This window comes from Argopecten irradians, chromosome 13 (assembly GCF_041381155.1).
Source record: "Argopecten irradians isolate NY chromosome 13, Ai_NY, whole genome shotgun sequence".
Taxonomy (NCBI): Eukaryota; Metazoa; Mollusca; class Bivalvia; order Pectinida; family Pectinidae; genus Argopecten; species Argopecten irradians.
The window spans coordinates 18,874,823-18,946,911 of record NC_091146.1 but is presented as its reverse complement, the minus strand read 5'-3'; the positions used below and the strand labels follow the sequence as shown (position 1 = coordinate 18,946,911).

Below are 72,089 nucleotides of genomic sequence, written 5' to 3'. Positions count from 1 at the left end.
ACTAGCTTGGAAGATATGGAAGTTACTTCATCTACTAAGTAAAAATATCTATTCGTAATTCAAAGGCCCACTACCTTTCAGGAGGAAAACATAAAGGTTTCTTAAAAACATTAATAACATCAGAAAATATATACCAATGGCCTAAGCTGAGGTTAGAAAACCAAACATATGCAAGATTTCCTGTGTAATGTTTGATAAGAGTGGAGAGTTATTTCACTGTTTTGCCGTCTGGCGCAGTGATAGTCAACTACCGCGCGGTATTGAGGACGACGGCGGGAAACATGAGACGACCCGCGTTATGAAAATTAACATTTTATTTATTTCAATCAAATTGTTCAGAATGTGATGACACGTGAAGCGTTAACGGTAAGTTAATAACTTTAGCGACTATACAAAAATATCGATCTCGTTTTACTTTCCCATTTTAAAAATTAAAAGCCGTTTCGGAAAGGTAGTGGGCCTTTAAATCTCGGTATGATATACAAAAGGATCGACAATGAATATAATACTATTTTAAGAATTTGATATAATTTTGAAATAATGAATTTAAATCTACACTTATACATATGTACTGTAACTTAGAAACATATATCAGAAATATATCATTGATGTATATCTGCTTTTTAGTAAACGTTATGGGTAAAGTTTCAAAGGCAACAATATAGATATACATATTATGTTCGGTTTAATTTCGGCACTGTTACTCAAATATAACATAACTGACAACCGTCCACATTTTAGTGCAGTTATAAACTGTGCCGTGTTTGCATCGTTATGGCAGAAGCTTGAAATAAAAAACACGCATTCTAGATATATTCATGCTTATTTTTGTGATTTTACTCGTAAAAATATAGTGTTACATTATACTGTTTTTATTACACAGAAATTTACATAATATGCTATCTAAATCTCAGTCCAGACTGATCCGAACATCATTTTGATATACCTATCAAATTGGACTGATTATCTAATCTAAAGTTCGATAAATGCTTGTTTGAATGTTTGAAATAGTGTAAATGGAATGTTTTGAAACTAAAAATATCTACATAATAAAGCTAGAATAACCATTTATTCGAAAAACTCATATTGTAGATCTAACGTATACGTATATATGCTGTATACATGTATAGTACTAGGCTTACCTTGTGTAGCCGCGGACTACTCTGACATCACAAGACCACGTGACCGCCTTTCTCATTATCTCTGAACCGTAGTCGACACTACCCGTAAATCACGACCAAAACCAACCGATAGCGCTAAAAGCTAGGCGATTCGTTGGATGGGACTTGATTTTTCATTCATCTAAAGCAATATCCTGACGTATTATCAAAAAAAAAAAAATGGCTGCACAAATCCTTTTAAAAGAGTTGTTTTGTGCCCCGGGTCTACACCCGCAGTAGAGGAGTTCACCGCTTCCGTTAAGTACGGTACTTCGTTTATTTGCCGGGTTTGGATGGAGGTATAGATTGTCCGGGGGTTCAAGTGTGTGCTGACTTTGAAATCATATTTTGTAATAGGACGAGTCGGAGTTCCGGGATAACAAAACTGCACATATTAAAAACCCCCTCCTATTACAATTATATTAAGTGTATGCGTTACTAGCGTAGAGGAGAAGAACAATGAGATCATTGGTATTAATCACTTAGATATATTGATCAAAAATTGAAATATTAATCTATTTATAAAAATTAAATTAAAAATATTGTATCAAATGACTTCGCCGTCATTAATAATTATTTGATACTTGGTAAAGTAACTTAATGTGAGGGAACCAACCAGCTTATTATTTTTTTAGGTACGGATACGTATAATTGTATAGTTAATTAAAAGGATTAAAATTTAAAAAAAAAAATAGCTTTAGAAGGCAGATTAGCTTTATTCTTTCATATATCTATAATTATGTAGATCAACTGATTAACCTGCCACGTTAAACATTGACTAATAATATAATCATATATATAATTTAAAGGCCCACTACCTTTCCGAAACGGCTTTTAATTTTTAAAATGGGAATGTAAAACAAGATCGATAATTTTGTAGAGTCTTAAAAATTATTAACTTACCGTTAATACTACATTTATCATCACCTTTTGAACGATTTGATTAAAATAAATAAAATGTTTATTTTCATAACGCGGGTCGTATTATGTTTCCCACCGTCGTCCTAAATACCGCGCGGTAGTTAACTATCACTGCACCAGACGGCAAAACAGCGAATGGACTCTCCACTGTTTTCATGTTTGGTGTCGTAAACTTATTTTAGGTCATTGGTATGCATTTTCTGATGTTATTAAAGTTCTTTGAGATACCTATATTTTGCTCCGGAAAGGTTATGGGAAGTTGGTAATGCTGATACAACTGTATATCAAAGATGTTTTAGTCTCGTGATGTCATTTGAAATTAATTCATTTTAAAATATTGACTCATAAGTTCTAGGTAGATCTATTTACTAGCTTGGAAGATATGGAAGTTACCTCATCTACTAAGTAAAAAGATCTATTCGTAATATAAAGGCCCATTACCTTTCAGGAGGAAAACATAAAGGTTTCTGAAAAACATTAATAACATCAGAAAATATATACCAATGGCCTAAGCTGAGGTTAGAAAACCAAACATATGCAAGATTTCCTGCGTAATGTTTGATAAGAGTGGAGAGTTATTTCGCTGTTTTGCCGTCTGGCGCAGTGATAGTCAACTACCGCGCGGTATTTAGGACGACGGCGGGAAACATGAGACGACCCGCGTTATGAAAATTAACATTTTATTTATTTCAATCAAATTGTTCAGAATGTGATGACACGTGTAGCGTTAACGGTAAGTTAATAACTTTAGCGACTATACAAAAATATCGATCTCGTTTTACTTTCCCATTTTAAAAATTAAAAGCCGTTTCGGAAAGGTAGTGGGCCTTTAAATCTCGGTATGATATACAAAAGGATCGACAATGAATATAATACTATTTTAAGGATTTAATATAATTTTGAAATAATGAATTTAAATCTACACTTATACATATGTACTGTAACTTAGAAACATATATCAGAAATATCATTGATGTATATCTGCTTTTTAGTAAACGTTATGGGTAAAGTTTCAAAGGCAACAATATAGATATACATATTATGTTCGGTTTAATTTCGGCACTGTTACTCAAATATAACATAACTGACAACCGTCCACATTTTAGTGCAGTTATAAACTGTGCCGTGTTTGCATCGTTATGGCAGAAGCTTGAAATAAAAACACGCATTCTAGATATATTCATGCTTATTTTTGTGATTTTACTCGTAAAAATATAGTGTTACATTATACTGTTTTTATTACACAGAAATTTACATAATATGCTATCTAAATCTCAGTCCAGACTGATCCGAACATCATTTTGATATATCTATCAAATTGAACTGATTATCTAATCTAAAGTTCGATAAATGCTTGATTGAATGTTTGAAATAGTGTAAATGGAATGTTTTGAAACTAAAAATATCTACATTATAAAGCTAGAATAACCATTTATTCGAAAAACTCATATTGTAGATCTAACGTATACGTATATATGCTGTATAGATGTATAGTACTAGGCTTACCGTGTGTAGCCGCGGACTACTCTGACATCACAAGACCACGTGACCGCCTTTCTCATTATCTCTGAACCGTAGAGTCGACACTACCCGTAAAATCACGACCAAAACCAACCGATAGCGCTAAAAAGCTAGGCGATTCGTTGGATGGGACTTGATTTTTCATTCATCTGAAGCAATATCCTGACGTATTATAACAAAAAAAAAAAAAAAAAAAATTGGCTGCACAAATCCTTTTGAAAGAGTTGTTTGTGCCCCGGGTCTACACCCGCAGTAGAGGAGTTCACCGCTTCCGTTAAGTACGGTACTTCGTTTATTTGCCGGGTTTGGCCGGAGGTATAGATTGTCCGGGGGTTCAAGTGTGTGCTGACTTTGAAATCATATTTTGTAATAGGACGAGTCGGAGTTCCGGGATAACAAAACTGCACATATTTAAAAACCCCTCCTATTACAATTATATTAAGTGTATGCGTTACTAGCGTAGAGGAGAAGATCAATGAGATCATTGGTATTAATCACTTAGATATATTGATCAAAAATTGAAATATTAATCTATTTATAAAAATTAAATTAAAAATATTGTATCAAATGACTTCGCCATCATTAATAATTATTTGATACTTGGTAAAGTAGCTTAATGTGAGGGAACCAACCAGCTTATTATTTTTTTTAGGTACGGATACGTATAATTGTATAGTTAATTAAAAGGATTAAAATTAAAAAAAAAAAAGCTTTAGAAGGCAGATTAGCTTTATTCTTTCATATATCTATAATTATGTAGATCAACTGATTAACCTGCCACGTTAAACATTGACTAATAATATAATTATATATATAATTTAAAGGCCCACTACCTTTCCGAAACGGCTTTTAATTTTTAAAATGGGAATGTAAAACAAGATCGATAATTTTGTAGAGTCTTTAAAAATTATTAACTTACCGTTAATACTACATTTATCATCACCTTCTGAACGATTTGATTAAAATAAATAAAATGTTTATTTTCATAACGCGGGTCGTATTATGTTTCCCACCGTCGTCCTAAATACCGCGCGGTAGTTGACTATCACTGCACCAGACGGCAAAACAGCGAATGGACTCTCCACTGTTTTCATGTTTGGTGTCGTAAACTTATTTTAGGTCATTGGTATGCATTTTCTGATGTTATTAATGTTCTTTAAGATACCTATATTTTGCTCCGGAAAGGTTATGGGAAGTTGGTCATGCTGATACAACTGTATATCAAAGATGTTTTAGTCTCGTGATGTCATTTGAAATTAATTCATTTTAAAATATTGACTCATAAGTTCTAGGTAGATCTATTTACTAGCTTGGAAGATATGGAAGTTACCTCATCTACTAAGTAAAAAGATCTATTCGTAATATAAAGGCCCATTACCTTTTCAGGAGGAAAACATAAAGGTTTCTGAAAAACATTAATAACATCAGAAAATATATATCCAATGGCCTAAGCTGAGGTTAGAAAACCAAACATATGCAAGATTTCCTGCGTAATGTTTGATAAGAGTGGAGAGTTATTTCGCTGTTTTGCCGTCTGGCGCAGTGATAGTCAACTACCGCGCGGTATTTAGGACATTTTAACATTTTATTTATTTCAATCAAATTGTTCAGAATGTGATGACACGTGTAGCGTTAACGGTAAGTTAATAACTTTAGCGACTATACAAAAATATCGATCGATCTCGTTTTACTTTCCCATTTTTAAAATCAAAAGCCGTTTCGGAAAGGTAGTGGGCCTTTAAAATTAGCAAACTTTAGATCACCAGTCACGTTTTTTTCTCTATATATGTAACATCTTTATTTCTTACTCTCATGGTTCATGCTTGAATTCCATCTTTCGAATTTTCTGCCAGAGAAACTTGTTTACGGGAACGTATGACTGTACACCATACATATCCACATACATAATGACCACATCTAAACTTAAGCAATAAGTATGTATTTCATCAAATGATCTCATTTTAATAATCTTGATTTTTGACACTTCCTAAAATTAACTGCCCTACACTATCCCTTTACTGATTATACGGAGGTTAACTTGGCTAGCCGGGAATATTAGTAAGTAAACCAAGTCCTTATCCAAGGACGTATACTTATAAATCCTTGTCTTTATCCAATTCTTTTATAGACTGTCACGCACACACGTGGCACTCATTCTAAAACACGTTACCGAAACTTACACATATAACTCGAGTTACTGACCAGTTCATACGTAACGTCCATCGAATATTGGAATTTTCCTTTTTTATTACACATTCTTTGGAAAATGATGTGCTTACATGGCAGCTACTCACCTGGTGGCCACTGTAACGAAATTACAAACATATAGGCTTTGATAAGCGAGTCTGTGGTGAATATAATGAGTTATAGCAAGGATTTATAAGTGATATACAGTGTATACGTCATTGGAGTATCGAAGATGGAATGGATATGACGACAGTGATAGTTCGAAAACAGATGAGACAAGTAGATTGATTTTTTGATGTACATTAAAGATGCTCCACCGCCGACAGAGCACAATATATTCATCATTTGAACAATATTGATGTTTAATCGTGTATATATATGTCTAATTAACACAAAAAATAATATAAATTAATTTACTTTGCCTTTGATTTTTTTCGGGATGCAATTAATTATTTTTTATATTTTTAATTTGAAGTACAATTATAAGCTCGAACTTTTCGATCGTTGTAATGGTGTAAAGTAAGTAACTTTTGGAACTGCATAAAAATACTAAATCGTCTGCTCCTGTTTTTGTAGTGAAAAAATACCGTTTGTCAGAGGTGCAGCATCTTTAAACAAATCTCACAGTTCACTGTTCCAATGACTTTAAAGTTGGCCTCCTCTTCTCTGTGATCTTCAAATGAAGTCTTTGTAGGCCTGTGATTAGTGAGATTGTTCTCCTGAATGTCTTTAGTTCTACTACACTGTAGGACACAATACAGGGGTGGATGTGATGGTAGTGATAATAAACCCTGGGATATCGAGGATGGTTTGTTGGAACATAGCGTCAAGAAGAATCTTCAGTTCATCTTGTTTTGGATTAGACTGAATTCAAAATGCAACAAGTTCAACAAGGTACCATATTCAGAAAAAATATCACTATTTGAACAAGAGTGATAACAAGAATTGTTTATGGAGAATGGTACGTAATTGACCACAGAATCCCACATCAGATTTTGGTGAGCTAAAATTTGATCTGAAACCAACTTGTAGATTAGTGTATGTAGGTTTCTGTGAGTACTTTAACCCTCAGTCTGATGCTTGTTTTACAGTATATTGTCATTAAGTTTATTGGATTATATTGAATTGAGGGCATGTCATATTTTGGTGTTTAAATTCTATGAGACTGCGAGTATGGATTATATATTGCTTTATATAGCTATAACTTTTACACGTAAACAATAACAACTGGTAAGGTTTTTGTAGTTTTATTAATGCTGACGCTACGGACCAAGCTCTTTCACATGGGAAGTAATTTTATACCACTTAATGATATAACCAGATACATACACTGTTAGACAAATGTTTCTCTCATACAACATCTGGTACTATTCAAATTGCTCAAAATTTCAAATCATCTATAATGATCACATCTATTAAGTATGTTTTGGAGATTGCAGTGACAGAAATTAGTTATATTTGGACTCGTTTATGATTTGAAGATTTAAAGGCCCACTTCCTTTCCGAAACGTCTTTTAATTTTTAAAATTGGAATATAAAAAGAGAGTGATAGTTTTGTAGAGTTGCAAAAGTTTTTAACTTACCGTTAAACTACAAGTATCATCACCATTTGAACAATTTGATTAAAATAGATAAAATATTGATTTTTATAACGCAGGTTGTCTTATGTTTCCTGCCGAGGTAGTTGACTATAACTGCGTCAGACAACAAAACAGCAAAACGACTCTCCGCTGTTATCATATTCCGTATTTGCATATTATAGAGTTATCTGTCCTTGCGGGTAGGTATTGATTGCGACGTCATGTGTTTGCGAGCGTAACGTCATACTTTTCGGAAAAAACGGCGTGAATTGCGCTCACGAAATAATGACGTAACAATCGATACCTACTCGCAAGGGAGCTAACTCTGTAATATGCATAGACGGAATATTATGCAGGAAATCTTGCATGTGTTTGGTATTGTAACCTCATCTAAGGCCATCGGTATATATTTTCTGGTGTTATCAATGCTTCTAAGAAACCTTATGTTTTGCTCCAGAAAAGTAGTGGGCCTTTAACACCGAGAGAATCTATTTAATTTTGGCACCATTAAGTCATATTTCAAACAAAGAGCAACATTTTCAAGGGTACATCTGTTCATAAAATCACCTCACACATCAAAGAGTTCTTTAAGAATGTAACTCGTTATTCCTTCATACCATGAGACTGATGTTGTGACTGATGTTGTGACAATGTTGAATATAAAATGGAAATATACACAAAACACATTAAAAATGAAATATTAAAAGGGGAGATAACTCCAGACAAATCACAGTAATCATTGAATCACATTAGAAGTAGTTAATTTCTTGCTCCCTGCACTCCACTATTGTTTCCCAATTAATGGTCTTTTCTGTCATAAGTAAATGTTACATTGCATGGATAAAGAGATGGCTGATGATCTGTTATAGAATTAAATTTCTGCTGGTAAAAATGTGGTTACACTTTCAATGAGGTTTCTAAATAATTTTGCACATGAACAAGTATATTCATCATTACCAGGAATTAAACATTTTATAATTTTTTTTTATTTTTCTATTTTAAACTTTTTTGAGTCCTTTTTGTTTGATTTTTTTCTTTCTTTATTGCAGTGCTCACTGTTCTCCAGCACAAACAAGGGGAGATATTTCAGATAAATCAATGAAGCGATCAAGATATAAATATTTCTCAATCAATACTGCAGAAAGCAGATCTAGAAGTGAACAAAACCTTCGCAGCACAAAAATGCTTAAAATGTAGTACGAGTACAGTGTATACAGTTACAGCATCCCAATATTACATGTCACATCTATCACTAAGATGAACAAAATCTCTCATACCAAAATGACACCATTAGGGGAAACCAGTACCATGATTGAAATGAGACAGGACCATTGGACCTTTTGGCACACACACTAACCATGTATCATTACTTCCGACATTTATACATCAGGATCAAGTAAGTTCAGAAGCCTTGTGATATTTGTGGCGCTACACAATCAACCAAGATAAAATGACAATTAAGAGGTGTATGTTAGCTTCTTCCTTGTACATCTGGGCTCAGTGGTTCAAATGGTTATTAGGCTAGTCATAGTTTAACAACAATTTTCAATTGAAGATAAAATAATTTTATGTCATTCTAACTTAATAGAATTGATACCGTTGTTAGGAACCCCATTCTACACTTAACAAGAGAACCTAAATATAAAATTTGAGACAGATCCCTTCAGTACTTTCTGAGAACTAGCAGAAACAAACTTCAACTATCAAAATCCAAGATGGCGGCCTGGCAGCAATCTTGTTCACCAAATGGTCCAAAATGCAATATGCACAACTGGGACCCTAGGGAATGCTGCAAGTGAAATTTAAAACAAGAACCTTCAGTACTTTCTGAGAACTAGCAGTAACTATCTTCAACTATCAATAATCCAAGATGGCGGCCTGTCTGCCATCTTGTTCACCGATCTGTCCCAAAATGCAACATGCACATCTAGGGCCCTAGGGAAACCTGCATGTGAAATTTGAAAACAATCCCTTCAGTAATTTCTGAGAAATAGCGATAACAGGCTTTTAACAATCAAAATCCAAGATGGCCGTCAGGCAGCCATCTTATTGTCCAATCGGTCCCAAAATGCAATATGCACAACCAGGGCCCTAGCCTAGGGGAACCTGCATGTGAAATTTGAGACAGATCCCTTCAGTACTTTCTGAGAAATAGGGGTAACAAGAATTTGTATGATGATGGTGGGCTAATAATGATATAATCAAAGGTTTCTTCAGCAAACAAGAAATGAAAATTTCACTAATCAGATGATTAGGCCAACCACCATTTGAACAAATCAAACAGATTATCATGATGACTAGTTACTAGTGCAGCAATTAAGAAATTTGTAGCTTCCTGTACACCAAAAACATTATTTATTCAATATTTGTTTATAAAATGGATGCCATACATGCAGCTTAACTCTTCTCTATATTCCTGATTCTTACTATGCATCAAGGTCAATACTTAGTGAACAATACTATCAACATTATTCTTTTGCTTATCAGTTCTCAGTTATGCTTGTATTCATTTATAAACAACAATTTCTCCATACAAAATAATAAAACAAATTATATACAGATGTGGACTCATTATCACATTCAGTCATCCATGCATGTTTTTGATTTGCGAAGTCACTCATACATGAAAATATAAATATTTATCAACATGTTTCCCACTTGTACGGTCAGTCATGCGTGACAGGATTCATTCATGTTTTAAATCTCTATGGACTAGTAATAACATAATTTACAGTGCTCACTATCATGTATACGAACCACAACATACAGTGCCAATCTTTCATTCAAACACAATTTACCAGTAAACAATTTTGAATTCTTCACGTAAAAATACCTTGATACTTTAAATCACTGTGAAATTGGCAATGCATTTTTGACAAATTGATTCAGTTATTCACTCATTATATATTACATCCATATACATCATAACTCGATATCATATAATCATTTCTATAATATTATGTTATAATTTATTATAAAGAACTTATTATATTATGTACATGTTAATTGAATTCTGCTATCACTACTACACGTTTTCCCACATTTTGTCTGCTTCTGTCACATCCATTCATCCTTTCAATAATTCATAATTATCTATTCATACATTTATATTCATTTATACATTTTTCACCAATAATATTCATTCAGTCATTTATCACCAACTATGTTCATTCAGCAATTAACTCCAATTATATTCATTCATTTCTTTTCTTATTTAAATTAAGTCATCAATTGTTATTTTCTTTTACACACTACATATTTAGACAATTATAATTAACATATTCACCGTAATAGGGCCCCTACCCTCTTCTGGAGTAGTTAAAAGTTTATATAAACATGGTCTTCACATCCCATAGATTGAACAATGTTTAACAACTGTGTGTTGCTTATAACAATGACATTGTATCCCATATTAACAAACTGATTAGATAGCTTAACACATATACAAATATATAGTATTATGTGCAAGACTCGAAGTCATCAAACTTTGGCATGCAATATGCACCTCGCAGGCAAGTAAATAGAAGGTAGGTGTATGCATTATCATTAAAAACCATTTCTGATTCTCCAGATCTTAATTCAACCTTAAGCTAGTTTAACAAGTTATCAGGTACACAATAACGATTTGGAAGAAATTTTAAATAAATGCAGGTTGTCATATAGCAATATTGAATAATTATCACACGATGTTATAAGGTGTTTCGTCAACATGATCACAGTACTTTACTGACTAGAGAATGGACTTATCAACTGAAAATTTTAAAGGAAGAATTTCAAAAAGTTTTTTTTAATGATTTCAATTTGGCTAATTTGATGATAATTGAAAATTCCAAAGGATATATTCAAATTTGGCTAATTTGAAAATAATTGAGAATTACAAACGGGTAGATTTCAATTTTGCTAATTTGAAAATAATTGAGGATTACGAAATGGCATGTTTGTTATTTTAATCAATTTGGCTAACATATATGAAGATAATAAAAACTTTTATTTGTCAAGCAGGGAAATACCCCCTTCACCCACCATCCAGATTATAGTATTGTGGGTTTATTTTCCACCTAATTTACAACCATGTTCTTTTTATTGGGACAATTACATTACCAAGAGAAGTAAAAATCAAACAAGTATCTATCTGCAGAAAACTGCCCCAAGTCAGTTTTTGAATGTGTTAAACTAATGGTAAAATGTAATAACTTTTATTTAAAAATATTGTGGCTTTGCATATTACAGAGTTATCTGCCCTTGTGGGTAAGTATATTGATTATGACATCATGTGTTTGCAAGCGTAACATCATACTTTTCAGAGAAAACGTAAATTTCGCTCACAAGAAAATGATGTCACAATGGATACCTACTTGCAAGTGAGGTAACTTTCTGATAGCCAGAATATGGCCATTTATTTAATAGATCAAGAAGGGCTTTTAGGTCATGAATATTCATAAGTATAGTATCTAAACTTGAAAAAAAAATAAAAATAATTTAAAAGTATAAAATGACATTCATGTGACTTTACAAAAGAAAAAAAACATAATTAAAGGGACAATTCAGTCTAAGAGAACATTCAAATTTGTACATATATCAGAAAAACCCAGTTCTAATGGAAATTAGATCAGTCGGTTTTACTGTGATTTGCCAGAAAAGCCCATGGTGGTTAAATGTGTTTGAAATGTTCAAACTCCCTCGCTGTCCGCCATTCTAATTGTGGTCAAACATCTTGTATGCCGAACCCTATCCCTTGCCTGTAGAGTGATGCTACTTTCGTCTAGAACTGCTCAAATCGCTCTGACAGTAGTGTGTTTACTTATTAGGTGAATTGTCTTGCCTAAAAATCATTTTATCACCTCAACAAGCGGTATGTAGTTCATTTGTTTAACTTGCATGACTGGCTCGGATATGGGTACAGCGTATATCTGTACCTGCTTAATGGTATTGATCAACGATTTGTAATTACAATGGTATCAATTAAAATACTACATATTGACATGGTATTTGTCAATATTTTATGTTATATGTTTCATAAGAAATGTAGAACAATACATTTTTTGCTTCTTTGTTATGTAAAAAAATTGTCCCTTTAATAATTACAAAAACTACATAATGTCAAAACTTTACGCTTTGCAGTTTTTTTCAATAAATTAATTCATGAAGAACACAAAATATTGATGCATGGAATGATAAGTTCAGAATACATATATTGTGTAAATGTTAATCAGAAATTGATTAAATGATCCATGACCTCTAGCTGTGTGTATCATAGTCATATCAACACACTACATCTCACTCACTCTGGAAGACAATGATTACATCAGTTTGATTATCTTCCTGTGTTTATACACATTTAACAACAAACATTAACAATAAATACAAAACGTCAGTAACAACAGGCAAAACAAATCATTCACAGGGATTTGACAGAAATTCAACTGTCCATACATCTTATACATGAAATGATGGCCCCAAATTTGTGTCAAGTCCCTGAATAAACAATATAACCCATTTGATATGAGATTATTTGCATTGCAAGAAATAAGTACCCTTTATCATTGTATGGTACAGCCAAGGGCACTCCCATAAAGACATAGTCAAGGGCAGGCAACCCTGACCGAGTTATCATAAACAGGGGAAATATTCCACTTATATGTAACTTTATTGCCCAACATTTTTGTACCATTAATATACTCTGTGTGGAAGAAAAGACTTCAAGTTTCCTTTCAAGCCAAGTTTCCTTTTAAGTGCCTTTTTTATTTACCGTTCTACCTTATATCTATGCTAAAATGTGTTAATATTTCAATTAAATGAATAAATTGGCGCAGATCTGATTGTCAAGATTTAGAAACTTCCTAATTTCTGACAGTAACAATTTAACATTAGCACCTTGTATAACTGTCAGAGGTATTGCTGACCCAGAGATAACGGTACTATAATTACTATGACGATTCACTGGCTGAGTTACTGGGTTACTGTCTTTACAGATCTTCAATCTACTGTAATCTCAAGGTCGCCTACACAGAGGTCAAGGTCACGTCCATGTGAGGTCATACTGATTCCAGTCTGATTTAGGAGCTAGGTAAATTCTTTGTCCACTGTAGATGAAACTATTCACTCCACGGTAAGCTACACGTGGAACGCCAGCCTGTCAAAAATCAAATTCAAAACCAATTAATATTCATGCATTAAAATTTTGAAATGTGATGAATAGAAACATTAACAAGACAAAGTTCATACAGACTTGGTAATGCAAAATTCAAGGAGTTTTCCAGGAGTTTTCAAGGATATTTTCATTTTTTCCAGGAGTAATTTTATAGCTGTCTAAGTAAAAATGATAAGATTCATGCTGTATATTTATGTTTGCTTTTCACATTTTAAATTGACTGTTTATTGTTTGAGACCAGTAGCAACTGTGTTGGTGGGGTGGTAATGTCAGTAGGCTTATGTTACATTCAGAACATACAGACGATTGTGGTATTTTTGACATTTCAATCTCAGAAGACTTGTCTGGGCCTTAAACACATCAAGATTGTAACACCTTCACATCGATCCTGTCACATATGATGTCACATTAATTTTCTTTAATTACATTTAAACCCTTGTCCAGGTAGCTTAGAGTAGATTCATCTATATTGCAACCAATTAAGAAAGGTCCTTAAATGTATCACATAATATCTTCCATCTCATTTCCTCCCCTGAGAGTTTATCCCACATATCACATCTAAGACACCAGCATTACAAGACCGATTTCGTAACAGGGGAGATAATCGAATCCCAGTTAAAACGGCCCCACTGTTAAAACGGCCCCAGTCAGAACGGCCCCACTGCAATAACGGCCCCGTTACAATAACGGCCCCGTTACAAAAAATGTTTAAAAAAGGAACACATGTTTATTTCAGCTTATATTCAGCGTTGATTTTGTTTATTTTATTTATAAGAATTTATATATTGTCTTGTACATTATAATGATAGAAAAATACGAAACACGGCACCAAGGACGTATATGAGACATATAAATCCTTGACGGCACTAATTTGTAACTAATCATTTCATTATACATGTAGAATTTATGCCTAGATATTCTACAATGCTTGTTACAGTGAAATTGTTTAATATCTTTGATAGGTTTTCTTGCTGTGTTTTGTTCTTTCTTTTGTACAACGTATTTTTTTCAAATTGGAAACTATTTATTCTAACAACACTACATTGTAAATTATACACCTCTGTAAAACATTTCTTTGGCAGAATAAATGTTAAATTATGGATACTTTTGTTTCTGATATTTTATTATAAGACCAAGTTTTGTGCTCTCTTTCTCTACTACAATACATTTCAATTTTATCAAGAATGTATGTTTTTATCAAAGTTGTGTGAGTGTGGCGTATATCGTCACTGTAAACCCAAAGCAAATAGAGAATCTGAACCCATAACAAGTTATTATTGACAGTTGTCACCACAAGATGAATTAGCCATGGTCAGTGTATACCTAATTATATGGTAATTATATAGTGTATACGGTGTAATTGTAAAGGCGCTGATATCCCACAAAATTACGGTAAACTGTACGGGAAAGAACAAATCAAATCATGAATATTAGTAAATCAATACATGTCTATATATAAAGGATACAATTCAATTCTGCCTCATACATTCTGTTGGTCTCATGTAAAACTCAAGCCGTTCTCTTCGAAATTTCAGTGCATGTTATCATAATTCACATAATTAAAACTTATTTTAACGTCTTTCATAACTAAGAACAAACATTTGCTCAAATTCACTAAATTTTTGACACATGTACATTTGATTTCTAATAGTTTAACAAAATGTTTCACATACTATCATTTGGACGTTTTCTATTTAATTAATGAGAAAGATAATCTATTTCTTGTAATTTCTTAGATACTGATATGTGAGCTACATGTAATTCGTTTTGTAATATAATGTTACAAGCAAAACTTACCACATATTTTACAGTGAACATTTAGAAGACAAATGTATATAATCAACACACTGAACATATTGAAAAAAAATTGCAATGATTAAAGATTTGAATACAGTCAAACCTCGATGTATCGAAGTTCAAGGGACCGTCAGAAAAACTTCGATACATCGAGACTTCGAATTATTCGTGGTTGAAATTAGACCGATGTTTATTTTTTTACCATGACCAACTGTGGTAGTTGTGTACATGTCGTCTCTGTTTTCCGTAAACTTTATAATCATTGTATTTACCACAAGCAAAACAAAATAAAAACGAAGTATGCAATTAATCACGTGTATTGATATCGTTAGCAATACATACGAATATTAATAAACAAGACTTACGTGTACTAGGCCTAACCCATTGTACAAGTGTTCGTTTGGTGACTATTTAAGCGATGGTTAATATTACGGAATGAATATAAAAAACAAATACACTCGTTAAACGAAACTAAAAAGGAGGAACAGAAAGCGCTACAACACCTACAAAATACTTCGATTTAGAATGATCGATTTGGTCAAGTATGTATGCTAAAGTTGTGCAATGTAACAGTTTGAGTATGAGTTAAACTAATAATGTGGCTCGCATATTTACCGTTCCGTAAATTCAACAAACCGCACCAATGGCGGCGGCGAACATCAAAAATACGATTAACTGTATCTTTGCCGTACTAATGATTTAATAATGCAGCTTGTAAAAACAAAGCACGGGTATCGGCTTGATTATAGTGATATTAATTATCTTGATGATATCAAGCTAGCAACACAAGCTGTCATGAATCCCTATTGTCCGGCACGGGCCGTCGCGAGACACTATTTAAATTCAATGATTACAAGTTAATTTTTTTATTATGCATTCTCAAATTAAAATTCAAAAACTCCTACTAAACAAGTAACAAGTAATATTCCCAGTTAAATGCTAGCATTTCCCTTTTCAACAATATCTTCGTCTCAACCATACATGAATCGATGAGAAATCAATACTAAAAGTATTTTGAAGACATTTCAAATTGATTTCTTACTTGAATATTAGATCTATCAAACGCTGCTAGAGATCGTGAACGTAAAAAAAAATCATCATTTGAAACATCATTTACTTGTATATGTAGGTATACAGTATTAACCTAACCAACCATCTTTAATAAGATAGACAACAAACATGTTCATTCATTTAAATTTACTTTTAATTAATCTCAATGTGTTCCGTCATAAGCTTTGTCTTATATCTGCCTACATAAAAGTGAGGCCGTTTCGACTGGGGCCGTTTTAACTGGGGCCGTTCTTGCAGTGGGGCCGTTTTAACCGTACTCTATAAAAAAGAGCTTAATATCACACCAAACCATGGTTCATGTAGATCTACATTATATATCTTAAAATAAATATTGAAATAAACACACCATTGTAGGCTTCTTTTTTTTTCTAATATGAAACACAATCTTAATTTTAAATTCAAGGAGTATTTGTGTAAATTCAAGGATCTATAACAAAAATCCAGGACTTTTGAAGGACATTATTTGATTTTGCTGATTTTCAAGAAGTTTCAAGGAGTCATAGCAAATTCCAGGAGTTTTCCAGAACCTGTGCGAACCTTTAATTGCAAGAACAGATGAATTGATGAACAAAAAAGAACAGATGAAAGTCTAATTTCTGAACATACTGTATTTGTACTTAGTTTAGCTGTAATCTAATTTTAGCGCCTTTCACACTCACATCACTGTGCTAATTAAGAACAGTACTAAAACCTGTTTGAGCACTCACTCTGAATTGTAAGTGTCGAATTTAAGACTATGTGCTATAAACTGAGTGCAGCAATTTAAGTACACATAAAGTACCAAGAGATCAAGAAAGGACCTCCAACTGACCTTAAAATCGTCCATGATGCCGAGTCTCTTGGCTATAGATTTGTATTGTTCTTTGGTAGTGTAAGTCACACGTAATGCCTTCAGGTGTTTCTTACTGCCAGACATCACCTCAGCAACTGTCACCTCCGGCGTATCATATACCATACTTTTGAACCAGGGGTCATAGTTCTCCTGAAAATATAAAGGTCATAGGTCACAAGAGGTTAAAGTTCTCCTGTCTTATATAGCAAAGGTCATAGTTCTCCTGAAAAATATAAAGGTCATAGGTCATTAGAGGTCTATCAGAGGCAAACGTCTTGAGAACATTAATTTAAAAGTGAGCAAGAAGGGGAGCAATTTGAGGTTAAAAGTCTGAATTCTTACTACAAAAATATTGAGACGAGTCTTCAAAAAATCAAAGAATACTTGACTTTAATTTATATATTAACCTATATGTGAGGTTAAAAAAGAAGAAAAAATACTTGACTTAATATTACAGTGACAGTACTTCCTTGTTAATTTTCAAGGTCCTAATCTCCATTAGATTAAGTCTAGACCACAGCAAGTGCTAATCATAAACATGTTATCTTACCATAGAAAGCATACCGTTAACTTACCTTTTTTAAATAAGACAAGTCTTTTTGGGTGAATGCCACAAATTTATCATTCAATTTGATGTGTTTCAAATGTTTTTCATAAAATAAGCCCCTGGGGAAACAAAACAGATTTAAATATAATTGTACATAATAAATGGTAAAATAAATATTAAACCACCTATTATTTTTTTTATTATTGTCTAGATAACAATATAACAGAGGAGTCTAAAGGTGTCACCAGGGTTGAATGAGTAGTAATCATTGACTTGTTAAAATCGCCGATGGTAGTTGCAAAAAAATCTCATTTCGAGTTATAAGAACATTTTATGTATGAATTGTGTTATTCGGACTTCAACTTATCAGAGTTCTTTAAGCAAAGATAAGAGGGAATTCGGCTGGGACCGGGACCAGGACCAGGACGGGCAAAGTACTTTGTATTAAGCCGGGTTGTCGAATTATCGTATCAACCAAGTTCCACTGCATATGATATAGTTACATGTGAAGATACGACTGACTCAGCACTTACAGACTAACTCCTTTCTTGCCAAATGTACTTGTCCTACAGATCTCAGGACGTATGCAAACTCGGTCTTTTCTTTGGTCCTGGTGCCTCATCCAGTCATCCCAAAATCTGTAAGAAGGATTGAAATATCAAAGCATTTAGAAATCTTTTTAAGTAATATTTGGTTTATATAGAAACCAAAGCTTTGCTGACAATCTTCATAATATTATGCAAATGTGTGCATCTTAACAAAGTTTAAAACAAGTTCAATAATTTAATATATTTGATATGAAGGCGAGTGGCATATCAAACTATTAATTAATGAAACTTGTTTAATAAATTTCATATTATATAGCCACGAGTGTATCATTCATGGAAATAGCAAAACCTTTTATTTCGTCTCTATATAGAACAGAAGAAAACCAGCTCGAATCACAGGGACCTGGCACAAAATTTTTTAACCAATAGTATACATATATATATTATAGCTAGTATCAAGAGTATGAACTCAGCAGTAGAGAAAAACAGACCTATTTTTTAAAAACCGTGATTATTTTAATAAATGAGTTCTATACAACATTGACGGATATCTTACCTTAAAGAGAAATGATTTATCTTTCCATTGAGCGCTTGATGAACAAAATTGGTGACGGTTAAAGTAAGTGAGCTACACGATGTTTAAATGAAGTTTCTACAAAGTACGGGTCATGACACCTCCAAAGGAGATTGTGGTGGATGAACAAAGTTATGGGGTACTGTTTACCACCACAAGCGTAGATTTTGTGATTTTGGCTTGGTTTTTGAGGTACCCATTAGAGCCGAGACGACATTTCGACCGGACAGGGAAATGTCTACCTAGCATATTTTTCGTAAATTTCCCGACTCATCAAGCCATAACTTCGTCAATACTTGGCCAATTTTGTTCATCAAGCACTCAGTGGAAAGATTAATTATTTCTCTTTAGGGTAGGATATCCGTCAATACTGTATAGAACCCATTTATTAAAATAATCATGGTTTTTTAAAAATAGGTCCGTTTTTCTCGACCGCCGAGTTCATACCCTTGATACCATAATATATATATATGTATACTGTTATTTAAAAAAAATCGTGCCAGGTCCCTGTGGCTCGAATGTGTCGTGTCTGTCTACCAAGACGATCATATCGCCTCATATCTTACCACCTGTGATGTCACAACAGTATCAATACACCTGTGTGTTACGATATTTATGACATGGCTGAACGCGTCAGTTATGTGAGAAAGTTTATTTCTTGTCTGCAAACAATACACCAAGTCCAATGAGACAGAAAAGTAATGTATCTCTGCTCTGATCACACAAAATGTTAAATACACTATACTCACGTTACTGGCCATTTCGGTCCGATCTCTAACCATAATTTTCTCTCCATCATCCAGCCAAGTCCCGGGAAAAAATCAGACCGATACAACAGCTCTGTGTATATAATGGATAAAATTTGTATTAATTCATTCACCCGTGTAGACAAAAACTGACTTATTAAAATACATTGTAAGTAAATTTATTTTTACAATTACATGTAAGTTACATGAATTATTTAGAAGGTTTGACTTAACTCTAAACTTTTTTTCCAAGACTCAGTAAGATAAGATTTTAGTTTAACTTTGTCAAAACATTAAATGAAATGATCAAATCCATCAAAATTCTAGGTCCTACAAAAGTACTAAAGTCAGCGGCAGCTAGTAATGTATGTTTTAATACCGAATTTACATTTGAATTATAAACAGGTGAATCAACAAACACAACAAAATCCTCACCTGGTTCATCTGATACCATTCCATTTTTACCGTTGTCATTCCACGCCGACACACACCACAGTGAAGGGTCAGAGGTCAAAATGGGATATGTAGCTGCGAAATACTCGAAGAAATCGGGAGAGACATCAAGGTCATCTGGTGTAAGAAAAACAAAATCACTATGCAGTCTAAACAATGGTCTAATATTGACAAAAGCACTTATCACTTGTGCTGGTGAGTGATTTTATAGTAACTAATTCTTACCCTCCACTATGATCACGGCCGAATGGTTGAATTGGTGAAATATCTGGTTCAGTGCCCACTTGTAGTGATGGGCTATTTTAAAGTAACTCATTCTTACCCTCCACTATGATCACGGCCGAATGGTTGAATTGGTGAAATATCTGGTTCAGTGCCCACTTGTAGTGATGGGCTATTTTAAAGTAACTCATTCTTACCCTCCACTATGATCAGGACGGAATGGTTGAAGTGTTGAAATATCTTGTTCCGTACCGATTTGTTCTGTTGAGCAATTTTAAAGTAACTCATTCTTACCCTCCACTATGATCACGGCCGAATGGTTGAAGTGGTGAAATATCTGGTTCAGTGCCCACTTGTAATGACGGGCGATTTTATAGTAACCACTGAACTTCTTCTTTGGCCACGGCAGTTCTATATCACTGAGGTCAGGTTGCTGTTAAAGTAGAAAGATACATTTTTAATAGTTTCTTTTTCAGGGAATGGCATTCTATAAACATTTATCTCATTTTCCCCGTAATAAGCAGTCATATTTTTGTCTCCTAAATTGCATACAATCTTATCACATCTACACATGTGTCCAATGTAAATGTGTTACACATTTATCCCACTGTAAATGTGTTAAACATGTTTCCAGTGTAAATGTATTACACATGTGTCCAGTATAAATGTGTTATATATGTGTCCAGTCTAAATGTGTTTTAGGAAAATGTAAGAGTGATTTATATCAACCTATACAAAGAAGACAGTGAACATGTCTATAACATTGACTAACAGAGTCAAATGTTATCTAAAAAGCAATGATGGTAGAAAGCAAGACTTAAACAAATTGCTAAGGATAAGGATTTAAAGTTCCTTACAAACATGTGTTACAGCAAAAAGTAGCAGCCTGACAAATTGGACACCTCTAATCACTAGCTGGAACTAGCAGGTCTCCGATGATTGACCAACTTCAGTGTTGATAACGTACTGACAGTGGAATCAGACACCTCTAAACACTAGCTGGAACTAGCAGGTCTCCGATGATTGACCAACTTCAGTGTTGATAACGTACTGACAGTGGAATCAGACACCTCTAAACACTAGCTGGAACTAGCAGGTCTCCGATGATTGACAGACTTCAGTGTGGATAACGTACTGACAGTGGTCAGACACCTCTAAACACTAGCTGGAACTAGCAGGTCTCCGATGATTGACCAACTTCAGTGTTGATAACGTACTGACAGTGGTCAGACACCTCTAAACACTAGCTGGAACTAGCAGGTCTCCGATGATTGACCAACTTCAGTGTTGATAACGTACTGACAGTGGAATCAGACACCTCTAAACACTAGCTGGAACTAGCAGGTCTCCGATGATTGACCAACTTCAGTGTTGATGACGTACTGACAGTGGTCAGACACCTCTAAACACTAGCTGGAACTAGCAGGTCTCCGATGATTGACCAACTTCAGTGTTGATACCTTACTAAGGAATCTAATTTGGGTGTACAATGATCTAGGTCACGCTAACCTGGATATGTATGACGTTGTCAGATGCGACGTATTTCTGTATAACTTCTGCTGTCGCCTGATGTCCACAGTCCTGGCTCACGATAATTGGAAAACGTTCAGGAGATGTACGATACCTGTCAGGTAAATATTAGCAAATATAACATAAGATAAGTTTGTTTTTTATGCAGAAAATATCTGATACAAAAAGGAAACTTATATTTATCAAATCATTTCAAAAGAAAAGGTCCATGAAGCTTGAGTTCCATCAAAAGAAAGGATCTTTTATCTTGATATTTACATTTTCACTGCTCTTCACTTTGTAACCTTACAAATACATTGTTCAGTGCATGAAATGCCATTACCTTATTTTAATGTTATTGTCTTTGTGACATCACAATTGTTGTACCATGCAGCGATTATGAAAGATGGCTGTTTAAATAACTGTTCCGTACGTGACAATAACAAGAGACCCAGAGAGCCTGTATCACTCAGCTAGTTTGTAATGCCAAGTAATAATGTTCTGAATATTAGATCATTGTTTCTTTACTTTATTTCCCCTATTGGGCCATACTCTTTCTTCTCCAGGGGATCAGAGCTAAGATTTATACAAACTATGTTCCCCTTCCCCAAAGAATGTTTCAGGCCAAATTTGGTTACAATCCATGCAGAACTCTATGACTAATAGCAATTTAAAGATTTACCTCTATTTCCCCTATTGGGGGCCCTGTGCTTCCTGTTCCTGGGGGGGTGTCAGCGCCAAGTTCCTGGGGGGGTGTCAGCGCCAAGATTTTATACATACTAGTATGACTAGTAGCGATTTATAGAAATGTTGACGAACGGATGACGGGAGCCAGGTTATGGCATAAACTCACCGGCTCTTTGGGCTATGTGAGGTCAGAAATTGTTTATTCATTTTTATACAAAAGCTCTTGAGATCTATTATAAAATGTTTATCAAATGTAAACACAGGTATTGAACTGCATTCAGTTGGCAATTATGGAAGTATATGAATGCATGCCAACTGGACAAAAGTGTGTTTGCCTTTGTCGAGTTGGTCAGTCAATTACAGTCTAGATGCGTTTGTGAATGCGAATTCTCACAAAATGATGTATCCATACTGAAATAATCGGATACAGATGGCACTCAAAATATGATGAAAAAGGCGGTTGAGCACTGCTCGAATACTTTTAAATATAGTATTTACAGATTTTAATCAGGTGGTGAGCCACTAGTCCAATTGTTACAATTGGCACTAGTCAGGCCATAAAATTACTAGTCATTGGCATCTGACTAGTGCTTTAAGTCGCAGACTGAAATGAGTACCTACTTAAGAAGTTGGTCAAGACTGCGACTGACAGTCACACGATTACAGGCTATCATTAGGATCGGAAGAACAACAGAGTTAGCGTCGACTCCAGGCTCTTTATTGGTCCTTGCAGGCAAATTAACAGGGGCTTCAGTCCGGTGCTGGTTGGGTCTCTTTATAGCAGCCTCCATGTTCTGACGGGCGTCCATCTCCACTGCTGCCCGGGATTTCTGCTTGGCCTGCCTCTCTAAAAAGATATTATATCAATGGTACTACATTCTGTAATAAAATCAGAAACACACTGACCTTCACCATGATGATGTGGTAAAAAATATTATGTTTGGTCTCTTATTATCACTTAAACAGTAGGATGTATTGGGGGATTTAATGATACAATAACAGATGCAGGTAGATTGACCACTAGAATCTCAGTAATTGATTTGAATTTCTCTGCTGACTTCTAAACTAAATTCTCTCCCCCTGGTTTGAAGAGTATTACGAGGTATGTATATGTCAGCGTTTCTCACCTGCGTCTTATATAGATATACATTAGGTGTAAATAGATATGTATACATGTGTCAGCGTTCTCACCTGCGTTTTGTCGTAACTTACGTAGCTGCTCCAGTAAGCCTGTGTTCTCCTTCAGTTCATGTTGAATATCCGCCTCCAGCCAAGTCAACTTCTCCTCAAATGAAATTGACTGTAACAAAATGATACATGTAACTTAAATAAAATAATGATGTACCTTTAAAAAATACATAAAAGATATTGGAAGTGGCACATTAATCAATTACCAAATCTGAATTTTATAACAAACAATTTCAATTGAAAAATTTTCAATCACAGTTTAAAGATGCTCCATCGCCAACTTGTATGAGTAATGTGTGTTTTGGGAGGATGTGGTATATTCGTGTTGTACAAAAAAAAAGGTGATCTTTTATTACACTCTTTTAGTGGTGTAAGAATATCGTTACACGATACAGCTTAACATATTATCCAGGGTTGGATACCGTTAAGAATTAAATGGTACCATACCATATATTGGTACCAATGAAACGATACTGATATTTTAACACTTAAACTTGAACGCTATTCCACCTTAATTAATACACTGTTTGTAGTGGTTGTGTAAGAATATCATTACATGAACAATTTATATTGGCTACTTACCTTCCCAGGATTTTTAGATACTAAAACATAATACATCATTATATTCCAACATAGGAAGATTGTCACCACGACAACAACCAGGTGTTTCCTCCTCATCGTCACGGCAACAACAAAAATAACACACAGAAAAAGTTAGCTTTCCAAGTGGATTCTTTAGGGTGCATTCATCCATGCATGACGCTTAACTGGACATCACATTTAATGTTGTTTTGGTTCAGCGTACATGAGTCAAGTGTTTTGTTTCATACTGGTAATACATCATGGCGGATCTTTTATACAGATCAAGTCTTGTTGGTATGAATACGATTTTACAGTTGCTATTGTTTATGTTATTGTCTTTGTGACATCACAATTGTTGTACATGCAGCAATTATGAAAGATGGCTGTTTAAATAACTGTTCCGTCCGTGACAATAACAAGAGACCCAGAGAGCCTGTATCACTCAGCTAGTTTGGTAATAGCCAAGTAATAAGTGTTCTGAATATTAGATCATTGTTTTCTTTACCTCCCATTTCCCCTATTGGCCCATACTCTTTCTTTTCCAGGGGATCAGAGACAAGAACTAACTGTTCCCCTTCCCCACAGGATGTTCAGGCCAAATTTGGTTACAATCCATGCAGAACTCTATGACTAAGTAGCATTTAAAGATTTACCTCTAATTCCCCTATTGGGGCCCCTTTGCCTCCTTTAATCTCTGGTGGATCAGAGCCAAGATTTATACATTTGTATACTAGTATGGCTAGCAGCTATTTATAGAAATGTATGACGGACGGATGACGGGCGCCAGGCTATGGCATAAAGCTCACCGGCTCTTTTGGCCACTGTGAGGTAAGGAAATTGTTTATCCATTTTTATGCAAAAGCTCTCGAGATCTATTATAAATTGTTATCAAATGTTAACACAGATATTGAAATGCATTCAGTTGGCAATTATGGAAGTATGTGAATACCAACTGGACAAAAGTGTGTTTGCCTTTGTGGAGTTGGTATTACATACTCCCACAATTGCCAAATGAATTCAGTTTCCATAGTTAAATGTCCTATAATACAGTCTGTGGACATTAATTTTTTTTGCTGCTAGTCATATGGACTAGTTAACTCCAAAATATTTTACTAGTCCAACTATTTAATCACTAGTCCAAATTAAATCAGTCATGATCAGTTTCAAGTATTTACATATTTTAATCAGGTGGTGAACCGCTGGTCAAATCAGACTAAGTTCATTACATTTGGCACTAGTCAGGCCATAAAATTATCAGTCCATGGGCCATCTGACAAGTGTTTTAAGCTCGCGAGACTAAAATGAGTACTTACTTAATGAAGTTGATCAAAGTGACTGCGGACTGGGACAGTCACACGATTCCAGGCTATCATTAGGATCGGAAGAACAACAGATGTTATGCGTCGACTCCAGGCTCTTTATTGGTCCCATGCAGGCAAAATTAACGAGGGGCTTCAGTCCGTGTGCTGGTTGGGTCTCTTTATAGCAGCCTCCATGTTTCCTGACGGGCGTCCATCTCCACTGCTGCCCCGGATTTCTGTCTTGGCCTGCCTCTCTATAAAGATATTATATCAAATGGTACTACATTCTGTAATAAAAATCAGAAACACACTGACCTTCAGCACCATTGATGATGTGAGTACAAAAAATATTATGTTTGGTCTCTTATTATCATTTAAAACAGTAGGATGTATCTGGGGGAATTTAATGATAGAATAACAGTATGCAGGTAGTATTGACCACTAGAAACTCCGTACTTGATAAGAATTTCTCAGCTGACTTCTGAACAAATTAGCTCGCTCCCCCCCCCCCTGTTTGAAGAGTAGGTACGAGGTAATGTTATGTCAGCGTTCTACCTGCGTCTTATATAGATATTATTTATATTAGTACATTAGGTGTAAATAGATAGGTAATTCATGTTCAAGCGTTCAGCACCTACGTCTTATATCAATATATACATTAGGTTGTGAAATAGATATGTATACATGTGTCCAGCGTTTCTCACCCTGCGTCTTTAATAAATATACATTAGTGTAAATAGATAGGGTATTCAATTTCAGCAGCGTTCTCACCTGCGTCTTATATATATATATACACATTTAAGGTGTAAATAGATATGTATACATGTGTCCAGCGTTCTCGACCTGCGTCTTTTATATATATGACATTAGGTGTAAATATGATAGGTATTTCGACATGTGTCAGCGTTCTCTCTCAACCTGCGTCTTATATAGATATACACAATAGTGTAAATGGATATTTATACAAGTTCAGCGTTCTCACCTGCGTCTTATAATATATAAGTACTACATTAGGTTAATAAATAGATATGTATACATGTGTAGCGTTCTCCACCTGCGTCTATATATATACATTAGGTGTAAATAGATAGGTATTCATTGTCCGCGTTCCCACCTGCGTCTTAATATATAGTATATACATTAGGTGTAAATAGATAATGTATACATGTGTCAGCGTTCTCACCTGCGACTTATATATATATACATCATAGGTTAAATAAAAGGTAATTCATGTTTCCAATCAGCCGATCTAACTGCGTCTTATATATATATTATAATATAGCATTAGGTGTAAATAGATATTATCTAGCATGTGTCGCGGTTCCTACACCTGCGTCTTATCTATAAACATTAGGTGAAATATATAGGTATTCATGTGTCAGCGTTCTCACACTCAACTTATATATATACATAGTGTAAATAGATAGAGTAATTCCATGTGTCAGCTTTCTCACCTGCGTCTTAAATAAATATATACAATAGTGTAAATAGATAAGGTATTCATGTGTCAAGCGTTCTCGCACCCTGTGTCTTTATATATATACATAAGGGTGAAAATAAAATAGGTATTTCATGTGTCAGGTCTCCCCTGCGTCTTATATATAGTACAATAGGTGTAAATAGATAAGAATAAAATGTGTCAGCGTTCTACACCTGCGAGTCTTATATATATACAATAGGAGTAAATAGAATAGGTATTCATGTGTCAGCGTTCTCTCCTGCGTCTTAAAATATATATATACATAAGAGATGTAAATAGATAGGTATACAGTGTGGTCCGCGTTCTCACCTGCCGTCTGACGTAACTTACCGTAGCTGTCTGCTCAAGTAAGCCCAGTGTTTCTCCTTCATCATGTTGAATATCCGCCTCCATCCAAGTCAACTTCTCCTCAAATAAATTGACTGTAACAAATTGATACTATGTAACTTAAATAAAAAATAATTCTGTACCTTTAAAGAATAACATAAAAGTATTGGAGGCGGCACATTAAGTCGCTTATCCATAATCTAAAATTTATAACCAACAATTTCAATTGAAAAATTTTCAATCACCGTTTTAAAGAAGCTCCATCGCCAACTTGTAGAGTAATGTTTGTTTGGGGAGATGTGTTATATCTCCGTGTTGGGTACAAAAAAAAAGATGATCTTTTAGTACACTCTTTTTAAGTGGTGTAATGAATATCGTTACGCGATACAGCTTAACAATATTATCCTAGGGTTAGGATACCGTTAAGAATTAAATGGTACCCATTACTCATATATTGTACCAATGAAACGATACTGATATTTTAACTCTTAAACTTAGAAACGCTATTCACACCTTAATTAAATACACTGTTTGTAGTGGTTGTGTAATAATATCATTACAAGAACAATTTAAATTGGCTAGCTTTACCTTCCCAGGATTTTAGATTACTAAAACATAATACATCATTATATTCCAACATAGGAAGATTTGTCCACTACGACAACAACCTGGTGTTTTCCTCCTCATCGTCACGGCAACAACAAAAATAACACACAGAAAAAGGGTTAGCTTTCCAAGTGGATTCTTTAGGGTGCATTCCCGCATCCATGCATGACGCTTAACTGACATCACATTTAATGTTGTTTTTGGTTCAGCGAAGCATGTGTCAAGTGTTTTTGTTTTCCATACTGGTAATACATCCCCATTGGCGGAAAAAATTTTACTTTTTATACAGATCAAGTCCTTGTTGGAATGAATACGATTTTACAGTTGCTAGTCGTTTATGATACAAATCCCATTCACTGAAAGAAAAAAAAAAATGCATTCAAAAGGTGAAATCACTCATATGACAATAGTATAGAACCCAGAACATAACATCACAAAAATCTTGTATCAAATTGGAAATCAACCCTGGAACCGACAACTACCAGCTAAAATTTGTCAAGTTGATGTTTATATCATTACAACAAGGCAACTATTCTAAAACTGCCACATACAATACGGAACCTATACCTATGCTGGACAAATTGGAAACTGTCAGTATGAATGTCTTTATTTGTCAAATAATAAAATTTTTATCTGTGAATACGAAATGCTTTATCTGTGTATACGAAATGCTATTATCTGCTGTGAATACGAAATGCTTTATCTGTGACTACGAAATGCTTTATCTGTGAATACGAAATGCTTTTATCCATCAATACGATACATTATCTCAATCTGTGAATATGAAATGTTTATCTGTCAATGCAATGCTTTTTTCTGTCAATAAAATGTGAAACCACATACAAAAATCAACAATAATACAAAAATGTGACACCACTATTCAACAACAACAAAAATGTGACACCACATTCAAAAATGTGACAACACATTGCAACAAAAAAAAATGTGACACCACATTCAACAACAACAAAAATGTGACACCACATAAACAATAACAAAATTAAAATTGTATTAAAATCTGATTTGCCTTATAGTCTTTTTTTCTAAAGTGATTTAAAAACACTTTTAATACGGGGGTTTCGAGATCCCAAAACGATGTGGGTAAAGTACAATTTACCGTCGATAAGTCCCACCTTCCAGGTGATTATGACGTCACGAAACTCACGTCAAATGACGACGTCATAATCACCAGAAGGGTGGGACTAATCGAAGGCAAATAGTACTTTACTCACGTTATTTTGGGATCTCGAAAACCCCCGTATATATAAAACACAGAATTATTGGAACTGTTTACGATTGTGTCTATGAATTTCAAACGGCAGATGAAGTTTAATTACTATCATTCAGATAGTGAATAAATCTTTTTCCTGCACAAAAAATAGCATCTCATTTCAAGAGAAACCAAATAAATAACAGGCAATTTGTGCTTTCGTTTTTAATATCATCTATGTTGAATGGTTGCAGGTAGTGGTGTGCGGTATTATCGGTATACCGATATATCCAGGTTCATTTTGAAAACGATACGTATCGCGGTACGATTTAGTCGTATCGGTTTCACTCGGAATCATTCGGGATTTTCCGTATATTTCAGTGAAAATTTCGTTTTTGACGGGAAATATTTTTAAAATGAGAATTTTTGTATAAAAATTAAAACTAAAATATATATTTTAACAACATTTCAGACAAATGTACAGGTTAAGATGGATTTTTGGGATGTTATCATACGTAGATTATGATTGATCTTGTGCTTAGTAACGTTTCAAAATGGCGGCCTTCATAGGCACGAATGATAACCTCGTAAAAAATCCGAAGCAAAGGCGGTTGTATGGCAGCATTTTGGCCTTACAAAAGGGGAAAGAAATAAAGGAAAGCATCGCTATGTCGATTGTGTACGGCACAAATGTAGTGGCGGAACAAGGAACCTGACGACTCACTTGCGTCGCCATCACCCAGCTACTGAGTCCCGTCCAGTAGTAACGTTAAGTGTTTGCAAAACATCGAGCGGAAGTAACACAGACATTATCTTGCATTTTATAGATAAAAACAAGAAATAAAAGTGATATAACAAAACATTTATTTCATACTCTTTTTAGGTGATTGACAGAAAAAAACATGCAATTCTTATTATACAAAAATAATACCAAAAAATATCATGCACTTATGATGTATCGTGATATATCGCGATAAAAATTTTCGCGATACCCATCCCTATGTTGAATGGTTGCAGGATGACCCGAGTACACAGAGTATCCAAGGTTAATTTTGGTGCTTAACAGGGAAAGCTGAAATGACTCCAAAAAGCCTCGTGGTCTCTGCACCAAAATAAACTTTTGATTTAAGATATTAACCATGTATAATATCCCCTCTCTATGTCATAGCAAAACTAAAGTGACCACAGATTTGAAGGGCTTTAAGTTGGGCATCGCTCTCTGTAATCTTCAAAGGAAATTGTAGGCCCGTGACTCATCATTTATTTCTCCTGAAATGCCTTCATCAGTTTCACTATGACATAGCCAAGGAGTAGTTATATGACAACAGTGATACTAACCCCGGCATAACAGGGATGTACAACTTTGTAATTATGCCAAATAATTGTGTTCTGTCAGCTGAGTGACAGAGGCCACATTTAACGTAGGACAAATGCATGTCATTGCCTATATGTAAACTCAGCAAAGACTAACATTGGTTTGTGCTTGCCCGTTAACTCAATAGTTTTGTTATAGACTACTGGCAGGAGACCAATTCTCGCCATTGTGTGAACTGCTATGATTACACACAAATTTTCAGACAACTTTTGGTGGAAATCACAATGGTAAATAATTGTCCAATCCATTTAGCAATACATTAATATAATATCTTTCTCTGTAATTCATGTATATCTTGTATTGATTAATAAAATATTTTGAAATGAAATGTGATGGCAAGAACTGGTCCCCTACCAGTAATGGTGGTTTGAGCTAAGTATATTGATCACACCATTAACTTATTAGGTATGATAAACAATTGAGGACGGAGATGTGAAATTGACATTCTCACCTTCAGCTGTATAAAGGAACAAAGATCAGGAGATACAAACTAAATGTCATGAGTTATGTCATTATTTTTATTTTGGATTATTTTCCGCTTCAGCATTCCAGATGGAACACCTAACGTTTTACATGAAAACATTTTACTAAATTTAAAGTTTCAGTATAAACATCACTATCACAGATATTCATATTGCACTTTTTCTTTTATCGTTTACACGTGTAGAAAGTGTTAGCTGGATTATCTTTACAGCTGCTTTCGCGATATGAACATATGAATGGTACCATGACTACGCTCCACCTGTTCATGTATTGAAAGTTATAACATGTTGGTACGAGTGACCCAACAGATCTAACATTCTTAATGATTCTTAATGATGTTTTCCAGCACAGGCTCCTTATAGATCCTCTTTGCTGGACTCGTAATATTTTTAGTTACATATTATGATTATATTAAAAACAGCAATCATTATGAACCAACACGTTAGGTGACAATTTTTACACTTAATTTAGAATTAGTAAATCGATATGTCGTAAATAATGAAGACATTAGCTTCATTTCAAAAAGAAATCACTCCCTGTTATAGAAATTAATCTAATTATTTCCGCGTTCATCACACACATGTCCAGAGGGAAACGTTAGGATATCAGGCGGCATGTTGACATTTGCACGCGTGCTGTCACTTTCATTTCTTTACTGAAAATCCATAACTTCTATAACTGCAACTCGACACCAAAATGAAGGAATTACCAAATCATAACTAGTTCTATTACTTACGCCAATCAAAGTGACTGTGACGGCAGCTTGCATGCGTTAAATTTGTCTCTCCTAGCAGCCGGTCAACTCGGTGTCAACCATTGATGTGATGCTGGCAAGTCTCGTAGACATCGCGAGATTTCACCAAACTCAAGCTTGCGTAAATACGGCCAGGACATTCTCGGCCGTTGTTTAGCGGACAGGGCTCACTATGCCGAACATTTTCTGTTTAGCGGATTTGACTATGATCTATTTAGGCATTTCAATAAACATTTGGTTCTACTTTTTATTTCATTGAACGGTTTTCAAAAAAGTTATTTCTTCTTATTTTTCCTAAAAATAAATAGTCCTAGTGAATTATCTCCCCTTTTCTCAAAGTCTGTAGATTAACTTTCCTTATCATTTTCCTTGTAAAATTTGTTGTTGTATATTCTTAACTTTCACACACGACAACAGGTTAAATTGTAATAGGATAATTATCAAAAGCAGCATATTGATAACAAGGACATAGTCATTCAGATCCCCCATCAAAGCTGAAGTAGGTTTGATTGTGGAGACTTATGTGTATGAAAAAAACCAGGAAAAAGGAAGTTGAGCTAAAGAAAGATGGAGTATAATTCAAGTAGAGCGGGGCTGCAATTGTTGAATCAGGTATACAGCCTTGACATTTATATTTGACTATATACACAAAGATGGGTGGAGTTTTTCAAAGTAACATTTACCATTTAAAAAAGGCACTACTAGACCATAAGAACAATGTGTCTATGAAGTTTCATGGAAATATCTCTGCTGGTTTTAGAGTTGTGCTCCGGAAACGATTCTTACACAAAAATCTGCCATTTTCAGCAATGTTTCCATGGTTACAGAAAAAAGTACAAAAAGTGAAAACCTTAAAATAGCAAAAGGCACTACTGGACCATAAGACTAATGTGCCTATGGAGTTCCGTGCATATATCTCAACCAGTTTTCCAGTTATGCTGCGGAAATGAACCTGGTACAAAAATATGATATTTTCAGCAATGTTTCCATGGTTACGGAAAAAATGCACGGAAAAAATGCAAAAAATAAAAACCTAAAAATAGCAAAAGGCACTACTAGACCATAAGACCAATGTGTGTATGAAGTTTCGTGGAAATATCTCTACTGGTTTTAGAGTTATGCTCCGGAAACCATTCGTACGGACGGACGCACAGACGGACGGACGGACGGAACCCATTTGTATATCCCCCGCCAACTTCGTTGGGCGGGGGGTAAAAAAAAAATAGAAAATATTACAGTTAAACTAGGCCTACTACCTTTCTGAAATGCCTTTTTATTTTCAAAATGGGAATAAATTGATAATTTTGTAGAGTCGCAAAAGTAATAAGCTTACAGTAAGTAATAAATTTATCAGCAACTTCTAAACAATTTATAAAAAAAATGGTGTGAAGTACTAAAGGGCTCGGTCTCGATGATAGGAGGAATATATTTCTAAGGTCAATACTACTGTAGTTTTGTACAATAAGAAATAAAATTGGCTGGTGTTCCTTCCAGTTTGTACTTTTGAGGATTCCTTGGACACCAAGGTGTAAAATAAGAGACTAAAATCTTGGAGCCCATTCTAATATTTCTAATGTTATATGTCAAATGATTTTATAACACCTTCAGCATTTTCCTTGTTAATTTGATGTTAATGAAAATATCCATTCTTAATGACTATTGTCATCACGTTCCTGGGACCACAGTATCAGTTAACAAGTATTGTTTTGAAGCAGAGAAAGACAAGAGGCATACTTTTCTATGTCAAAATGTCTTAAATATAGAATATGTCTGTCCTCTAGAAGACTTATCACCCCATGTGATTTTTGAATAAATTTGTCAATTGGTCTACTTTTAACAAGTTTTGTAATTATTCTTTTGTAAAACAACAAGTTGATTGATATACATTGTATCCGAACTTCAATTCAAACCGGATAACTTGTTAGCTCACCATAGACCATGAAATTGTTTGTACACTTTCTTAACTTCAGGATTGTTTTACAAAATTACAAATGAATTTTTCTACATTTTTTATTTTCAAATCCCCATACCTCTGATGAGTATAATAAAACTGTCATTACAAGTGAATCAAATATTTTCAGTTTAAGATGAACAGGAAGAGATACATTCCTTTATTTCTTATAAATAGCAAACACCGATTTAATTGTTTGTTCAGCAGGTTTTTTTCCCTTTCTTTAAAAACGCTACCATTAACATTATTTTCTGTACCTAGATATGTAAACAATTCTTATAAATCTAATTCTGTATTCCATAACATCAACTGGTGTTGTTGTACCGATTTACGTCTTGAGAATATCACAATTTTTATCTTTCTGATATTAAGTTCTAATTTCCATGTTATGCAATATTGTTAAAATTCATGTAACATTTGTTGTAGACCATCAGATATTTCTGATATCATAACAGTGTTATTGGCAAATAATATGATAAAAAGTTTGGGATATATTCCAATATCATATACCGTAAAAACTGGTATAATTTGCGCAGGTACTTTTTAGGGCTGAAAATGCTTAAAAAATCTACTATCAGTATATTTAGCGCATCAAAAAAATGGGGAAAAACAATGTCCAGGGAGTCCCAAAAGCGATGTATGAAGGTGACAATTTCAATGCAAAATATTCCCCATAAATGCTTGACAACTTGCACAAAAAATGTTGTATTTAGAAGAAATAACATATGAAAACTGCATTGTGTTTGTTTTCTTTTATTGGCCACCGTAACCTGAAACTGAAATATCTAGCAGATGTCCAAAACATCGGCGGTCTGGTCCGCCGTACTCCGTGCACATGTCAATGTTTTAAGATATTACACATGAATAGTAATCAGGAATATTTGAAAAGAGTAGAATATATTTACTTAAATTGGCACAATAAGTAATTAGTGCGTTTGAGATCATTAACAATCAACAGCAATCTGCTAGCGGATACGTAGTTTAGCTTGCAACAATCACAGTGTGCATAATTTGTCAAGATTTGTAAGACAAAATATTTTTTTCCACCAAGTAAGATTCTAAGTCATAAAGGTAGATTGAAAATAGGAATGGAGATAAAATAACCAGATAAATATTTGTAGCGGGATCAGACTGGGTTGATTATCGGTGATCAGGTAGCTCAGTCGGAAGAGCTACATTTTCTTCTCTCCTGTTACAGAATTGGCACCCAACTAAATAACCAACGGCTGTGCTGTTTGAAAGGGTCTCGTATGTATTCAAAAAAGGAGGGAGGAGTGTAGCGGGACTGGACTGGGTCGATTATCGATGACCAGGTAGTTCAGTCGGTAGAGCACTCAGCTAGTGTTCGGAGAGTCCCGGGATCGAATCCCGGTCTTGCCGCTACATTTTCTCCTCTCCTGGTAAATATGGTACCATACTGTGCATGTATATATTCAAGGTAAATCAACAATGTTCGCTGATCTTGCAGAATTGCCTTACAGTGTTATAATGAATGTAGTAAATGTATGTCTCATTGGTGTGATTGATTTAAAGGCAGTTCATGTGGTGACCGAAAAAAAGGTAAAATCAATACTTTCAGAGTGATCAGGGAACATTGATAGTCAAGGCGGGGAAGACATAAGACGATCTGTGTTATACAAATTAATGTTTAATTGATTTTCATTAAATTGTCTCGAAGGTGATGATTAGTGTGTTATGAACGATAAGCTTAATATGTTTTTGACAAAAAAATATAAACAGCTAATGTCATATTGTGTTTTAAATTTTAAATAATCTTTTATTTATTCATTTCATTTGTCATAGAATATAAACAATTTGTTTTACAAATATCAGGTATACGCTTAAATCATATTACAGTTAAATTCACAATAAGGAATTTGAAGATGATGATAGTAATTATTTTCGGATTGAAAATGATTACAATGTTAAGCTTCCATAGTTGAAAATTACTTCTTTTTGTTCACACAATTCTTCTCCTAGACTGTTTCCAGTTGAAATGATACATGCATGCTGACATTCTGTAAAACATAAGGAAACAATAAATGTATTAACAGAGTAATTACTGAAAAGGCTAATATCATATAATTAAACATTTTAATCATAAATAGCAATACCAGCATAGAGGAAATATTATTGAAGTTTAATTCCCGCTGTTCTTCAGTCCTCCTGTTCTTACATGTAAGAGTTTTGTCCTTCATAAATTGATTGTAATATAGCAGTTGTTATATAATGTGCACAAAGAAGAAGTATAAATATACACACGTATCATTAAGTTATACAGAAAATGATGGTGCTGATCATGAAAAGCGTAAAGTCTATTTTGTTGAGTAAAAAGTTAAAAAAACTAACATTGTTCACACCCTTAGATGTAATCGCACTAAAAACAGTGATCATGTGGGCTTTTGTGCGACTGTGCCAGGTGGTAGAGATTAGTTCCGCTCGAGTGATCACACAATGCAAGTGAGAGTCGGGAATATGTTTATGTAAGTTTTAATTGGTAATCTCTGATGCTTGTTGGTAAAATATAACTCAGGATAATTGCTAAACAATTAACAGTTTTCTCTACATTTTTACAGATATAAACAGCTTTTTAAGTGCCGTTTTACCTAGTTTAATGAATATGCTGTATGTATATGACCAGAACGTCAAGCTCCTGTGGTGAAAATAACTAAAATGTTTTAAAAGTATGGATTAGTGGTAATCTCTGAACGTGCTTTAGTATATAGGGCCTAGATATAATCTGATATTTATACATGTGCTTATGAAATTAATGATAATTATGGATGTGGTAAATATTCATACCTTATTAACTGCCGTTAGTTTTAAGATTACGCCATGTTCACCGTCTGTCACGTGCTATTTTATCAGTAGACCCAAGTTTGTTCAAAATTTTGTTAGAGTTGTCTTTCTTCCATTGTAGTAATAACACAGCCGTGATGCATCTCCATTTCGCCATGAAATGTATTTGCTCCGAGACAAATTTGATTCAAATTACAAAATTCATTATGTTATCAATTTTGATGTTCGAGGTGAAATATTGATTTCATTTTTTTCCGTTGCGGGATAACTGTCACTAATAGGGAGTAAACGTCTGGGGGGAACCAGCTTTGGAGCGAAGCATTTTTGGGACGAAACGTCTTCATTCATTGTAAACACCATTTTGGGGACGAAAAGTCGAGATACTTTGTAAACAATTCAGGTGAAAATTTTCAAACAGAAGATCTTTTGGATAGTGTATATAGTAAGGATATGAAAGCCGTAATATACTATTCCTATTTCAACGTTACAGATACGCTTATTTCAGTAACTTTCATATTCAAAATTTGCTATTTAAAATTCCCGGTAAAATCAAAGTTGTTGAATACACTGCCGCTAGGAGCGCTAGTATCTGCGAGCAATTTCTAAGCCAATCATTTTTGAGGAAATTGACTGTAAGAGAATTTTGCAACCACGATCACAATGGCGACCCTCGCCAATAACGCGTAACATTTATGAGAATTTTGCAACCACGATCACAATGGCGAGGTGACCCTCGCCAATGGAATTTATGGTCTATATACAATGATGGAATTTATGGTCTAAATATGTATGAGCTTTGCAGACAATCTTTATAATGCGCGCTATATCGTATCTAGTAGAAGTGGCAAGTGAATGTAATTGATTATTTTTAAAAGCATTGCCAACATGTAACGGTGAATCCAGAAGAATTAATGTACAGATTCCTGGCAACATTGAGAGAAAATCAAATATAAAATGTGCTTTACCACATAATGAATAGGAAATGAGAGTTCTGCATAAGTCCGTCCCTCCCTCTATATTTATAGTAAATCCCTCCCTGGCGGGATGGATTGGTGATGGACTGACCTCGTGACTTTTCATTGGAATTTCTTGAGGGAGGATGACCTTATCTTATTTACATATGTGAAGGGATCGGTGCTATTTTTATGTGCATTGCGTCAACCCTATTGTAATCCTCCTTGGCTGCGCCTTCATCATGGTTATTTTTTGTTCTTTCATGGTATAAGACGCACTATGTCATGTTATATAAACACTTTTAGTTATTCTATTTTTCATTTCTCAATCATGAGTTGGAAGGATCACTTGAAAGGCATCTAAGGCATTTGAAAGGCATTTCAATAAAGATCATCCCTCCCTCAGGAACTTCTTATGAAATGGTCAAGAGGTCAGTCCCTCAACCCTCACTGGTCCCTCACCAATCCATTCCGCCAGGGAGGGATTCACTAGATTTCTACGTTTTATATGGAGACGAAATTTAAAGTTTTACTTATATTTCTATTAATAAAAAATATATGATAAATAGACTCTTACACTCGTGATTATGTGATATGAGATTTACCAAACTCGATAAATAATTTAATATGCCACTCGCATAAAGGCTCGTGGCATATCAAATTATTGAAATTCGTTTGATAAATTTCATATCATATCGCCCACTCCTGCAAGATCCTCTCTATTTATTGAATATATTATGACCGTAATATAACCCATTTATACGAGCGTTCCATTGAAAACGAAGAAAAGGAAAAATTCCATAGTTTGTCCACCATGGGATTTTAATTTTCTTTTCGCAAACGATTGTTTGATTAATTAACGTCCTATTAACAGCTATGGTCATGTAAGGACGGCCTCCCATGTATGCGGGTGTGTTGAGTGCATGTTGTGCGAGATGCGTGTTTTGGGAGACTGCGGTATATTCGTGTTGTGTCTTCTTGTATAGTGGAACTGTTGCCCTTTTTATAGTGCTATATCACTGAAGCATGCCGCCGAAGACACCAAGCAACACACCCCACCTGGTCACATCGCAAATATAAAAATGTTGGTATCATTTATCAGAATATCACGAAATGTTAAATATAAATTTAAAACCATATCAGAAATGTGTCTGAACTGAACATTAAAAAGCACTCTTTATGTCTTGTGTACGATCTATTATGAAGAAAAAACACGCCATTTAAAAAGGAGAGGTCCACTTTCAAAGCAACGTAAGAAAAAAAACGCTGTTACGTTATACGTTCAAACGTTATGTTATAACGCGATATTTTGAATTTGATAAAGATAAATACTCATTTAAATCAAGATCGTTTAACGAATTGTAGAGCCATGCCGTAAAGCAATGTGTGAAATATTATATAAAGTTTTCATTGCAGGACATTGATTTAAACCCGCACACTTTTTAACTGCAACGCATCGTATTAAAAATATATAAATAGTAATGTCAAGAAGCACAGAAGAGAAAACGAAAAGTAGCGATTTATAGGATTAACCTCTATTTCCCCTATTGGGCCCCGCCCCTCCTGCCACCGGGGGTCAGAGCCAAAATTTATACAAGTTCTGTTCCCCTTCTCCCAAGGATGTTTGTGGCCGAATTTAGTTACAATCCATGCAGAACTCCATGCAGTAGCGATTTATATTTATAGAATTTACCTCTATTTCCCTGCCCCCCCCCCCCCCCTTCTCCCAAGGATGTTTGGGTGGCTCAAACATTTGCGGTTACACTCCATGCATCCGCATAACTCTATGACTAGTTGAGCGATTTAAAGTAAATGCTGACGGACGGACGACCGGATGCTGCGCTATGACAGGTGAGGTAAACTAGAGAGCGTTTTAGAAATACAGGGATTACAATAGAACGAAAATAAGTTAATGATGGAGATCGAAACGCGACGGGTACTCTAGAAACACCATTTAAACATATTGAGTAAATGTCTATATTTACTCAAACTAAAGGAAAATTTACCTAAAACACCTGTACAGAGAAGTGACGTTATCTCTGCATATTTAGGGTCGAAATCACCGACTGCAAAATTTTCTCTGAACAGAGACAACACACCTGCCCTGGGGACGTTGATAAACATCGGACTTGCTAACTTTATACTTTGTGACATGAAACAGGCAATTGAAAGCACCAGGGCCCTGTTTCATGAGCATTCCCTAACTTTAAGGAATTCCTTAACTTCAGTTTTCCCGGAAAGAATTACAGAAGTTAAGGAAACAAGAGATCCCAGAGGGATCTTGGCGCCCACCAATGAATGATCTATGTCTGAAATATGACAGGGGATCTTTTCAAACTTTAACTATCAAAATCCATGTGGCAGCTGGTCGACTGGATAACCTGCCGTAGTTTTTCTACTCTCCACTAGGCTTCGCTCCAAAAATATAGTATTTATGAGCGCAGCCTAGAGGAGAGATTTAGTACTAAGGCAGGTTATCCAGTCTAGGGAAGTCCGACTTTCTGAGAAGTTGGCCCTGCAGGTAGGGCGTTAGAATTGTACCTGCTGCCCCTATTGCATGATCGTAAAAGGCGACTAAATTTAGGATCTTATCTTTTCTCTTCTTCCTAACTGACTTTATCTTTCCTAATGCCTTCCTTGGCACCGCCTCACTTTTGGCCTTGCGTTGAGCGTTCGCCCCTGTGAGGAAGGCCTGGGTTCTGTCCCCTGGCCGAGACACACCAAAGTCTATAAAAGTGGCAGTTTCTGCTCCTGCCAACGCTAACGTTCAGCATACAGGGAGTAGGACGACTGGTTCGCCCGTTGTCAGTATAATGTGACCGGGTGGGGTGTGTTGCTTGGTGTCTTCGGCGGCATGCTTCAGTGATATAGCACTATAAAAAGGGCAACAGTTCCACTATACAAGAAGACACAACACGAACATCAAAAATAGCAGCAGACGAATTGGTATTTTTCTTCAGTTACAAAAGTTACTTACTTTACACCATTACCATCGTTGAAAAGTTAGAGCTTCTAATTTTACTCCAAGAAAAAAATATCAAAAATAATTAATTGTATCCCGAAAAAAATCCGTCGCACTATATCCTTTATGGAATGATGTGCTGATTTCGAATGCACTAAAAGCCAAATAAATGATTTTATATCATTTTTGTGTTAATTTGACATATAAATACACGATTAAACACATATTATTATTCAAATAATGAATATCATTTATGCTCTGTCGGCGGTGGAGCATTTTTAAGTACTTTCTGAGAAATAGCGGTAACAAATTAACGGGAGGGGCTAAATGCCCGTCACTTCGTCGCATCCGTCACTTCAGATACACAACATTTGATGACGTCATGATAGTCCCATATTTAACTATAGCTACTTCCGGTTTCGCTTGATATCGGCATGCACGTGGTTACTGGATGATGGATACAGTCAGCGGATTTAACATATCCTGCAGGAAGTCGGACTACATAATTGGTTGGGTGTCGAACGAAAACCAATTACATGATTTGCTTGAAACGGGTGCAGCTTTGTTTCGTAGTAAATTATAGGCCTAGGCATTTACTTATTTATTTTATTATTTGATTACTTATTTACTTACTCATTGATTTGATTTAATAATTTGTTAGTTTATGTAATTGATTGATTAATCAATCAATCAATCAATTAATTATTGATTTACTTATTTGTTACTTGCAAGTCAATCTGATTAAAACACAGATCCTTATAACCACTCTGTTCAATAGAACCTCTTATCCAACGTAGTGATAATAAGGATCTGTATTTTAATCAGATTGCTTGCAAGTCTTTGAAAAAATGCCTTAACAACAAGTGCATTTGCATGACATTGCTAGGTGAAAATTTATGTGAAAGAACAAAATTAACAATTCAAGTGAATACTAGTACTTTGAATGTAGATAATATATAAATACAGTACATGGTAAGTATAAGTTTTTATTTCATTTTATATTGTGTAAAAGGAGCTTGTACATTGTGTTAAAGGCTCAGTCGTTTAGTTGTATTTTTTTTCATACAGAAGACTCCTGTTCGCAATTGACAGTAAACATGTGTATTTTCCCTGTTTGTTTGTTTGTTTGATTTATTAACGTCCTATTAACAGCTATGGTCATGTAAGGACGGCCTCCCATGTATGCGGTGTGTTGCGTGTATGTTGTGCGAGGTGCGTGTTTTGGCAGACTGCGGTAAATTCATGTTATGTCTTCTTGTATAGTGGAACTATTGCCCTTTTTATAATGCTATATCACTGAAAGCATGCCGCCGAAGACACCAAGCAACACACACTCCACCCGGTCACATTATACTGACAACGGGCGAACCAGTCGTCCCACTCCCCGTTTGCTGAGTGCTAAGCAGGAGCAGAAACTACCACTTTTATAGGCTTTGGTGTGTCTCGGCCAGGGGACAGAACCCAGAGCCTTCCTCACAGGGGCGAATGCTCATCGCAAGGCCAAAAGTGAGGCGGTGCCAAAGAAGGCATTAGGAAAGATAAAGTCAGTTAGAAAGAAAAGAAACGATAAGATCCTGAATTAAATCCCGGTCTGGCTGCAAGTAAATTTTCTCCTCTCCCGTTACAAAATTGCCATCCAGCAAAAATACCCACTGTGGTGGTATGATTTAAGGATCTTGTATGTCTTCCAGGGCAAAGACTTTGAAAAAGGAGGGAGGAATGTAGCGTGATTGGACTGGGTTGATCATTAGTGAACAGGTAGCTCAGCGGTAGAGCATTTTATTGGCTTGTGTTTGGAGGTCCCAGGTTTGATTACCTGTCTGATTGCTACATTTTCTCCAGACTCCTGTTGCAAATTTTAATAAATGTTATATGTTATACATTAGAATCTATATTGTAAATGTATATATTAAAAATAAAACGGGTATACAATTAACTTGTTATCCTACTTTTTAGGCATGATAATAAAACTAGGAAGGCTGAGGTCTCTAAAACTCCGTGGCTATTATGGCACCACCCTAATCTGCCGGTAAGACAGGTGCTTTGACATCAGGTGGGTAAGGTCGATTTGCTGTACGGTGGCCAACAAGAGAGAGAACTGATGAACGAGTTCACAAAGTGGTTTGTATGGTGCAGTTTAGGTGGACCCGGGACACCTTTCCCAGCCGTGATGGATCAGGTAGGAAACTTGAAGTCAGTCACCTGTGTCATGAGAAAACTTGCATCAATCCTGCACACCTGCACATTGAGACACATGAAACGAATCAAGCCAGGAATCACTGTGTAGCACAGTTTGTTTGTTTGTTTGATTAATTAACGTCCTATTAACAGCTATGGTCATGTAAGGACGGCCTCCCCTGTATGCGGTGTGTTGCGTGTATGTAGTGCGAGGTGCGTGTTTTGGGAGACTGCGGTAAATTCGTGTTATGTCTTCTTGTATAGTGGAACTATTGCCCTTTTTATAGTGCTATATCACTGAAGCATGCCGCCGAAGACACCAAGCAACACACCCCACCCGGTCACATTATACTGACAACGGGCGAACCAGTCGTCCCGCTCCCTGTTTGCTGAGCGCTAAGCAGGAGCAGAAACTGCCACTTTTATAGACTTTGGTGTGTCTCGGCCAGGGGACAGAACCCAGAGCCTTCCTCACAGGGGCGAACGCTCAACGCAAGGCCAAAAGTGAGGCGGTGCCAAGGAAGGCATTAGGAAAGATAAAGTCAATTAGGAAGAAAAGAAAAAATAAGATCCTAAATTTAGTCGCCTTGTACGATCATGCAATAGGGGCAGCAGGTACAATTCTAACGCCCTACCTGCAGGGCACTGTGTAGCACAAGGACAATGTCCAAATGACCATGCTCCTGCATGTCTAATGTAGATATCAGGTAAGTTCACTTAGGTTTTATGTTTTTGATTTGCTTTTATAGATTTTAATAACTGGTTACTAACATAAATATCCTCGTCGACCTTGCAGTCATGGAGTTTATATATAATTTTCTCCGCTTTTCGGCTCGCTTTTTCTTACAGGTAAGGGACTGCGCTTTTTCTTTCCAGTATTGGTAATGTTTTTGGTCATTTTCCAGGTTCCTGGTAACAGAACTGCCTTTAGAGATTGTTGACCCTACAGCCTCACATAGTTTGCTGATGGAATGTCCGGGTCCATGGTTGATGCAGTGTACGGCGCTATGAGCTCGACCATCGAAGTTCCGTGTGAAGTTCATACTCTTGGGTAAGGATCTTTTAATTCTTCGATTGGCTGACTCCACCTTTTGTGTATTTAGGTTGTGCGTCGTCTTGGCGATGATGTTGTCCCCAAGGCGCAGATCTAGACACTCATCAATAATGTGGTCGTTTTTTTTATTCCTTTTGCAATTTTGAAGTCGCTGTCCAGGTATGTACTTTTTTACAGCCAGTCACCATTACAGACTAGAGACTTTCTTTTACACGAAGTGTGTATCCCTCGGTAACACAGCTAAATGGCCTCACGCCAGTATGTAATTTATACATTGCAGACATCTCTGCCTGGCATCTGTTGGCGAGGTCTGCTGAAAATCTGTCTTTCTGTTTTTCTCTCTCGTGTCTTGTAGTGCCAGGCATCATGGGTGCTAGTGACGTTAGTTTTCTTAATGATTTTCTCTGGTTTCTAGCGACGTGTGTGGTATCCAGAAAGTGACGTGGCTGAGTCGATGAGCGCCCACTCTGAAACAGTTCCTCTGCAGCCTTGTATGCCTTGGTGTCGGGGTCGGTCACCAGCTTATCAACCTCAAGTCAATCCTGCAAGATGTCGGCCAGGATCTCCCGGCTCCATCCTCGCTCATTTCCAATGGAGGAGCCTATAGGTAGGTTACCCTTACATGTGGACTGATGTACATTTTCACAGGTGGTGATTTGAATGTTGCACAGTTTGCTTTTTTGTTGCCATAACAACAATGTCTTTATCCTTTGTGACTGTTTCGGCCGCAAGCTGTACACACTGAGTTCCGGCCTGGAATGGCGTGTGACCTCCTCCAGAATATAGGGAGTTATTGTATGTCCCATCCACGTTCAAGGTCAATCAGGTGTTCAGGTCTTCCTCGTAACTTGTTAATTTCTCTGAGGGTTTTCCTTCGGCTTCGTAGATCTCTCTGGTTCGTACTGGCAATGGTGTCGCACACTTTGTTGGCTTGATTTTTGCATACCCCAGTGGGACGGGGCCTTCACGTTAGCGCTTGACAGGATTCGACCTAGAGACGTACTGCTGATTGGAGCTTGACCTAGGCCAACATGGACGCCCCTGTTCATTTTGCCAGCCTTACGACCCTTGGTTCCAACCGCCGTCTCTCAACTTCTTTGTACAAAGAGTGTATGCTGGACCTGTATTGACATCGGTTACATAGGAGACGCACGCGGCAGCCAAGTCCCCACGACTCCTCGGTCTTGTAGTCCCACTCCAGGGCCCTGGCATTGGTCACTCTTCATACGGTGTCCCTTGTTGGCGTCGTTGAACAATGCCATAGTTTTATTGATGCAAACAATTCTGTTTGTTGAAATTTTATCCTTCCTGCAATATAGGAGATGAAAAAACCCATTATAATAAAAATTAATGATCAAATATCGAAAAGAAACAAAAAAAAAACTGTGTATAAGGACCAGTGATGCTACTAACGCCCTACCTGCAGGGTATATTTAAGTGAAAGATCTATTAGCACAGAGCCTGTCTATAGAGACCAGTGGGTCTCTGTAATTAGAGACCCCAGGTCCCTATTAGTATAGAACCTGTCTATAGAGACCAGTGGGTTATTTAGCTCATAATTAATCATAACTTCGAATTGGCATTACAATGCCTGTTCGCAAGAATGTACAATGGCCCTGTGGGGTCTGTAAAAAGGAAACACACGATACATTAAGTGTTCTTTGTGAGTTTTGTGACAAGTGGCTCCATGCTAAGTGCGAAAACTTGAACATTGATCAACACAAGGCTTTCACCGCATCATCTGAAGCCTATATATGTTGTTCCTGTCGGAGCGATGGTGATGGATTCGACTATTTATTTGGACTTACTCGATTGACAAAGGTATGCTAATGTTAACTATAAATTCCGTTTCTATTTTAAAGCAACAATGGGGTCTTCTTAAAGATCGATAATGAAGTGTAAATGTTAATTATGAACGAAGCTAACTTGGAACGTGAAGTACGAATTAAGTATAAAAACTCAAGCAGTCTTTCATATAAATGTACAACCAGTTATGATTAGTTTTAATATTATGTTCGTATCTATTTTCTGCAGTTTAACATGAAAGATATTAAATATCAATTGTAAGACAATATATATATGCATATATCATTTATACTAGCTGCCTGTGAGGTAAAACTTGTCCATTTGCACTTTTACACCCCCGTTCACTTAATCACTTTGTCTGTCCATGTTAACGCATGGGTCTGGGAGGCGGATCCACGAGGAGGGTAGTAGTCAAACTGATGTTACACTTTTATTCGATCTTGACATTTTGGTCCTAAATTTTGTATAACAATTTTGACACTACTTCGGTATGGGATGGCATGACGGGGCTCCGGTCCGGCAGTCAGGTGTCGATGGCAATCTTCATTGCATGGATCCAAATCTCAGCGGGTGGTTTACAAGATCGGGGTACTAACAGTAGCAGTTAGGGCGATAGGAATTACTAACATTTTATGGACAAGTTTTATAAATTTCAGACAATTATCCGAGAGTCACAGATAGCTGTATTTTCACATGTGGATTGCAATTCTCTAAAATACGATTAGCCTATTTAGGCTGTTGTAATTGTTATCATAGATTATTTATTTTAGTAACAAAATGGATTGCAATCATCCACAACTCAATATATACTCCTAATTTGGCATTTATTATTTTGTTTGAATTTTTAATATTCGAAATCAATATTGGTTTGTAAGTACCCATGCCCGTCAAAATAAAGTCTATAAAGGGTGAGCTCATACCATGTTTGATTTCGTGTAAAAAAAATTGCAGAATACACTTTTCACTTTTTTTTGGGGATAATTGATATCATACCCAAATAAAGTTTTGTTTCTCAGTTTAAGTAGAAATGCGATTAATAAAGTTATATGTAATTTAGTTATATATCGATCATAATTTTGTAATTCAATTTTGTCATATCCATAATTATTCCATATCTATAAGTAAATACCGACAGTAATTATTAATTATCAATATTAATCATAATATAAAAATAGTAGTAAGTAATAGGGTAATAAATATAAATCTTATATATAAATAGTTAACTATATATCTCGATTAATTTTATAATATTTTGTCGTATCCATATTGCCATAATCCATAATTAATTCCATATCATAAGTAAATACCGATTTGACGAATTTGAATATTCATATTGAGTAGTAAGTAATAGTAATAATATAAATCTAGCATAAATAGTTACTACTATATATTTCGATATATGAAACAATTTCATTGATTTAACGATTTTATTATGAATAGTAATAGGGTAATAAACATAAATCTTATGTATAAAACAGTTACTACTATATATTTCGATATATGATTAATTAATTCACGAACGATTTTTATCTGAAAATAAATCTATAATTATCAACTCATTTTCGACTGTATTCCATATATAATATATATCGTTCTTTTTCATGCGGCAGAGATCGGCATCGACACCCTCAGAAATGTCGTGACTAGAGAGTTAATTTTTTGTTCCTCCAATTGACTATCCATGACTCCAAGCGATTTCGTTGAACACTACTCTGTAGATGCTATTTCTGAAAAACTTTTATCAAAATACACATTTGATTACTCCTCGTCAATACCCATGCGTGTGTCGGCAGATGGAAATTGTTTGTTTAACACTGTCTCCTTACTATTAGCCGGCGATGAATCCTTATCTACTGAGTTACGCTATAGAACTTGCTTCAAATTCCCATTAAATCTATATATCCAGCAGTAAACGGCACCAAGGACTTGGCTTTGTTTGTTTGATTAATTAACGTCCAATTAACAGCTATGGTCATGTAAGGACGGTCTCCCATGTAGGCGGTGTGTTGCGTGTATGTTGTGCGAGGTGCGTGTTTTGGGAGACTGCTCATGTTGTGTCTTCTTGTATAGTGGAACTGTTGCCCTTTTTATAGTGCAATATCACTGAAGCATGCCGCCGAAGACACCAAGCAACATACCCCACCCGGTCACATTATACTGACAACGGGCGAACCAGTCGTCCCACTCCCTGTATGCTGAGCGTTAAGCAGGAGCAGAAACTACCACTTTTATAGACTTTGGTGTGTCTGTTTGTTAAATTCAATACACAACTTACACCTGCTACAGTTTTACCAGACGTTCATCCCAATAAGATCATGTGGACTAACATATTTGCTCAACAGCCTGGTAATTTTTGGACACCCAATCATTTCGTGCCTTTGGCAGAAACCAACTCAGCAGTTTCATCAACAAAAAGATCACCCTCAACGAAAGTAGTCCCCCTGAACGAAAATGACAAAAGAAGCAACACCAAACGTCTACCCCCGTTTCATCAACACACTATGCTAGTACCCCCTCCGAACCAAAGAAAACTGAGAAAACTTCGAAAAGAACTTTGAAATTATCAAAAGGATAAAAAAAAAACACACCCTATTGAAGAGTTAACATTCAAAACTCGCAATCGATTCGAATGTTTGAGTGACTCTGATGATTGTCAAGGCATAGAAAATGTAAACGTGACATTCTCCGACAATGAATCTGTCCACCATATTACATCTGACAATGAAGCCTCTTATAGTTCAGTGAATACATCTAACTCATAACATTTACCTCACAATGAATCAGTAGGGACGATTGATGTTTCAGAATCCAAACCTCAGTCTTATCAAGAAACACAATCACGGAGTTCTGTTTTGCATGAAGCAAAAACTGCTGGAAACTTTTTATCAAATATAGATACATTCTCTGTTTTACTCAATACTCAAACACCTGCTGAACACATTCCATTAGAGCCAAAAGACAATGTATATTTGGTTGTAGAACGTAACTGTGATAAGAAATGTGGCGGATTCCCTGACGATTGTGGTGCATGGGGCTCTGAAAAAGGAACAACTGCAAATTCTCATTATGCTTTATCAGAAGATAACGAATTAACAACAATATACAAACGCGATGGCGTTTTCTGTTAAAAGAAATCAGTAAATGGCTCTATCTCTTTTACCCCATGTGCTCCACAACCTCAGGGATCCATCACGTTTCACAGATATTATGCCGTCCTCAAAGAGGATCAAAATTATAAACGACGAGTGACGACAGTGACAGAAGCTCCTGAAGACCTTAAACATTTGACCCGCAGTGCTTTAGTAGAATATTCGGGGGTAAGAGAATCTTGGGAAAAGAACCGACCGCACGGGAACGCTAAACGGACGAACGCTAAACCTTATAAAAGGACACATCCTAACATTCTTCAGAAATGTGCTACACAAACAAAGACGACTGGTGCTGAGACATGCTTTAGGCTATCAAAAGATGACATTATAGATGGACCCAGATCTGCTAGACAAGTACGCGACAAAGTTTATAGGGAAAAGAAAAAAGACAAAAGTTGAGACACATGTACAGGCACCCGGCAAAAACAACATAGCTGACGAAGTTCTAACGATACTAAACAAATTATGGACGGACCCCTGTATTTAAAAGATAGACTTTGGACAAGAGCAACACATGTTGCCTAACATTATCATATACACTGACGAACAGATGAAGGACTTTATTTCTAACTGCACTGGGGAAGAGGGTAGTGTAGTGGGTATAGACCGGACTTTTAATCTAGGGAAATGCTTCGTTACTCCAATGACCTACAAGAATCAGGGAGTTCTAAACGACACGACAGACGACCATCCGATTATGTTAGGGCCATTATTCATACACTGGGACGGAGAAGAGAAGACATACAGGACTTTTTTTAATCATGTTAGAGGTAGGGAAACAAAAACTAACTATAGAGACGAACGAAGAAAAAGCCATGACAACTGCACTGCACGACATATACCATGATGCAACTTTCTTGTTATGTACTAAACATAGCCAGGACAATCTACACAGATATTTGGAAAAAGTAGGCACACCGCTGCAAATTCGAAAACAAATTAGGGACATCATCTTTGGCACTAACGGCATAGTCTTTGCCAAAAATGACGCCAAATATCGGTCAAGAACAAGAGGCCCAGAGGGCCTGTATCGCTCACCTGGTTTGTAATGCCAAGTAATGTTCTGACTACAGGTTTATTGTTTCTTTTCTGAAGGAATTTTAATATTAACCTCTAAATCTCCTATTGGGCCTCACCCCTCCTGCCCCCAGGGGGTCAAAGCCAAATTTTACACAAGTTCTGCTCCCCTTCCCCCAAGTATGTTTGTGGCCAAATTTGGTTACAATCCATGTAGAACTCTATGACTAGTAGGGATTTAAAAGATTAACCTCTATTTTCCCTATTGGGCCAGGTGAGCTTAAAACAGATTTAGAAAACTTTTTGGACGAAAACACAAAATTCAGATCTTACTGGGAGAATTATTTAGAGCCCAAATTGAAGAAATTTGTCATAGAACCATTACAAAAGAAACATATCTCCCATCTTTGTACAAACAACAACGCGGAATCAATAAATAATAGACTCAAGCAAGTTGTCGAGTGGAAACTACAAAAACTCCCCGACCTGGTAGAAAAAATGTCTCTTGTATCCGAAATGCAAATGTTAGATTTACGTAGAGCTCTGCATGGAACAGGGAATTTTCGGTTAATTAACCAAACACAAACTTTCTATATAGCGCCCTACATCTGGCAAGAAAAAACTCAAGAGAAAAAGGCATATATCAATCGATTTTTAAAAAGCAAAAAAGGGAAAATCAGCAACTTAGTTTTGGCATCTCGTGCTGACTTCCACTGTCCGAGGCCAAAACAAACATGCGGAAAAAAAACCCTGGACAAAGAAAACGTGCAAAATCAGCCAAAACAATAACTTTCAATTTAATTCAAATGTGACCTAAAATTCCCTGTTACATGCATAGCCTTAGACTGTAAACAACTGTTGTAGTACTATTAGCAATATTTTATTTGTATTTTTTAAAATTATTTATAAAGTTTGTGTTTATTACATATTTTATTAAATATTGTGTATATTTTCAGTTTCAGTTTCCGCGTGTCGGAGCCATATTTTATGGTAATCTAGACTGATATATACATAATGTTGTAATCATTTTATTTTTCATTAGTAGTTTTTAACTTAATTCCTTTTTTATATATTTGTGTATCTTTTCAATCTTGACTGGGGACGAACTAGTTTGAAAAAGCTGTCCGAATTATTTTCGTGTACGTAGTCATCTCGCCTTAAAAGCACAACAATGCTCAATGTCTATGCTTACTTGGACAAAATGGCGTTAACAATTGACGTAGAAATGTGTAGAACATGTGTTTGATCTAGAGTACACGTGGTAAAAGGTCATCCGAACGTGACCCCATATCGGATATTGTCAGATCCTATATTGAACGGAGTGGTTATTAGGATCTGTATTTCAATCAGATTGATTAGCAGCTATGGTCATGTAAGGACGACCTCACATGTATGCGGTGTGTTGCGTGAATGTTGTGCGAGGTGCGTGTTTCGGGAGACTGCGGTGTATTCATGTTGTGTCTTCTTGTATAGTGGAACTGTTGCCCTTTTTATAGTGCTATGAAGCATGCGGCCGAAGACACCAAGCAACATACCCCACCCGGTCACCACATACTGACAACGGGCGAACCAGTCGTCCCACTCTCTGTATGCTGAGCGCTAAGCAGAAGCAGAAACTACCACTTTTATAGACTTTGATGTGTCTCGACCAGTGGACAGAACCCATAGCCTTCCTCACAGGGGCGAACGCTCAACTCATGGCCAAAAGTGAGACGGTGCCAAGAGAGACATTAGGAAAGATAAAGTCAGTTAGGCACATAGCCAGCCCGTCACCTCAGTGCATCTTTACAGTCTTACATTGGTGGCCCATCACTCAGCGCATCTCTATATAGTCAGACATTAGAGGCCCGTCACTTCACCGCATCTCTATATTATCTAACATATATCTTTGTACAAACAACAACGCGGAATCAATAAATAATAGACTCAAGCAAGTTGTCGAGTGGAAACTACAAAAACTCCCCGACCTGGTAGAAAAAATGTCTCTTGTATCCGAAATGCAAATGTTAGATTTACGTAGAGCTCTGCATGGAACAGGGAATTTTCGGTTAATTAACCAAACACAAACTTTCTATATAGCGCCCTACATCTGGCAAGAAAAAACTCAAGAGAAAAAGGCATATATCAATCGATTTTTAAAAAGCAAAAAAGGGAAAATCAGCAACTTAGTTTTGGCATCTCGTGCTGACTTCCACTGTCCGAGGCCAAAACAAACATGCGGAAAAAAAACCCTGGACAAAGAAAACGTGCAAAATCAGCCAAAACAATAACTTTCAATTTAATTCAAATGTGACCTAAAATTCCCTGTTACATGCATAGCCTTAGACTGTAAACAACTGTTGTAGTACTATTAGCAATATTTTATTTGTATTTTTTAAAATTATTTATAAAGTTTGTGTTTATTACATATTTTATTAAATATTGTGTATATTTTCAGTTTCAGTTTCCGCGTGTCGGAGCCATATTTTATGGTAATCTAGACTGATATATACATAATGTTGTAATCATTTTATTTTTCATTAGTAGTTTTTAACTTAATTCCTTTTTTATATATTTGTGTATCTTTTCAATCTTGACTGGGGACGAACTAGTTTGAAAAAGCTGTCCGAATTATTTTCGTGTACGTAGTCATCTCGCCTTAAAAGCACAACAATGCTCAATGTCTATGCTTACTTGGACAAAATGGCGTTAACAATTGACGTAGAAATGTGTAGAACATGTGTTTGATCTAGAGTACACGTGGTAAAAGGTCATCCGAACGTGACCCCATATCGGATATTGTCAGATCCTATATTGAACGGAGTGGTTATTAGGATCTGTATTTCAATCAGATTGATTAGCAGCTATGGTCATGTAAGGACGACCTCACATGTATGCGGTGTGTTGCGTGAATGTTGTGCGAGGTGCGTGTTTCGGGAGACTGCGGTGTATTCATGTTGTGTCTTCTTGTATAGTGGAACTGTTGCCCTTTTTATAGTGCTATGAAGCATGCGGCCGAAGACACCAAGCAACATACCCCACCCGGTCACCACATACTGACAACGGGCGAACCAGTCGTCCCACTCTCTGTATGCTGAGCGCTAAGCAGAAGCAGAAACTACCACTTTTATAGACTTTGATGTGTCTCGACCAGTGGACAGAACCCATAGCCTTCCTCACAGGGGCGAACGCTCAACTCATGGCCAAAAGTGAGACGGTGCCAAGAGAGACATTAGGAAAGATAAAGTCAGTTAGGCACATAGCCAGCCCGTCACCTCAGTGCATCTTTACAGTCTTACATTGGTGGCCCATCACTCAGCGCATCTCTATATAGTCAGACATTAGAGGCCCGTCACTTCACCGCATCTCTATATTATCTAACATATATGGCCCGTCAACTCAGCGCATCTCTATATTGTCTTACATAGATGGCCCGTCAACTCAGCGCATCTCTATATAGTCTTATATAGATATCCCGTAACTTCATCGCATTTCTATTTAGTCAGACATTGGAGGCCCGTCACCTAAGCGCATCTCTAGTCAGACGTTGGAGGCCCGTCACTTCAGCGCATCTGTATATAGTCCAACATACGATATGTTAAATGGTGTTAAATCATTTCTTTAACCTAAATGTTCATGCATATATGTGTGTACTGATTAAAATCACAAATCATCAAGTTTTATTGCTTCATGTGTAGTATGTTTTAGGTCACCTGGCCCTAAATATAGTGGGCCATTTTGAAAATTGCAAAAAAGAATCATGGGGAAAAGCCATCAAAATTTGCACAAAAAAAGAATCTATAATAGTGTTCTTACTTCAAAAGGCGATGACAATTACAACAGCATCAGAGTGATGTAGTATTTATTTTTTCGTCTGGGGTTTGTTTTGTTAGTTTGATTAATTAACGTCCCTTTAACAGCCACGGTCATGCAAGGACGGCCTCCCACGTATGCGGTGATCTGCGTTGATCTGCGTGTTTGTTGTGCGAGGTGCGTGTTCTGGGTGATTGCGGTATGTTCATGTTGTGTCTTCTTGTATAGTGGAACTGTTGCCCTTTTTATAGTGCTATATCACTGAAGCATGCCGCCGATGACACCAAGCAACATACCCCAACCGGTCAAATTATACTGACAACGGGCGAACCAGTCGTCCCACTCCGTGTATGCTGAGCGCTAAGCAGGAGCAGAAACTACCACTTTTATAGACTTTGGTGTGTCTCGGCCAGGGGACAGAACCCAGAGTCTTCTTCACAAGGGCGAACGCTCAACTCAAGGCCAAAAGTCAGGCGGTGCCAAGGGAGGCATTAGGAAAAATGAAGTCAGTTAGGAAGAAGAGAAAAGATAAGATCCTAAATTTAGTCGCCTTTTACGATCATGCAATAGGGGCAGCAGGTACAATTCTACCTGCAGGGCCAACGTGTATATAACTGACAATTTCTAATATTATTTATCAAGTGTTTCTATCTATTTCGAAATATACAACGACATTACTAGCATCGCTGAAAATACATTTAACCCTTTAAGCGCTATATACTCTTACTATACAAGGGGCCTCACTGTTGAATTAATTTGAAGAAATACAGAAATTATGAATACCTTAATTTAATGTTTAATGACATTTTTTCCTTGCCATTTTCAATAAGACATATATACAAATTTTGTTCAGTAGATGTTTAGGTTTACATAGATGGTAAAATTGTCTCTAAAAAATTTTCAGGTAAGGATTTACAGGTAAAAATTACAGGAAAATAAATATATTTCCTTCAAAATTCCATAAAGTAGGAATATTTACCTTAAATATTACTATCATTCTTTATTCCTGTTCTATACCAAGGAATACAATTCATTAGTTTTGGTGATTAATTGATTCAAATTTCAGGTGTGAACAGGTAAATCATAGCTCTAATTGACAGGTAAACATTGTCATTGAATTATGACATAAAACTAATTATGTTGTAAATTCTGACTTTTTGATTATTATTTCACAGTTTTCTTGTGAGTTTACCTGTTCTGAAGGACTGATACAGGAGGTAGAGAGTCCTCGTCAGCAGCAGGTAATAATACCTGGCGATAATTTACATAGGTATGGAAAGCTTTGAAGCAATCTGGAACGCACAATGCCACCTGGCAGGTGTTACACTGGAAAGAAGTTTGTTTTCTTTTAGTTCTTTCTCTGTCCTTTTTCTTTACATTGCATGCCTTACATTCCCGTAGAGGGCGTGCACGTTTAGCACCTGGAGTTGCAGGTACGTACTCAGGTAGGTGTTGTCCAACAAGACGAGCTGGTAGCTCCCCAAGAACTTTCCTTCCTCTCTTGGCTGGCCTGGCAGCTACTCCACCTGCTTCCACAAGGGAACGTACAGTAGACAGTCGGAAGTCAAAGTGTGATTTCTTTTTTACATCAGGTGAAAATTTTTTATACAATTGATAGGCATTTACAATGCAAACGTTTACCAGGTGAAAAAACAACTTTCTCCACCATTTTTTTGTTTTACGAAGAATTGAGTTATAATTGTTGAGCTGGTCACTGAGATCTACACCTCCCATATGTTTTATGTAGTCTACCACACATGATGGTTTTGTAATAGGTGTGTTGGTTTTAGGATCAGTTTTATTCAAGACTGCTACCTGTGGCTCGTGAAAATTTGAGATCATGTGTACGTCTCGTTTATCATGAAATTTTACGACCAAAAGATTGTCTTTTTGACGAAAGATACACTGTCCTTGTAAGAGTTTTCTGTTTTTACGTTTTATAGCAACGGGTACGCCTTTCCTATTTGTGCGAAGTGTCCCACATGCGTATGTGTTCATGTGTTCTAGTTCATCAAATAATTCTGGCGAATTATAGTAGTTGTCCAGGTAAACCCTGTGACCTTTGTCTAAACAACCACACCTGGCCAATAAACCTATCACCGTTTTAGTGGTTTCAGATAATTCTTCATCAAGCCCAAGTTCCTCACAATAAACACTTGTTGCTCTGTTGTTTTTACCTACATACACATCATATCCGACACAATAACCACTGTCAGCCTCACATACCTGGTAAAGTTTTATCCCAAATTTACAGGGTTTAGCAGGGTTGTAAACTTTAAACCTAAGTCTCCCTTTCCAGGGACATGTTGCCTCATCAAAAGATAATTTTCTGCAGGAGAATACACATCTATCAATGCATTTAACGTTTGTTGAATCATGGGTCTTATTTTATGCAAAGGATCGTAGCCAGATTGCCCAGGTGGTATGAAGGTATCGTTATCACACAGGTGTAAGTTTGAGAGAATATTTTGGAAGCGATCTTTAGACATCTTGTCTACGAAAAATGGAGTAAAAATAACGTCCTCAGTTGCCTAGTACATCTGTAAGTATCTATATGGGATTTATGGACCAATCCCATCGCTATTACCAGACCAAAAATACTTTGATCTCCTCAAGTGACACTGGTTTCCACTTTGAGATACGCGAGTGATTTCCTTGACGACCTTGATATTTTTGCGGTCAGCATATAAATGTGTTTGTTGGACAACAATATTTAAAAAATTGTCATTTAGAAATAATTGAAAAAAATCTATAGGCTCTTGTCCGAGTTGTCTTCGTCGTCATTCTCGGGCGAGAAATCAACCATATCAATGTGAGCAATTACACAGTACACACACGCTGTTATGCTAGTTTGGGACCTAAACAACCAATCAGAATCGTTTTTATTTATAAACACGTGGATGGGAAATACCTACGAGCCGTGTGAAAAATGTCAACTGAACGACATTTGCGGTGACAAGCGCTTAAAGGTTTAAAATTGAAGCGGTGTAAAACAACTGTGTCACAATGTAAAAAAACGTCAATATATTCTCACGCCGGTCAGAGGTCAGCGTGTGACTAAGCATCTTCATTGGGAAATGAAGTGATCGGAGTTTACTAGTTTCATTGAGGCGGAGTGAAGTGAAAATATAAATATAGGAAATTTGAAAAAAAGATCCCTTTAATACTTTCTGAGAAATAGCGTTAACAAGAATTGTTAACGGACGGCGGACCAATGACGAAAGTCGATTTGAATAGCCCACCATCTGATGACGGTATGCTAAAATCTTTGGCTGTTGGTTCCCCCGTCCTTTTATATAGTATATAGTTCACATGTATACACAACAGACTTTCTCACAACCTACATTACAAGTCCCTGTGATTACTATAACTACTGTCGGAAGAATGCGATACATCCGAGACAGCTCGTACAAGTGACTTGGTCAAAATACGAATATCTCAATGTCAAAACAAGAGGCCCATGGGCCTTAACGGTCATCTGACTATAAGAACAATACAACATAGTCGTTTAAAGATTTTAGCCTATTTGACCCCTGTGACCTTGATTGAAGGTCAAGATAATTCATTTGAACAAACTTGGTAGCCCTTCATCCCAGCATGCAACAGGCCCAATATCAGTACCGTGTGCCTTCTGGTTCTTGAAAAGAAGTTGTTTAAAGATATTTGCCTATTTGACCTCCGTGACCTTGAATGAAGATCAAGGTCCTTTATTTGAACAAACTTGGTAGCCCTTCATCCCACAGGCCTAATATCAAGCCTCTAGGCCTCTTAATTATTGACAAGAAGTTGTTTAAAGGATTTTAGCCTATTTGACCCCTGTGACCTTGAATGAAGATCAAGGTCCTTTATTTGAACAAACTTGGTAGCCCTTCATCCCAGCATGCCACAGGCCTAATATCAAGCCTCTAGGCCTCTTAGTTATTGACAAGACGTTGTTTAAAGGATTTAAGCCTATTTGACCCCTGTGACCTTGAATGAAGATCAAGGTCCTTTATTTGAACAAACTTGGTAGCCCTCCATCGCAGCAACCTACAGGCCAAATATGAGTACCCTGGGCCTTTCGGTTATTGAGAAGAAGTCGTTTGAATGAAAAGTTTACGGACGGCGCACGACGATGGACGGTGCATAATGACAATAGGTCATCCTGACCTTTCGGGTCCGATAACCTAAAAATATATCTGTTAGACATTAAGTGCTCGCTTACTAATTCCTAACTTTAATTTCCAGTATGAAATCATCCTCGGCAACAGGAGTTTGTAGCACTTTCGCTCATTATCCTTTGGACTGTTGCAAGGAGATGGTTTACGCCCTTGGTGTAATGTAATATGTATTTTCCTTTACTTCATCAGAACTTTAAATGTGAAATTACTTTGAACTTTGTTAAATATGTTCTTTGTTACATAGATATGTGTTTATTGTCATATTGATAGTGATAGACTTGTTCCGCTGTTCAAAATATCCATTCGCAAGTACACTGTCTAGTGGTATATAAGATAAGGAGCTGAGACACTCGGACTGATAATAATTTTACGTTTTTGTTTTTATTCTGTTTCTCTTACGCAAGGCTGTGTGATTTTATGTATATTTATTAGAACTGCAGTGAATACGGTCTGGGGTCACAGGGTGCAACGTACACCTAGGACCTAGGGTGATGTGAAACTAATTAAATATGTGGCCGGTTTTTGTTTGTTTGATTAATTGACGTCCTGTTAACAGCTATGGTCATGTAAGGACGGCCTCCCATGTATGTGGTTTGTTGCGTGTATGTTGTGCGAGGTGCGTGTTTAGGGAGACTGCGGTATATTTGTGTTGTGTCTTCTTGTATAGTGGAACTGTTGCCCTTTTTATAAGAGCGCAGCTCTCTACGCTGCCTTCCGCGTAGAGCGAAGCTCTACTAACCATAACACGTGTGTGAGCATATAGAATCCAATACATTCCAGTACCCTTGGACTTTGAAATCGTGTCCCGCGGGAAAAGTCTCGCGCCTCCATGCAGGCAGCCATATTTTAATTCTCGTTATCAGCACGACGAGATTTTAAATTTTCTCTGTAGGCAAAACGTTTCACCAATATACACTTTGAAATTACTGTAAGTAGTTTTAGATAACTACACAAGGATAAGAACGACACAATAAATGTACTGATCAAAATTATATACTGTCTGTGTGTTTCAAGCACAAGGCACCGTCAGGCGTGACGTCAGGAAGCTTGGTGCTAAAGATAACGCCACATATTCCTCGCATTTTTGATACATGGCATGTTGCCAAGTTTTCCGTATTAGAGAGAAACAAGATCGAAAACAAAATTGAAATAATCCAGTTAAATATTTCTTTCTGACCTGTATATGACGACTGCTAGACACAAATATTGAAGAATAGCATTTACTAAAAATCAATGATCGGACTACAAATTAAAACAGTTTTAATCTCATTCTGAGGTTATAATCTTAAAGATGCTCCACCGCTGACAAATGGTATTTTTTCACTATCAAAAACAGGAGCAGACGATTAAGTATTTTTCTTCAGTTACAAAAGTTACTTACTTTACATCATTACCACCGTTGAAAAGTTTGAGCTTCTAATTTTAATTCAAGTTAAAAATATGAAAAATAATTAATTGCATCCCGAAAAAATTCCGTGACACTATATCCTATATGGAATGATGTACTGATTGCGCATGCATCAAAGGAAAATAAATTATTTATCATTATTTTTTGTGTTAATTAGACATATATACACACGATTAAACACCAATTATGGTTCAAATAATGAATATCATTTATGCTCTGTCGGCGGTGGAGCATCTTTAACTATATTTACATTTTTATAGCTGCGCTCTTCTGAGGCATTGCCTTAAATTCATATTAGTACTAAAGGTTATCTGTTTCGTCACTTTCTATATACACCTGATTGCATTGTATTGTTCTGGAAGTTCCCAAAGTCGATAAGATGCTTAAAATATCGTGACCGATGCAAGAGTTTGTATGATACGCCGCTTGCAGTTTACACAAATCAAATACATTTAGCACTGTGTAATGTCACTGTTGTTAATTTATAGTAGATTATCGCTGACAAGCATATCTTAGTATATGTTTTTGAAATGTTGGGTGTCACTACATCAGGCTGAAATGTATTAAACGGTATAAGACCCTGACTTCCGGTATCGCGTGTGCAGTTGGAATCTGCGCATAGCGGATATACACAGACTCTACGCCCGACAAGGAAAATAATAGTACGAGTACGCTCGCACTAAAAATTAGTGATATTCTCCTATTTAAAGCATCTCTTAGTCTCATTTCCAGTTCACCAGTTTCGTGCACCGCCATACAATTCGTGAGTATGGTGGGACTGAAAGTATGGAGGAAACACCAAACATCGCCACAGAACACTTCTTTGTTATTTGAACGAATATACGTACCCGGCCTACTATACCTTTCGGACGGGTACGAATTGGTCCCTATGTGTCGTAGTGGAGCACTGCCTCCGAAAATCAATCGGGCATCGTTTTCTTTACCTTTTTGTAGGTTTCCAAATATTTTATGCGTATACATGCATTTACATATGATTTTTGTCCAAAACAAACATAACTACCATTCTTAATTCTACCGTACAGCTCACAAGACGTCAAATTCACAATTTGTGGACTTGCCGTATACATTTCCTTCAGAAAGACCTTCATATGTATTATGTAAAAAATAATGCCTCGATGAGAATTTGATATTTTATGTGGTTCAGTTTTATTCCCTAGAAGGTAAGCGATATCAAACAAGTACGATAAAAATGCAAACAAACGTTTTATAATGGTTTGCATAATCATTACTTTGCTCCATTAGCAGTAATGTGCACCAATTGAAGCTCTAAAGACGACACCATTTTCTGTCAAAAAGTCTTTTGAGCTATAATATTGCAGCTACTTTGTTACCAGTTCGGACTTAACACGTGACTAATATTTCTTACATGCTGTTCAAAACTTTGAGACAGATCCCTTCATTATTTTATGAGAAATAGCGGTAACAAATATCAACTGTCAAAATTCAAGATGGCTTCCTGGCGGCCATATTGTTTTTCCGATCAGTCTGAAAATCAACATGACACTCCTAGAGAACAAGGGAACAATTCATGTAAATTTTGAGAAATATCCGTAAAGCACTTCTCAAGCATTGTTTACGGACGGAGGATGGACGCCGGACCACGGACGAAAGACGATTTGAATAGCCTACCATCTGATGATGGTTGTCTAAAAACATTTTTTTGTTTAATTTTGAAATGTTATTATGTAATATCTGTATAAAGGACATCACTGATTCAGTATTATAATGAAAGTTTCCTAATTTTGCATGGTAACCATATACCATGCAAGATATTCATACAAAGTCATACGAAATGTCATTTTTTTGCCTATTCGTTGACAGTTTTGTCTAAATACAGCCTCGCAACCTTGAACACTTTCAATATGTATATGAATATGTGAAACATATAGTTCGTTCAAAGATGCGCTGTATATATGGCTTCCAAGATAAACTTACCAAAAAGGCCAAAATTGACTTAATTTTCCACAATTTGATGCATATGATTAAACAGACTAATTACTAATAACTACAGGAATGATACACTACCATCATTCCTAAACCTCGATATTTTTGAATTTCTCCCGTGTGTATCTCTCCTTTTACTTTATACACTAAATGACATATTAAAAAACTTCCGGTTCCTTTAATTAAATTTTAATCAAATGATAATTACTTTATCTTTTCGCTTTTGTTGGGTAAATACGGTATACTGGGTTGTGGTAGGGTATTCCCCTTTTCAAACCCGCTGGTCTATTTTAAAACTACAAGCTCTCCACACATTGGTGACAAGTTTTTTCCGACTCGACCACAGGGTTTTACTTTTTTTGATACTTTCAGACCAAAGATTGTTACATATCAATCGTATCTTTATTATACAATATTAATGTTATTGTTATAAAGTGTCAAGTTAAATGACGTTTATTGCAACATAACATAATACAATTATGGTCGAATTCGCAAGGAAAATGGGACGATATTACATCACAGCGGTGTTAATATGGGCTGGTGGGTAGGCAATACACACATTGCCTGGAACACCGCCGTAGCCGACTTAAAGCTGGGTTGAGAAAGAAGGAAGGGGAAACATCAGATACTTACTAGTTTTGGGGGAGAGGTTGATACATAAACCATGACTTCAAACAACCACAGCCAACTAAGCACATCGATTTGACGCTTGTGACCTTTCATAAACTCGCTTCGCAACATGAACTTGTTATAATCTAGGCAAACACTTGTTAGTTGGAAACATGCACGATGATCCGAGATCGTTTCCTATTCTCGGTACCGTCCCAGTGTTGAGCGTTCACACCTGTTAGGATAGCTCTGAGGTGTGTGCTCCCGCTTAGCGCTCAGGGAATGGAACGATTGGTTTGCCAGTTATAAGTATAATGCGACCGGGTGGGATGTGTTGCTGGGGGTCCTCGGCGGTATGTTTCATTGATATTGCACTATCGAAAGGACGAGTTTCACTTTACAAGAAAACACAATCCGAACAAACTTCAGTCTACCAGCATCCGACACACGTACGCTACACATCGCATACACTGTACAATGGAGGCCGTTTTCACATGACCCCGGATGTTAATAGGACGCTAACAAATCAATCAAACAAACACGGGATGCCGTCCTTAAATGACCCAGGTTGTCAATAGAACGTACAACAAGAGGCCCAGAGGGCCTGTATCGCTCACCTGGTTTGTAATGCCAAGTCATGTTCTGGATACAGGTTCATTGTTTCTTTTTTGAAGGAATTTGAATATTTACCTCTAATTCCGCTATTGGGCCCCCACCCCTCCTGCCCCCAGGGGGTCAGAGCCAAAATTTATACAATTTCTGTTCCCCTTCTCCCAAGGATGTTTGTGGCCAATTTTGGTCACAATCCATGCAGAACTCTAGGACAAGTAGCGATTTATAGGATTTACCTTTATTTCCCCTATTGGGCCCCACCCCTCATGCCCCCGGGGGCTCAGAGCCAAAATTTATACAAGTTCTGTTCCCCTTCCCTCAAGGATGTTTGTGGCCAAATTTGGTCACAATCCATGCAGAACTCTAGGACAAGTAGCGATTTATAGGATTTACCTCTATTTCCCCTATTGGGCCCCACCTGTCCTTCCCCCGGAGGGCCAGAGCCAAAATTTATACAAGTTCTGTTCCCCTTCTCACAAGGATGTTTGTGGCTAATTTTGGTTACAATCCATGCAGAACTCTAGGACAAGTAGCGATTTATAGAATTTACCTCTATTTCCCCTATTGCCCCCCCCCCCCCGGGACAGAGCCAAAATTTATACAAACTCAGTTCTTATTCTCCCAAGGATATTTCTGACCAAATTTGGTTACATTCCATGCAGAACTCTATGACAAGTAATGATTTAAAGGATTTACCTCTATTTCCCTATTGGGCCCCACCCCTCCAGCCCCCGGAGGACCAGAGCCAAAATTTATACAAGTTCTGTTCCCCTTCTAAAAAGGATGTTTGTGGCCAAATTTGGTTACATTCCATTCAGTACTCTATGACTAGTAGTGATTTAAAGGATTTACCTCTATTTCCCCTATTGGGCCCCGCCCCTCCTGCCCCTGGGGGATCAGAGCCAAAATTTATACAAGTTCTGTTCCCCTTCCCCCAAGGATGTTTGTGGCTAATTTTGGTTACAATCCATGCAGAACTCTAGGACAAGTAACGATTTAAAGAATTTACCTCTATTTCCCCTATTGGGCCCCGCCCCTCCGGCCCCCGGGAGGTCAGAGCCAAAATTTATACAAGTTCTGTTCCCCCTCCCCCAAGGATGTTTGTGGCCAAAGGACTATATGCACTATGGGCCGTTTTTGGCCCCATCAGAGATATAGATAATATTTACACAAAATACAAAGTTGGTATCCACATTTAGAAAAATAAAGTTTATTATGTGATCAAACATGTTGTTGCTTAGCAACAGTCCTTAGCAACCACACATATAAAAGTAACATTTCATCATAATTTTTAGAACATTCTTACAGGAAATCATGTAGAAATAAAGCATTTGATTATATAGTCATTTTTTTCATTAATATAAAATTCTAAGATAATATGTAAGTTCACGTTTCCTTATATTACCTTTACTATACAGATACCCCATAGCAACGGCCTATGGGTAATTACTTTCCCATTTCTCAACAGATTTTCAAGTTTTTTTCTCCTGTATACTTTTTAAAAATCATGTCACTGTTTAGACACCTGCACCATTTACATATTATGACTACATGTCAACACACGATCTCATAATGACAAAATATGTTATCAAACATGTTGTTACTTAGCAACTGTCCTTAGCAACCATACCTATAAAACAACATTTCATCATGAAATCATTGAAAATTCTTACATGAGGCATGTTACAAATAAAGCATTTGTGATTTTTTCATTATATATTATCCCAGAAAAATTTCGTGAATTCAAGTTAGCGTACACTATTTGTTAATATAGAAATATTCCATAGCAACCAATGTAAAGTTGATTAATTTCACTTTTCTCAACAGATTTTCCTTTAGATTTTTAAATCATATGTACCCTTTTTCAAAAATCATATAACTGTTTGGACACCTGCACCATTTACAAAATAATTATGACTGCAAGACAAACGATCTCAAAATGACAAACCATGTGATCAAACATGCTGTTGCTTAGCAACTGTCCTTAGCAACCACACCTATGAAACAACATCTCATCATAAATTCATTGAATATTCTTGCATGAAGACATGTAGAAATAAGGTATTTTTGTTCATATTCAAGTAACCTTATACTATCTGTTAATATATGAATATCCTTTATATCATCCCATGTATCTAAGTTAATTAATTTTACTTTTCTCAACAGATGTTCCACTCAATTATTTACATCTCATGTACACTTTTTTAAAATCAAGCCATTTTTGGACACTTGCTCCAGTTATATGTGACTGCAAGTCCTGATCAACAAACGATCAAAAATGAAACAAAAGGGTTATAATCTGTTCAATACCGATAAACTAGCCTTAACATAATCCAACATTTAAACAAATCCATTTTAAAATGCAAACATTTTTGTCTGATTAAAAGATTATGTTCTTGCAAATATTCCCTTAATGACAGCACATGGACACACATTTATTTCAAAAATGATGTTTCCTTATTATCAACTGATCTTCCATTTACAAGCAAAATGACATTCTCTTTTCTTTTTTAAAACCTAAATAGTGAAATCACAGATAAAAATGGGTTTATCATCCAAATGTACCTATTATGTGCATGTACCAACAAACATTTGTTTAAGTATTTATGAAAGGTGATATTTGACTAAACATTTTAATCATGGAACATGACTGGATGGCTGACAAAATGTCATACATGGATAGAAAATTCTAAGATACCAATGAAATATTTTCATATTGAACATGACTGGATGTCTGACAAAATGTCATAAATGGATGGAAAATTCTAAGATACCAATGAATATTTACATATGGAACATGACTGGATGTCTGACAAAATGTCATACATGGATGGAAAATTCTAAGATGCCAATGAAATAATAACACATGGAACATGACTGGATGTCTGACAAAATGTCATACATTGATGGAAAATTCTAAGATACAAATGAAATATTTTCATATGGAACATGACTGGATGTCTGACAAAATGTCATACATGGATGGAAAATTCTAAGATGCCAATGAAATATTTACACATGGAACATGAGTGGATGTCTGACAAAAATGTCATACATAGAGATGGGATATGTCATCAAAGTTGCCATTGTTATAATCGATCAATCATTCCTCCAAAGGGTCATTCTCTGAGAATGTTCCTGAGTTGGTGGCTGCATCAAGAAACATTGAGGACAGGCTGTTCTTTGTCGCAACATACTCTGTGTGTCTCTTGTAACCCAGGTACCAAAGTACACTGGCTACATGGGCGCAGCATCCAACAACGCGGGCCCCAACTTTACATGTGCAGTACCACCCACGGATTTCTTCACGCTCAGATGAGTACTGCACCCAAAGTGAATGTACAGCCTTTTTGGAGTGCCTTGACTGAATTTTCACCTTCAGCAGATCTGAAGTCACAATAAAAACAATTTCATTAATGATTTTTCGATTTGTTATCAGTACTGAGTATACAAGTTCATTACAAGTATACGAGTATAACAATAATATAGAGTGAATTCAGGTTATATTCTAAACATAAAACAATATACTTTATTTATTGTAGAGAATCTGCATTTCTGTTTTTATGTTGCTATTCAAATAAAAAAAATATAATTATTATTCCAATAAATAGGATAAAAAATATGAACTAGCTTATATAAACTGTAGACCAGTGGAGTGGTTTTAGACATACAGTATTTGGATGTGCAAAGTTCACATTTACGGAATTGATGTGTTTTTATTTAAAACATTACTTAACCTGGTAAATCTTGACAGAGCATCATTTCATATCCCTCAGAATCAAGATGTTCTTTAGTATAAGATGGAGCCTGTTTGACCTGATACACAATACATATATATCTTAAATAAAAAAATATTAACTTTATTAATGGCTTTCATCAATTAAAAAGATTAACTTTATTAATGGCTTTCATCGATTAAAAAAGGATCTTAGATATATTATGCTTTTTACACAGAATTATACTTTTGTTATACATTTACTGACATTAATAATTGCCAAAATCTAGAAAGTTCAATTACTATGTAACACCTACATCCAATAACACAAACTACTTTCAAAAAAAGAGAGAGAGCCCCAATACGAACCTGGTATACTCCCAGTGTTATGTCCCTAAGGTTGTCTAATGTAAGCCTAGGAAAGTCTACTTCATCAACTTGTTGATAGCAACTCCGCCTTGAAAGCAAACCATTCTCCTCGACCAGTGTCTGTACCCTATTACAGTTTGTATTCCTGTCTATCATCGCCTTGGCAATCTGTTGGGTCTCTGGGTCCATGCTGGCCAAAGGCTTCCGGTACCGATTGAACACAGCACATGTGATTCTTACCAGGTCACCAATGTGGGGAACAAAGGTGTTAGGAATGACTTTGTCAAATAGCCGAAACTGTTTGAGCCTTCCGTTAACACTCTCAATAACCCATCTTACCTGTAACCATAGAAAATATAGACCATCACATTCAATATGTACAGTTATGTATGCATATTGATTTATTGATAATGATAGAATGACTTTTATGAATGTTCGATTTGAAATTCACAGATATTATCAAAGGTATTCTTGTATTGATATATGAAATTCAAATATGATTTAAGGCATTCTTGTATTTATATATGAAACATTTACTAAGGACAATATTTTAAAATTGTTTTCAAATTAATTCAAACACGGTACCCCGAATCAAATTATGAGAAAATAGCAATGTGAATTGAGAAATTGTGTGTAATTGCTTTATCTACAAGTGCATTTGGAAGACTGAACTTTTCATCATCTGACCAATTATTATAACCTGAACGTTACACAAGGCTTATACTACTTACTTTAGTCACTAGGCGGGAGAGGTTAGCCTCTTCTACGGTGTGTTGCTTTTTCCCCTTTGTTAGGTAAGATGGCATCTCAACCTTCAGGCCAATGCCTTCCAAATACTCAACAGCGTCTCGGAACCCTCTGTCAACGATGAAAATGTCATCTTTTCTCAGCCACGACCGAACCTCTTCCAAGTTGTTATTTAATATATGTTTTGTTATGTTGGCATCGTTGTTACCATAATCTGCCAGGTATGGACCGAGGACACTAAGAATATACCCGTCTGATGCCACCACCATCATAGGCTTGACCAAGGGTCTGTTCTTATGTAGGCTATAAGACTGACGTTGAAAACGGTAGTCCGAACTTTTCTGTATGTACAGATATGTTCCTGCATCACAAAAAGATGAATATTGATGTGAAATGAACTATCCACCTAGAGCTCTGTTATCTTTCTAAATCTCATATAATTATATACCTCCTTGCAAATGACTTAAGTCCAAGTATCATCACGTTTAGGAACAGATCCTTATATACACTGCCTGTCTCCTTCGTTTAGTCATTTTTTATATGGATTTCCTTAGAAACAAGTCTTATGTTTTTATTTTTATTTTCAAATACCGATAAGAGTATCGGTACTTTTTAAAAAGAGTATGTACTGGTATTTTTTTTAAAAACGAATAATGATACTATATCAGTAATAGAGTACCGGTATCCAACCCTAATCACATTATCCTATTACAATCTGTTAACATTATTCTACATGTATTAACCAACACCAATTTGTGGAATTTGAATTTGTAGATGTACATAATGGTTTGAAATATGATTGAAAATGACAACACAGATTCTTAAAACATACCATCAAGAACCAGAACAGCATCATTGTTTCCAGATGTGAACAACTCCTTTGCTATTGGTGTGGTGTGCATCTCAGCAAACACGTCGTGGTCAATGTGACCAAATCCCAAATGCCGCGGGACAAACGATGTCATCAGACACTTTCTAACAGTGTGAATTATTCTTTGGACCTAGAAAAACAAAATGCGTACAGATGTACATTTTTAGCAAATCACAATTCGATATAGTCATTAACATAATCACTACACCAATACAACACTATTAACTGATGATTTACCATATGGAACCTAACCCAAGACATATAAACATTCACATTTGGTGTTAGTTATACAATACTGGGTGAACATGGGCACTGGTCGCCCAAAACAAGCAACCAGGCCTTAGTGCTATACGTGCTTGAGTTAGAATCCTTTGGTCTTACATGTATAACATACACTAATATGGATGTTTGTTGTCAGTAGTCAGTGTCAGTTTTGTTAAAAAATAATGTCATTGCTATTTATATGATTCCATATTCCCAGCCAGTCAAACTTAATCCTATGCATGTTGAAGGTTCATCATATTTTGTAGTAAAATATTTCATACAACAGAGACTGTAAGCTACTTACCTGGCTGATACTAAGGTTGAAGATAGTGGATAAAATGTGGTTCGGCACTCCAGTCTTTAGTTTTGCGAGGAACACTGCAAGACAGGATCTAGTAGACCTAGTTGTGTTGCTCTTTAACGTCTTAACAAAGGTGGTGAGATCGTCAAACTGATCTTTCGTTAGACCTGTTATTTCACGATACTGAGTGTCTGATAAGGATGATGGAATATCGAAATTAAAAACACCGTTACTGTTGACATGGCTGCGTATTCCGTCAAGTAATTCTACAATGTCTGATCTGGAAAAATATTCAGAATTTTTTGTGGATGACAATGTAGATAAAGCCTCAGTTGTGAAATATGTCCGCTGAAGATGTTCTCTACAACACCGACTTTTCTTGTTTATGTAAACACCCTTTGCTAGAAAAGCCTGAGCTACTGCTGCCTGTCCAACACAAACTAGTTTCTTGGTTTTCTTGCAGATAACACATCGTTTTTTGTTCCGTGGAGTAGATAACAATTTCAGCTGAATATTTTGTGGGCTGAGAAATGTCTTTTCAACCGGTTCCGCAGGCTGGATAGGAACCTCATGATCAGGTACTGACACCAGGGATTTACTTATCTTAATTCTACAGTTTACACACAGTCTATCCTCTGTTGTAACATCTCTGACAAGAATTGTACTGACTTTCTTTTTAAGTATCTTGTTTGTTATTGGTCGTCTATCACATGGCTTCACTCTTCTGTTACACACAGCGCAACTGTATGACCTTGCCATATTTTACACTGAAAATAATAAAATCAAAGTTAAATTGAAATAAATGTGAATTGCAATACATCTTAATTTAATTGCATTCATACTAAATGTCACATTTATGTAGAGTGAATGATATCTGAAAACATACACACTATGCAGTGATTGAAGAATAAAATGCAAAAATATATTTCATAATAACCCTTCGAGTTTACTTAAAATACAACCAATTAAAACCCTACATGTAACTTGTTCTGCAATCTTACATATATACAACAGCAACACTGGAATTACTTAACTTCAGAAGAAAACTTTATGATAAAGATGTCTGTTATATGTACATATAGACTTTCTGATGTAGAAGCAGCTCTAGCTAGTGCCTTGGTTCAGAATATGTAAACCAAGTTAAAAGTTACAGTATGCAGTAAACACTGAACAGTAATGATATTATTTTTTTAAATAGAAAATCGTTGATTTTAATCTACAATTCTAAAATATATTTTGGATCAATAATATTGAATAATTAATTTGCAAAGGTAAAATATGAACAGAAACATCGAGAGATGCCCCAGCACACTTCTGAAAGTTTAAAACTAATGCACAAACTGTACATGTATAGTGGTGTATGTATCACATATACATTGTACGTGTATAATATTACCAGTGATAACCGTGACACGTACGTTCTGTCAATCAAATCAACACAATTTTGAAGAGATTAGACCTTTAAATTACTAATATTGAGTTTATTTTAATCATATTCATCGCCCGGTCAAAATTAAGTTAGACATGGCTTTAAAACTGACGTGCGAGCAGACGACATCTAGAAACAATACTGATATTTCAACTCGGGAGAAATTCATCACTGTGTTGTCAAAATACACAGAAAGGGTGGTTTAAAAGACAGATTTATGTATGTGTAACTTATTTTATTAACAGTAATCGGTTATAGGACATAGTACATTTTGTGCATGTACATGTGAAGTCCGTCACTGTGCGACGTCGTGATCGCCACTGACAGGTGTTGTATGAAGCCAGAAAATGAAATATATTGGCTAATATTTTATGCGTATGTAGATAAATACTTACACATTAAGTATGTCTCCATCTTTCCATTTCTTTAACATCTGCAAACTTACAAAGTGTTCGTATTATGGCGATCTATAAACTGTAAACAAAGCGCTCTGACAGCGATCTCTGACAGCTGACATGACAGCTACCGGAAGTCTCGGAGCAGACCGGTGCATTCGATACGTATGGATGTCGTGCGCGATGTGGTTCAATATTGGCGATATTTCCAACCTATTTTTCCGTTTTAAACATAGAACGCAGCATAACACCATCAAAATATTTTAACAGTGTGAACTTTAAAGCATATACGATTTATATGAAAATTTTCATAGCGGTGTTATTGTGCGTTCATACTTAATAATGGGAAAGGAAGTGCAGTTTTGGTGTAAAATGTCAAAAATGACGAAATAATCGGCGAAAAAAAATGCTTATCGCCCAGTTAAAACGACACTAGGCAACAAAAAACCACACTACAACAAACTTACAGTTGTCTTTATTATTTTTATTCGCGAAAGTGAATATGGCATCAAGGATGAAAAATCGCATTTTGGTGGGGCCAGATATGGCCTATAGTGCATATAGTCCTTTGGTTACATTCCATTCAGTACTCTATGACTAGTAGCGATTTAAAGGATTTACCTCTATTTCCCCTATTGGGCCCCGCCCCTCCTGCCCCTGGGGGATCAGAGCCAAAATTTATACAAGTTCTGTTCCCCTTCCCCCAAGGATGTTTGTGGCTAATTTTGGTTACAATCCATGCAGAACTCTAGGACAAGTAACGATTTAAAGAATTTACCTCTATTTCCCCTATTGGGCCCCGCCCCTCCGGCCCCCGGGAGGTCAGAGCCAAAATTTATACAAGTTCTGTTCCCCCTCCCCCAAGGATGTTTGTGGCCAAATTTGGTTACAATCCATGCAGAACTCTATGACAAGTAGCGATTTAATGGAAATGTTGACGGACGGACGGACGGACGGACGCCGCGCCATGACATCAGCTCACCGGCCCTTCGGGCCAGGTGAGCTAAAAATGAGAAGAATAAAGAGCTAAATTTAAATTTAATCCTTTGGCGTTCGGAAGAGAGTCATAGTAACAACCAGCGTTTTGGAAGACTCCATTATATTTATGATATACATCAATCTGATTAAAATACAGATCCTTATTATCACTACGTTAGATAAGGGGATCTGAGAAAATCCCATTAGGGGTCATGTCCAAGTGACCTTTGTAAATGGCCAATCAAATTGCTGCTGGCAAAATTTTGACAGTGAATTTAAGGGGACGAAATAGTTTGAAAATATGTCAGAATTATTTCCGTGTACGTAGTCATCTCGCCCAAAGAGCACAATAAAGCTAATCGTATTTGTATGTTAGGGCGAAATGGCGTTATCAATTGACAGAGCAACGTGCAGAAAATGCATTTGATCTGAATTACATGTGCTATAAAGGTCATCCGAACATGATTTTCTCAGATCCTCTATTGAACAGAGTTGTTATAAGGATCTTTGTTTGTTTGTTTGTTTGATTTATTAACGTCCTATTAACAGCTATGGTCATGTAAGGACGGCCTGCTCCTGCTTAGCGTTCAGCATATAGGGAGTGGGACGACTGGTTCGCCCGTTGTCAGTGTAATGTGACCGGGTGGGGTGTGTTGCTTGGTGTCTTCGGCGGCATGCTTCAGTGATATAGCACTATAAAAAGGGCAACAGTTCCACTATACAAGAAGACACAACACGAACATACCGCAGTCTCCCAGTACACTCACCTCGCACCTTCGTATTATAATTTTTT

General features: G+C 36.2%; 2 protein-coding genes across 3 annotated transcripts; both read right to left on the bottom strand.

Annotated features, from left to right (window-relative positions):
- Nucleotides 1-7,314: 7,314 nt before the first annotated feature.
- LOC138306688 (alpha-1,3-mannosyl-glycoprotein 2-beta-N-acetylglucosaminyltransferase-like) lies at nt 7,315-24,602 on the bottom strand. 2 transcript variants are annotated; one of them, XM_069247140.1, is made up of 11 exons: nt 24,277-24,602; nt 23,698-23,806; nt 23,128-23,353; nt 21,820-21,934; nt 20,605-20,743; nt 20,071-20,205; nt 19,639-19,729; nt 18,301-18,405; nt 17,796-17,886; nt 17,200-17,370; nt 7,315-13,502 (listed from the first exon to the last, which is right to left on the bottom strand). In XM_069247140.1, the coding sequence occupies exons 1-11, from the start codon at nt 24,370-24,372 to the stop codon at nt 13,389-13,391; spliced, it is 1,392 nt and encodes a 463-aa protein (XP_069103241.1). In that variant the 5' UTR covers nt 24,373-24,602; the 3' UTR covers nt 7,315-13,388. The 2 variants fall into 2 exon arrangements, with proteins under 2 accessions (XP_069103241.1, XP_069103242.1); XM_069247141.1 differs by having other exon boundaries at nt 23,719-23,806.
- A 40,691-nt stretch (nt 24,603-65,293) lies between these two features.
- LOC138306170 (uncharacterized) lies at nt 65,294-70,424 on the bottom strand. The gene is made up of 7 exons (XM_069246560.1): nt 70,319-70,424; nt 68,498-69,261; nt 67,891-68,059; nt 67,043-67,419; nt 66,312-66,650; nt 65,965-66,043; nt 65,294-65,614 (listed from the first exon to the last, which is right to left on the bottom strand). The coding sequence occupies exons 2-7, from the start codon at nt 69,251-69,253 to the stop codon at nt 65,331-65,333; spliced, it is 2,004 nt and encodes a 667-aa protein (XP_069102661.1). The 5' UTR covers nt 69,254-69,261; nt 70,319-70,424; the 3' UTR covers nt 65,294-65,330.
- Nucleotides 70,425-72,089: the final 1,665 nt, after the last annotated feature.

Bases quoted from the DNA above. Each gene is read 5' to 3' on its own strand.
- LOC138306688 (XM_069247140.1), bottom strand. From the start codon at position 24,372: ATGAGGAGGAAACACCTGGTTGTTGTCGTGGTGACAATCTTCCTATGT. The intron at 19,730-20,070 runs GTGAGGATTTTG...TTATATACACAG, and splicing joins AATGGTATCAGATGAACCAG to AGCTGTTGTATCGGTCTGAT. The intron at 18,406-19,638 runs GTGAGTATAGTG...TCCTTCTTACAG, and splicing joins GGACCGAAATGGCCAGTAAC to ATTTTGGGATGACTGGATGA.
- LOC138306170 (XM_069246560.1), bottom strand. From the start codon at position 69,253: ATGGCAAGGTCATACAGTTGCGCTGTGTGTAACAGAAGAGTGAAGCCA. The intron at 66,651-67,042 runs GTAAGTAGTATA...CTATGGTTACAG, and splicing joins TCTCCCGCCTAGTGACTAAA to GTAAGATGGGTTATTGAGAG. The intron at 66,044-66,311 runs GTTCGTATTGGG...ATTGTGTATCAG, and splicing joins TAACACTGGGAGTATACCAG to GTCAAACAGGCTCCATCTTA.